Source organism: Haliotis rufescens, unplaced genomic scaffold, assembly GCF_023055435.1.
Source record: "Haliotis rufescens isolate VD_foot unplaced genomic scaffold, xgHalRufe1.0.p SCAF_82, whole genome shotgun sequence".
NCBI lineage: Eukaryota > Metazoa > Mollusca > Gastropoda > Lepetellida > Haliotidae > Haliotis > Haliotis rufescens.
In genome coordinates, this window is record NW_025964375.1 from 1,476,751 (window position 1) to 1,531,918 (window position 55,168).

Sequence of the window (55,168 nt, forward strand, 5' to 3'; positions counted from 1 at the left end):
AATCATACTCACTCACTCACTCAAACAATACACACGAAGCTTTTAACTAACGTTACTGACATGTTTCCTTTGAAAACAAATAATACTTGTAACGATAAATTAATTGATAGATATAAATTTAAGTGTTTGTGAAATATAATGTAACGTATGTAGGCTTGATCCCTGTAGAAATTCCGGGTCAGAATACGCCCCCAGTGGAAATGCTTGTAAGATCAGACTGATAGGTGATCGGGGGTTCGGGCCCTGTAATATCAGTGGTTGTGGGTTATAGTATCCTGATCTGGCGTTTATGGTTGCTCATGCTTTCACTCACTAATTTGGCTGCTCTAGACTCGAGTAGCAATATGACATAGCTGCAATGACTAATCAGTGCGGTGTTAAACATGTTTTTTCATACACCATCTATGAAATGGGGCATTTTGCATCTGCTATGGAGCCAATATGGAGACGGACAAATCACAGGGGGTGTAATAACAAGGCCCGTATTACACCCATGTGCGTAGGGCTGGGTATGGCTTGTCGACCCGTGAAGTTCGGGGTAGAATAGGTCTTCAGCAACCCATGCTTGTCGTAAAAGGCGACTATGCTTGTCGTAAGAGGCGACTTACGCGTACGGGATCGGGTGGTCATGCTCGCTGACTTGGTTGATACAATTGCGTGGATCGATGCTCATGATGTCAATCACTGGATTGTCTGGTCCAGACTCGATTATTTCCAGACCGCCGTCATATAGCTGTAATTAGAGTCACGTCCTTTAGTGCGTCGTCTGCTCGCCTGCTCAGCTAGCTTTCCCGTTGCAATCTCTTCCAAAACCAGGTGAAAATGTATTGCATTTACTTGCAAATAGACACTTTTACAATTTGATGTTATGGTATATTATAAAAAGGTTAGTATATGACAGTTTTCATATTATATCCGACATCAGCCCGACATCCCATATCAGCCTGTGACCCGTGAAGATCGGGGGTAGAATAGGTCTTCAGCAACCCATGCTTGCCGTAAATGGCGACTATGCTTGTCGAAAGAGGCGACTAACGGGATCGTATCCAAATTGCGTGGATTGATGCTCATGATATCAGTCACTGGATTGTCTGGTCCAGACTCGATTATTTACAGACCGCCGTCATATAGCTGTAATATTGCTGAGTGCGGCGTTAAACAACAAACGACAACAAAAACATATCAGCCTGTGTAATGCCATATAATAACCTGTAGTTACTCACTCACTCATTAGGAAGGCATTTTTTTACTATTTCCAAGCAGCCTTTATAAAGCTGGAATATTGCTGAATGTGGCGTTAAACAACAAATTAATAAACAAACAGCTTCAATGTTAAATTTACATATTTTTATTGTAATAATTGGTGTATATGAATATAAAACACTGGATTAATAAAAGAAAATTCGAAAAAATCGAAATAGACTAAAACAACAAAAACCCGAATGTGTTCACTATGATTCACTGCCCAATCAGTTATTCCGTTGATTCTGCATATATGCGTTAAATATCAAGATTTATTTCAGCTGGTCTTTGAAAATATGGTGACCACAGCAGAAAAGACAACCTGTAACTCTTACAAACACACACGCACGCACGCACGCACGCACGCAGGCACGCACGCACGCACACATTCGTTAAAACAAAGAAACAGACACTTCCATTCATGTCTGTATTAGTCACGATATGGCTGAAATATTGCCGATGTGACTATAAATCTTAACTCACTCACTCACTCATGTCTGTACTTTGCTGTATGTCCCTGTGACAGTCTATAGTATATCTATATGAACTGACCTTCACTCTTATCGTAGCAGCGAAGATAAAGACAGGGAGAAAAGTCACGAACACAGCTGGAGACAACTTGAGACTGATTCTCAAGAGAACTGTACATTGGGTCGCCATAGCCTGCCGCACCTCACAGCTCGTGTCAATTTTGTGTGTGCATGTGTGTGTGAATTGTGAGAGTTGGGTTTAAAGCCGCATTAAAAAGTATTCCAGGTCTCGGACGTTTACCACTTTGGTGAAATCCACAAGCACGGGTATGGTGCAGACAAACCTAGAAACAAAGTTTGGGCGAACCGGGATTCGAACCCTCTTCATACGTTTCTGGCATGCCCAAGGGAGGCAACTCTGCACAGCGAACTGCGGCTCCTTAGACGACTGGGCCCCCTGTCCAAAAATGTTTCAGTCTCAAACATACGTACGTTACTATCGCTCGTAAAAACTCCGATGTTCAACATTAAATTTAAGAAACCCAATATGAACATGAAATATATAAAATGTCAGGAAGTACATCTGACGCGCATTCGTGGGTTTCGCTGCATCAGCCATTGAAACAATCCCCAAATCGTTAGTTGTCTGTATTTATATGCTTGTGACCGAAATTCAAAATATAAATGAAACATACTTCACTCAACACGTTTTGTTGCAAAAGTTTGTAAATAACCGATAGAAATTGTGAAACTAGTGTTTCCTAGGAGAAAAATACCAACTTTAAGAAACGTCAATATTTCTTAAAACTATTGTACAATGTTGCAAAGTAAAGATGAAAATGGAAATATTCGTGACTATACCAAACTTAAATAAGGAAGTCCTTATTAAATTAAGCCATTTGTTGTAACCATTAGGAAACTGAGACGTTAATTCTTAATATAGATGAGAGCCATAGCTGAAATGTATTGTATAATGTGTATAAAAAACATACGTTAGACAACCTCCAGAACACAATAAACAACTCTGTCTTCTGATTCCAAATGATCATGCATTTCCGATCACGAGTTACAAGGTCATCTTTGAATTTTACACAATATAGCCACAAATTCTGGGCGTTGGTACAGGTAAATATTAATATTTAATCTTTGAGAGAACAAACTCATTCCCGTTACTGTTCATGACCGTTACATTTTAGATAGAACCTATGTTACATAAGGTAACGTATGGTTCATAATACTTCAATAGAAATATTTAATGTTGGAACAAGAAGAAATGTTTCTTTTAATTGTGTTGAAAATGTTACCCAAAATTTGCATCAAGTTACATCAAAATATAGTATATGCAATCGCAGCTTTGTTGTAATGCGTGTTAGGAACAATGTCCCTCTCATAATAATGGTAACAAGAATGAAGAAATATTCGTCATAGATAACAATGTTCTTTTTTTAAAGTTAGTATTTCAAGAAATCTTACACCGATTGCTGTAGAAAAAGGAAACAGTGTATGTTCTAGGGTCTAAATTATCAGATAATTATCTATTCATAAATTGTTAACTTATTTTATTTATGTTGAAGTTCATATGAAATCATTCTAAAATGGCGTTGTCCGAGTGGTTTGGTGTGACTGCTGGGATTGCATTGTTTTTCACTGATATATTCGAGATATTGCGTAGTTTGATTTAAAATCCAGTGCTGACGTGGGATTAAGTGACGTAACACTCAACTTACAAACACACGCATACATACATACCCACTAGGTGGAGATTGGCTCAAGAACCCACACTCCCTTCAGTTAGGTTGGTTTAGTTTTAAGTTTTTCCTATTCATATCAAACAACAGACAACACAAACCAGATAAGGTCCCAATGTGAATGATAAAGAGTGACGTAACGCTCAACTTACACACACCCGCGCACACACATACATACCCACTAGGTGGAGAGGTTGTGCGTGTGTGTGTGTGTGTTGTCGAGTGAGTGGCTGTGTGTGTGTTTGTGTGTGTGTGGTGGGGGGGGGGGGGGGGGGGGGGTGAATTGTCGAGTGAACGGCTGGGTGGGTGTGAGAGTTGTCGGGTGGGTGAGTGCGATGTGGGTAGGTACATGGGCGAGTGAGTGCGTTATTGAGGTAGATGCACTTCCATGCACATTTGCATACATGTTGCCTTCTGTGGTATTAACAAAGCGATAGGAACTATCAACTTTCAAAATCTTGGTGTCAAGGTCACAAGAAACAGCCCTATCTCTTAAAACAGACGGAGCTAGCAGTCCTAGACCAAGTTCCGCTGACTTCAGACAAAATCTCATTTAAATCAGATATTTTACTCCGATATGAATCCCCCCCTATGAGAGCATTTCCATAGGAGGTCGTGTCACGTGAACTTAAAATTCTAATCAACCAATCAGGGCCGAGGCTTCTAGATTCTCGGTGTGAATGAGCGAGCATTCAGAAATGCATATCCGAAAGCCGACCCCTGATTGGCTCCAGAACCCACGCTCCCTTCAGTTAGGTTGGTTTAGTTTTAAGTTTTTTTCTGTTCATATCAAACAACAGACAACACAAAACAGATAAGGTCACAATGTGAATGACAATGTTATACTCTACAGATGATACCTGATGGTGACCTTTACGCGAGTCGTGTGTCACTCATGTTTGTGTCACACATGCTCTTCTTATCGTATTACATTCCGCGAATACTATTTTGTCCAGGTCGTGCTATTGCCATTGTTTTGTTTCCGTTAAAATGGTTTGGTTAATCACCGTTTAGGACATCTTCCCGAGGCAAGGGTGTTAACTGACTATAAAAGTCCAGTTTCCACCCTTGCCGAACTAGGCTGGTATTATGGAGTTACATTTTGGCTTGACTAACGAGTCTATACATAGTCCAGTCAAAATCGCGCCCCGAAATCGATGATTGGTCCACAGGAGAGGCATACAAGGGACATAACTCTTAATAGCCACTGGTGGCGCTACGATCGAGCCCAGGAATTCCAACCTACTTTTAAAGTCAGTTAACTCTCTTGCCTCGGGAAGATGCCTTTAGGACAGTATTTCAGTTATATATCTTCAGCTGTACCTAGGAAGAAGGCCCATAGTATGTGTGTGTGTGGTGTGTGTGTGTGTGTGTGTGGGGGGGGGGGGGGGGGGGGGGGTATAGAGGTTTACCGCTTTGATGTAGCCAACAAATATTCTGATGGCGAACCTGGGAACATTATTTGGCTAATTTTGGATTCGACTAACTGCTAAGGGGCGCAGCTCTGCATCAAGCCGTACCTCCTTAGACCTGTAGTCGATGATATGAAGCAAGTTTGATATTTGTATCTTCAATTAAAAACATAACAAGAGGTTTAATGTCAGTCATTTAATTCATTTGAAACAAACAATAACTTACAGGATCTTATATCAAAATCCATTTCTATCACGGTTGCCAATAGAGCCATACATACACGAAACAGATACACAGATATGCTATCTTTGTTGATATATATTTTCCAACTTCAACACCTATTGCAACCACTGATATACAATCTTTTGGATATACCACGAACTGCTTTCACAATAAGGCGGTTGTTCGCGACGAGGCGCATACGGTCATTATCACAACTTCTCATTAAGCCACTATTGAACAAGTCCGTAAAACTGTATATCACAAGTTATTTCAGCTTTTAAAAATTCGATTAAAAACAGTATATCGTCAGGAGATCATGCAGTTACTCTCACGGGATGGTTGAATAGCATGCCTTCGCTGTCCGATATAGTATGTTCTTATGAAACAATATAAATGAAATACTATCAACTAGTGCGGCGTGTAACTACAGAATGTACTTGCATGTTTGGATGGCTCAGATGAAATTTCTACCAATTTCAGGCAATTGCTTTTTCTTCTCATGCATATTGAAGTACGGGAAAATTGTATGATGAAAAACATGAATTACGAGTAAGGTGTCAATCTTAGGTTAGAATTCATTTTCTATTCATAGAAAAATCGTTGGTCATTTGTCAAGAAAAATAAGGAATTAACTGACAATAATTTCGGATTGTCAGGAGCTTAACTTGTGGACAATCACTTCAGATGATCAGGACTTGATTTTGTAGGTAATCGCCCAGGACGAATAAGAATCGAACTTGTGGACACTCATTTGGGATGGTCACGGGTGTAATGTGTGAACCGTCGTCCAGGACGAATGATAACTGTCCCTGTTGACAATCACTTCGGATGGCCAGGAATTAAGCTTGTGGACATTCACTTCGGATGGTCGGCACTGAACTTGTGAACAATCACTTCGGATGGCCAGGAATTGAACTTGTGAACAATCACTTCGGATTGCCAGGAATTGAAATTGTTAACAACCACTCTGGATTGCCAGCAATTGAACTTGTGTACAACCACTTTGGATTGTCAGGAATTATATTACAAGCAACTGCCTCCTGAGTCCCCAGTTGTCTCTGTCGATGCATGTCCCGAAGTGTCATAGACACACCAGCTCTGGATGACATCCCTCCAGTGTCAACTATTCGTTACATTGCAAGAGCTATGCACAGGACAGCCGGTCGTCCGATATGTTTGTTGGCTGTCTTGAGTCTCCAAGTAACAAACTGATCTAAACAAATAGAACGTTAAATAAGAAAGTGGAGTATTATCTCCGAAACATTATCATTTGCCGAGGTTTATAAGAGGGGTCTTATTAAAATCTTGATATCACATAAAAAGACACCCCTGTAACTGGAGGACAGACTACCAGGAGACACAAATTCTGTCCCCGTGAATTAATTAAAGTCCTACCATACGTTCGAGAATAAGAGCATTGATTCTCCGCGGATAGATACTCGGCAATTCTTTGCCACGAGCAGATCATTCTATAAGTTACCAACAGTAATCTTTGTTACGGATGTAAACTATATTCCCCGGTACTGAAGCTCTCTTTGTTGTATATGATATATAAATATATCAATATAGTTATTATTGAAATGATTGTAAATTCGTATAAGCACATTATCTTGAAATCTCTACCGTTTTTGAACGACATTGAAAGAGTTTATGAGCAGTGTTTATAGACACGGCGTGTCAGTTTACTGCGAAGGAAAGCCCTAAGCGATGCAAGTCTTAGACGTTCACCACTTTGGTGAAATCCACTAGCACGGGTATTGTGTTAGCAAACCTAGAAACATATTCAGGGCAAATCAGGAATCGAAACAACCGTCATATGTTTCTTGCACGTCTAAGGAACGCATCAAAGCACTAAAGTCCTGGATCTCGTGCCGTGCCCCTCAACCATTTGATTAATCGACTGTAGATTGTATAAAAACATATAAGAAGATCCCTGATAAGTCATACCTCTGGCGAAGAAGGGATTTGGTCTCTGGCTTTCATCTCTGCATTATTGATGTAGTTCAAATAGGAATCCAGCAGGTTTTGCATTATCTTTTGCTGTACATCAGTTATGGCTGTTGGGCCCATGATGTCCGGGATTTGCTTCAAGTATTTCATGAAGAGATAGGGGGAGGCAGACTCAAACACCTGTGTGTTCCATACACCTGCGAGAGAGGATGGTATGGCGGACATAAATATGTCTCTGGAAACAGTGTTACCAGACTGTTGTCCTGGTGGTCCTTGACATAAACATAGTCCTGTGACTTGAATACACTTACAACTACATTCGGTATCACTCTCTGAGTCGGAATCTGTTGACATGTTACAGCTTTTAGCCCTCCGAGGCCACTCCGATGGTGCATTGTTGTCATATGCTTTGTCATACAGAACCTCAAACGCTTTGCTTATTTCCTTTAAGGATTGGTTCTCCTCCCCTTGTTCGTAAACATCCCGAGTCTTTATAATGTTTGGTAAGGGGGCAGAATGTACGTCTCCTTTCCTAGTTACCTTTCTTCGATTTGAGGTATCACTGTCCCTTAACGTGGTTTGATTCCGAGTCTTGCGTTTTTGCCAACATCCACAGCCACATTCTTGGCCGTACAGAGAATGGGAGCAAGTGCTTGTGGAATGTTGCTGGGATCTTAGAATAGAGTTGATGCTTGCATATGTAGTAGTGCCTACCGCTGCATTACCTGTGGAACATTCGTCTGTTGGAGGTTGAGCTGCTGAGTATGTTGCACCAGTTGTAGCCTGCGGCAGAGACTGTCCATATTTCTTTATCTCGAGACCAACAGAAGATTTCATTGCCGATGTCATGCTACCATTATTACTCTCAACATTTAGTTCATAAATACGCTGATTGCTCGTTGAATGATACTGTTTCCCTTGCTGCCAAGATGACGGGGGATTGCTTGTGGTTTTGAGAAACCTTTCACAGATGGTGCTTGTAAAATTTCCACTGTATCCCTCCTCGCTGTGACCAAGATCAGGCTTTCGTCGTTTACCCCCAGTATCTTCCATGCTGCTGCTACTCTTGCGACGACAACTATGCGACGGTGAGGCTGGCCTCTCGAAGTCCTCCAAAAGTTTCAACATTGAATCAATTTCATCACTGGACATGGAGTAAAGTGCTGACGGGTCTGTGACTGGAGCTTCATAACTCGTAGAATCTGTCGATGGACTATCCGGACATGTACACTCAGATTCCACTGGCAAAACGGATGCTTCCTCCAAAATATAGTCTTCCTGCGCATCTTCCTGCTCAGTGGTAAACGGTCTTCCATAGACATCGTCATTATCAAGCCTTTTCTCCTCATCTTCATAAGTTTTATACTCAGATGCACTTGTAACAGTTGAAGATGTTGACGGTGGAATATAGAGGGAGCTTAACGATTTAAGAGACAGCCTGTCCCTTGGCAAGCTTGTGATCATCTGTTGCAGTGCGTACTTCGACCAAGGCGTCCTCAAGACATTTGTACCACTGATCCCAGTGGACGTGGGTTTGGAACTGGTCATTGGTTTATCAACAACAGAGTCTTCAGTTGTGGGCAAAGAGTAGTCCAAGGGAACTGCTGAAGGCGGAGGATTTGGTCGTGCTTTGATCTCCAGCATCTCAATGTCGTTGCTAGAGTCACTTTCATTTGAATGTAAAACAAGGATCTCCTCAGTTTCGTCTATCATTGTCGGGTAACTACTAGGAGTACTTGTTCCTTCTACTCTGCAGCAGTCCAGATCCTTTTTCTTAGGTCTACCCATCTTAATAGCTGCAATATGAATGAAGAGATATGTAAAGGTTTACATGTATAGAAGGTTCCCTACTTGATAAGTTGAGACTTAACGGACAGTTTATCTTTGAGGTCATTGATCAAAATTGTACACTGTCAGTTGAATGTACAGTAAAACGGCGTAGCTTCCATACAAGACATGATGAGTTATAACCGACAGTTATCAAGGTAACACTGCCTACCATCACGTGACATTCCAACGCTAAGGCACTTCCGGTACCGGCATGCCCTGCATGTGTTCCGGCTTCGTGGATTTATGACACATGTGTTGTCCCCCTTGCATTGATAGGTTCTATTCTCCACAAGACCGCGGCGAAAGAATTTCTGAAAACAATCGAAATCATATCAAGATCAATGTCTCGGCCATCTGTTTTATTGATTGGGTTCATTTCAATATACCAACACAGTCCCCATCGTATACTGTAATTTACACACTGTACTATATAGAATGTAATAACAAAGACAAGGTAATTGAAGAATAGAGCAACAAAGCTGCGAAGCCCACCTGAAGTTTAAAGAAATATGGGCGTATAAGTAATATTTAGGGACACGCTGTAGGTGAGATTATTGATGCAAAATGTTCCAGAGGAGCTGACGAAAATGCAATCACACTAGAAAAACAGGGGTTGTAGAAGATCAAAAGTCGTAGCTTTATCAAAAATCAAAATATGCCACGAAAAACGCCGTAGGATATGTTATTACCCAGACCACATACTTGTTGGACATGAAATCTCATAATGAGGCATGCAGGAATGGCGAGTAACTCTCAATATTTTTCAATATACCGGTCGGACGAGGTGACGCTACATACGCTCACTTAAGGTGAGCTAAAAGGTAGCACCAAGGCTCATTAAGTAAGCTACATACTACCCAGTCAAGAGCATGTCCCGACCACAGGGAAGTGAAACTTATTTTGCTCGACTTTCTTATAACAGTCATGTATTGGTAAATAATTAACTTGTGGTTTAGTCACAAACCAAAACAACAAAGGTATAAATACATTTTCTGTTTAAATTAGTGCATTTTATGTAAAAAAAGCTTATCCAAAATCTCAATATTACAGTATATACGACCAAAACGACTAACTTAATATACAAAATGAATTTCCAGAGATGAAGGTTTAGCTTCACAACACGCACCTTACAGCCCTCGCACGTGTAGACACCGAAGTGGATGCCATTGGCAAGGTCCCCGCACACAAGGCACAAGTACTGACCCTCTTCAGGTTCGATCCTCTCGGGTTTTTCTGGGGGGGAAAATAATATAGGAAACACTTTAAAATAAGGAGTACATGTACTCTAATGCCCAGGCCATGTTCCACGAAGTGACCTCAGAGCTAAGACGATCGATCGTACCTCCCATACATAACCATAGATCATCGTAGCGCTGTTATCACTACGTGGAACGGGGCCCTGAAGGGTAAAGAATAGTGAAATTAATTTAAGGGACATATTGATATCACAACTGTTTAAAAATGGGAGTTATGAAGAAACATTTCGCAGCATCTGAAATGATCACTGGTCTGAAGGAATTTGTTTAAATGCATTTTGGAGAGAACTAGTGTAAGGTCTGTCACGGAGCTGCGCTCCAGAGACCAGGGTGTCAGAATACAAGAATAAAGTAATAATGACAACGTGGGAATAGGATCACATGTTACTATCAGCTAGCTGTATCAATAGGCGACAATATATAGGATCCAAAACCAATTTACACTGACAATGATCACCGATTAATTAAATCAGAGCAAATACATAAGCTATTTACCTAAGCAACTGTATAACAGTAATAAAATGAGAGTAGCAAAAACAACACTTTGACAAGATATTGACAAGATGCGTAGACAGCCAATTAGGTCGGCTGCGACCAATTAACACCTGAGTTAATTAACTTAACACTCTAATGAGTGAATAACCTCGGATGGGCTCAATAGCAGGTAGCGGGTCCCTAAAATAAGTATTTTTGACAATAAGATAGGTATATCAAGTAGTAGCCGTGTAGACTAAAGACTCAGTCACTTCAACTTGGCACAGAAATTCTAAACTTCCACAAAATAGAAGGTACTTGACCTCAGGAGTATCTAGACTCAATAGAAAAGGGGTACTAGACCAAAAGAGTAACTTGATTCACAATAGTAAACAGGTACTTGACCTAAACTAGAAAATCGTGGGATAGTTGGTTATCCATAGATTACTGGGAAAACCCTAGCTAATAAGTTTAGCTCAGATAACCAGAAGTCGGTACTAGATTTTTTAACACTGCCCCATAATCACTTACGAACGAAACCTGAGTTTTGAATGACCACCCAGTATCAAGACGACCTGTAAACTGTCTAGCGGAGCCTGATACAAAAGACACGTGGTTTTGACAAGGGCGTGTGCGCGGACGTCGGTGAGAACAACCTTCTTGGTAAGCCGTGGAAATGCAATAACATGGAGAGCTTAGTCAAGTGTGTTTCTTAACATAGGAAACTAACTACTTAACCAATACGGACGATGTAAGCACCAAAATAAAGCGCTGAACATAATCTATACAACGGTACCACTAAAGATTTACAAGCAGATATGTACAATAAATACCATAAATACATGTGAAACATCTACACCTAGAATAAATCATCATCAATTGAGTGTTTAACGTCCACTTCTGGCGTTCCAATTTCGTGGACGGGGGCTTAATATAATGATATATGTGTAATATGGAATAATCATAAAAAACTGTCCCAAAAATGTTACTGAAGGGGGTAATTACTAAAGTAACAAATATATCCAAGAGAGAAAAAATGTTTTGAATAAGTGTAGTTAATTAAAAATATATAAAAAAGTATCTAGATGGGAAGGGATGAGTATCCCAGTTAAGCTGATAGTTATAACAGGGGCCTATAAATAAAGAAAAAGGGTTTTAAAAAGTCAGAAGCCTCATTTATAAAATCCCACTAATGTGTGAAAATCATTGTCACAAAAATAGTTTCAAAACATGAATAAGGTAGCAAACATATATGAAATAATATATATCAAATAAATACATGGTACAAAGTGTACCATTAAATCGCAAGAGAATAAAATATATGGGTCACTATTTCTCTAGCAATAAAATGCAAAGGCACTGGACAACGATGACTGCCGGAGTTTGCCGAATGGTAACGAAAGACGGACAATTAAAGGAGAGGGGTGCGGTCGGGTCACTAGACCGTGACTAGACAGTATATTTTGACCCGGTGACAAGGCCATAACAAAGAGATTACACGTTGTTTCGTATCTATTGCAATTGTAACCTTACGGTCTCTATGTTGAGGTACAGGAGGTGCTATTGCCCGGTGAGATTGCAAAATAAGATAAATCCCATAAAAAAAACCATTTGATGTTAAAAAAACCCGTTATGCTTATTTGTTGTTGAACGTGGCCTGTACATAATGACGTCTGGACCAGACAATCCAGTGATCGATATTGTGAAGAACCATTCACGCCATCATGACACCCAATCGACTGACAGCGCGTCTGACCACTCTGTCCATTTAGTCGCCTCTTACAACCAGCATAGGGACGGTCGGGTAGTCTCGTGGTTAAAGCGTTCGCTCGTCACGCCGAAGACCCAGGTTCGATTCCCGACATGGGTACAATGTGTGAAGCCCATTTCTGGTGTCCCCCGCCGTGATATTGCTTGAATATTGCTAAAAACGGCGTAAAACCTCACACACTCACTCACTACAACCAGCATAGGTTGGTGACCTGTTCTAAAACAGGAATCATCACGGGTGTCATAGACAAATGACTGTGTGTGTCAGAATAGGCCCCAAGTACACCATGGTGTCCATCAGAGACTACTTAAATGTGGATCTGATGGTCAGGCATACTCCTACAGCGTGATACGACGCTCATGGTATCAACCACTGGATTGACCGGTCCAGATACGATTATTTACAGGTCGTCGTTCCATAGTTGGAATAGTGCCGAAAGCAGCGGAAAACCACAAATATCATAGAACCTGCATTGGTTGTACTGTATGTACAGTGCTTAAAAGAAAAAAATGGAATAATATTTTCATGTGTTGCTATTTATTTCGTATTAATCGTTTGTTTCTTAATGCTTAAAACTTAACAGATTCTGACAAACAAGACGTTACTTTGTTCTGGGGATAATGATATACTGGTAAACGAACCTCTTCTTGTCATTCCAGCTTTTAGGCACTTTTGGTATCTACAGGACTGACACCGAATCCGAGCTTGCTTCGTGACGTCACAGCTGCCATGGCATTTACTAGAAAAAACCGGTTCCCCCTCTTTCGTACAGCGTATGTAAAAGCTCTGCAGATAGAAAGATTTATTAAAATATAGATATACACTATGCGGTCACATGAAATCAATATGTAGGAAGGTGTCAGGACAGGAATGTTTCATCTCTCATCCCAATTATCAATCTATCACAAGGATAAAACACATTATACGGATTGGAGGGAGGCAGTTTTTATCGACCTTGCAGTCGACCTAGCAACAAAGTGTTTTACCTCAAGGTCGAAGTACATATATATTCAGGGATAATTGATGGTTAGTGATGAGTATCTCCGTATGGATCTAAGTGAACTAAATGAATGTTAATGTGCTTACATAGACCGAGATATCGACACTGCTCAAAATAACAGCATGCACAAGCGAAATATAAAACTTGACCTTGACGTTGATTGTCTTCGAAATTATTGATATGTGCCTGTTATTACAAAATTGTCAGTGAAACCATGGAGGGTAATATATCGTTTACAAATGTCACAAGAATCGGTTTTGTCTGGTAAAAATAATCTTGTTTGATTAGTAGTTCAGAAATGTCAATATTGTCCAGGTTGTAACGCAAGAGTTATCGTTCCTGGCATAATCCATGCGGTTTGTTTGTTAAAGATTTTGAACTCGGATTCTGTCTACGAAGACGGAGAGAAAAGTGATTTGGTGGTGATCTCGTCATTTGGGCAATGTGCTACCTTGCCCTGTATGTAAGAAATAAACGACGAATGGGAGTTGTTTATCGTACAATAAAACACTGCAGGCACCTCATGGTTTATTCTCCCAGCAGTGTTTTATTGTACGATAAACAACGACCACGAGTCGTTTATTTCTTATAAGAGAATCAACATTTTGTACAGCCTTTTTAAGGATGTCAATAGATTGTACGCGCTTTAAAAACATTTACCCGTATATAAATAATGATGACTCCCCGAATATAATCCGACCTCGGCAATGTAGTACTACGCCATTTTATGTATAGGGGCGTTAAGTTTGGTATCCTCACAATTTTCACTTTGTTTATCTGCATCCTTTCTCTCAATACCACCATATCTCTCCTACCTTTGGGTGCGATCGTGGCGTTCATCTGCATGACGTCATTAAGTTGCAAGCGCATGTTCGAATCTCCAAAATGACGTCATGGTAGAACACTGTTTTTAGATTTATCGCGTAGCTCACTCACTCACTCACTCACTCACTCCCTCACTGTATACGTTATCGACTGGTCAAATGCCGTGTCATACTGTACTCTATCGTTGCACTGTTAAAATAAATATGGTTTCTCTGTATGTTGCTGTACAAATATTATCAGCAGCGGTATTTTATGAACCTTCAGCCATTGATAAAGTTTCTGTGAAATGCCATCAGGTTTATAAAGTGCAATTATTCGGTTTGTTTGTAGCACGGTTGCATTGATTGGCAAACAAGGCTTCCCGAGATAAATTATGGAGAAGGAAAATATTCCAACATCGATATATGGAATTGGATCCCACAGAATAGATCAGAATATTCCCTTGTATTTTATCAGGTCAATGCAAGCATCGATGGTTTCTGAACGAAATAAACACGAGTACTTGTATTTTCTAGACAGATCGATAAATGCCGTCAGTGAATTCATTTGTTTCAACACAACAAACGTGTTATGGATTTCTGCTTCTGTCGTTGTGGAGAATTTGGGTTCATCACTTCTAAGATGCCAGTTTTGTAATGTACTCTTCTTGAGTTGTGTCAGACCTGTCATATGTGATTGTATAGTTGTGTCATTTATACGGGTGCATATATACTTACCGCCCAAAGAAACGCGAATATCATACACGTTGGTTGGTTGGTTTGTTGTTTAACGCCGCACTCAGTAATATTCCAGCTATATGACGGCGGTCTGTAAATAATCGAGTCTGGACCAGACAATCCAGTGAAAAATTATCACGAGCATCGATCCACACAATTGGGATCCATGACATGCGTCAACCAAGTCAGCGAGCTTGACCATCCGATCCCGTTAGTCGCCTCTTACGACAAGCACAGTCGCCTTTTACGGAAAGCATGGGTTGCTGATGACCTATTCTACCCCGGATTTTCACAGGTCTACGAATGCGATAACATTTGTATTTGTTAGTAGTTATTGGCCCCCGTCAGCGCAAGACAAAGCAAACAAAATATATACAAGAGCAATAATTATTTTAAAGAAAAGGACACTATGCACAATGAATAATGTTCCAGAAATATAAATTCACCAACAGATGGAAGACATTAAGTATTCTTTTATGCACAGAACATTGACATTTAAACAGCATGTACCTTCAGGTTGACAATCACACAGTGGTGAGCAAAACGTTTGTTCTTATTCATGTCTGAGAGTTACAAACATGTCTATATTGAGTCATAATGAATAGCTAGAAGTAAAACGTATGCCCATATCTGTCTAAGTAATGTCATCGCTATTAGGTTGCGTGCCGCAAGAAAGCACAGAGGAACGATCGGGTCGGAGAACACATTATTGTCTATTTCATGACACATAAACCGCAGAGATGAGTTGAGGTGAAATGGGGTTTAACGTCGCGTCCAAGATCACGTCGCGTCGCGTGCGTGCGTTCGTGCGTCCGTAGGGGGCACGGGTGGCCCAGTCGTCTAAGGCGCCGCGATTCGCTGTGCAGAGTTGCGTCCCTTAGGCACGCCAGAAACCTATGATTGTGGGTTTGAATCCCGGTTCGCCCCGATTTTGTTTCTAGGTTTGTCAGCACCACACCCGTGCTCGTGGATTTCATCGAAGTGGTAAACGTCTGAGATCTGCATCACTTCGGGCTTTCCTCCCACATTAAGCTGACACGCCGTGATATGACTGGAATACTGTTAAAAGCGGCGTTAAACCCAACTCACTCACTCATCACTCACTCGTGCGTCCGTACATTGTGGATGTGAATGACTGCTTCTACTAGTCCGGGCTTATGTCGATTTTATAGTGCTAGCCCACTGAGACACCATGCCGCAGTTTAACATGAATACCCAACTCTGACACAGTAAACTGACCCCGAGCCGACCGGCCCTTGTTTTAGCCCCTTAATGCCGAGTGCCAGGCAGGGTTACAACAAGTACCATCTTTTAACTTCTTTTGGTATGACGCGGTACCACTAGATCACTGAGGCGGTCTTAAACCACAGAAGGTGGTGGCACGTAGACTATTGACCGTAACAGTGGATGTTTATATGTATCTTATAGCTAGGATTGAATATGCAAATATTTGGTGAAATTCTCTGCTAAAGGTGGTTTGATAGCTAATACTTAGAAGTTGACGGATGACAAAGTAGAAACAATGTATTGATAACAACTTCGTTAATACTGTAAATAATTCGCCTTTACAGTATTAAAGAGGTTGCTACCCATAAATTGTGTCTACTTTGTCGTTATCTAATAGACGGACAGACAGCAACAAACATACATTCTGATCCAGCAGACAAAACAAAATGTATTTAAGGGATTTGCAAACAACCTTATACGGACTTTCTTAACCCTCCTTTATAGTTGGATACTATTTCAAGAAATCTTCAGAGCAAAGAACAACCTCCATCGTTACTTTGAGCATGCTGTATATATCTTGGCGCATTGTATCGCTACCTAAGATATTACCTAACCCGATCTTAGACGCGTGAAGATCCGGGGTAGAATAGGTTTTCAGTAACCCATGCTTGCCATAAAAAGGCGTCTTTGCTTGTCGTAAGAGGCGACTAACGGGATCGGGTGATCAGACCGCCATCATATAGCTGGAATATGCTGAGTGCGGCGTTAAACAACAAACAAAAAAACAACAACAAAAAATAACCCGATCTTACGTCTTTGATGTCTAATATCAAAGATACTTTTGACAAATTCATCGCACTTATCCCCACAGTACTTGAAGGACACCCAAACCCAGACCCGTCAACAACCATATCAGGAAACATTACAGGAAGTTCCTGCAAGACCAATGAACACTACTTTGCTCATTGAAAAGGGACTTAGTAGTTACTTATTAGTTACTTAATAGTAAGTGGTTACTAAGTAGTTCACAAGGCTTAACGCGTGTCCGTCACTAGTCATATATCACCCAGACAAAGTTATTTGATGAGCAACACAGATATATACGATCCTATCAGTTAAAAAACCCGTTGATTCCAGATACGTTTGGAAAATGATTGGAACAGTACGTTTGGCTAAAGATCGTACTGGTCAACTGCCTTTCAAGATCAAAGACAATGATGGTAATATTGTTTGTGGTTATAACTTTGTCCTTGAAAGGTGTAAAATAGATTTTAAAAAGCTGTAGGGTCATGCTCCGTGGTAGGGTATTAATTTGGATAACGAAAAGTCAGAAGATATAGTGCAAAATGTATTCTGATACTGCAGTCAATGGTGGCAAGGCGGACCTGCGATTCATTAGATGTTCCTATCATAATGGTGGAGATTGAGGGTGTGCTAAGATGACAGAGTGAGTGAGTTGGTTTAACGCCGCTTTTAACACTATTCCAGTTATATCACGGCGTGTCGGCTAAATGTTGGAGGAAAGCCCGAAGTGATGCAGGTCTTAGACGTTTACCACTACGGTGAAACCCACGAACACGGGTATGGTGCTTACAAACCTAGAAACATAATCGGGGCGAACCGGGATTCGAACCCACAATCATAGGTTTCTGGCGTGCCCAAGGGACGCAACTCTGCACAGCGAATCGCGGCGCCTTAGACGACTGGGCCACCCGTGCCGCCCCCCTATTATTAACTCCCACGGGGGATAAAACGGTTGTCAATAATTGGTGTAAAAAGTGGACTTGCAGTAAGAATCCCCCTCAAAGCAAAGTTGTTCATTTCAGGCCCAACAATGTAAATCGCTCCAATACCAGCTTTTCAAATGGCGATACTGTACCAGAGCAAACATAAACGTAAGCGCCAGAGAATAATCAGTCACGATTATCAGACGAAACAGATTTTATTGTGGGTAACAGGCAAAACAGCCGTGAATGACACCAGGTGTTCGTGAAGTGGGTAAGCATGTCTTTCTTATAAACAACAACAACAACAATAATAATAACAATAACAACAACAATAATAATAATAATGTGTGTGAGGATGGAGGGGTGTGTTTGCGTGGATTTGGATGGAGATGTGTACGTGCGAGAGAGAGAGAGAGAGAGAGAGAGAGAGAGAGAGAGAGAGAGAGAGAGAGAGAGAGAGAGAGAGATGGCCGGATGTCATATTAAGTGCTCATTCACACGTTTCTAATGTTGATGCTGGTACCTTGTGACACTTAAACAAACATTATTGTTAGTAATATCAGCTCGTTGACAGTCTCGAAATCAGGGTAGTTTGTTTAATTTGTAATATATGCATAACAAATATCCAACTAGTTCCCTGTTCTGGTTCAAGGCCTATGTTTATTCACCTGTGACACATCACGGAGGTTAACAAACATAAATGTGAAATCCCATTAAAGCAAAACGTCCACGTCAGCTGTATCTGTATATTTCAATCACCGCAGTCACGAGCGTTCCCCGTTCTCGAGGGGCTTGACTCTTGTCATGGGTTAAAATCTAATAGCATTCTTGTAATGCCCCTGTTTCAATTTTCTCCCTTTTTCTACGAATGATTAAGTTCGCTCTGAAATATGTTTGATTCAAGGCAGGGGCATTCAAGAGAGGCTATTTTATATTAAACCTGAATAAGTGACCCACGTCCTTGGTTTATCCCCTTATTGCCGAAGGCCAGGTAGGGTAACAACAAGGTTTTTGGTATGACGCGAACCACCGACCTTCCGGTCTCTGGGCTGACACTCTACCCACTGGACCACGGGGGCGGTCCTGAACATGACAGGCAGCGACAGTTGAAAGGTGATTGATAACGTCCGAGATCTGGACCAAGATTCTAGTACACAAACAATCCTAATCTAATCGAGGTTGATACGCTGCGTACGGATGCCCTGAGTATTTGCTGATATAATAAAAATGGTCGAAAGGGGCAAATGACGGTACATGTACAATTAAAACATTAAGAACAGAAAATCAAATTTTCATTCAAAAGCAAGACGGACGACGGACGCAAACCTCATTCCATTACATGTACCTAATGCTGCCAATGTCAAAGAGACCTTAATTAAGACAATCGCTCCCAGCTCCTCATCTGGATAAAGCAACTCATTGCTGTCATGCAAGGAAGTCAAGACCATAAAAAACATAATGTCCACGTTGGTAATTTTTACCGTTTCCAGAATTCATTTAAGTAAGAAAATATCACATTTCGTGAATGTATACAATATCTGACTCAGACGTTTTGGTTAACTATGAATCCACATTTAGGAAAGAGAGAGAATGCTACGGAAATATAACTTAAAACAGTTTACACTGTCCATGAAAGTAAGATGAAAATTCGAATTCTTCAAGTCCAATTCTCAATAATACACTAAACTATGAAAACACGTAAAATGTATCTCTTACTCTCGCTGTATGCGTATCATATGTGCCATGGGGGTGTGCTATGATTTCAACTTCTAACCGTGTGCTTTTCCCTGGAGAGAAAGAGAGGTCGAGGTCGAGGTCGAGAGAGGGAGAAAGAGAGAGAGGGAGAGAGAGAGAGAGAAAGGGAGAGAGAAAGAGAAAGAGAGAGAGAGGATATGTTATTTTATCAACTATACACGGGTGTTTTTGTACATTTACTCTTGGTATAGCCAAGCAATATTCGAGTAATGGTAATCAAAATAAAATAATACACTTCCGGTATTGCGCAGTGAATCGTTTACCACAATGAATACCCATGAACATGTCAGCTTAACTGTGTTGAATGGGGCACTGGGAACCGATGCAACAGCCGGATATTCATAGTGTTAATCCACAGCGAGGCGTTTGCATTACCTTGTCCCGCCCACGGAGTGTAATAGCTATGTATGGATGATGTTGTCATTAATGTTTAACCAGTTATTTATAGTATGCTGGTCATCCTACAACGGTTGTCAATAGCAATGGGTATCAGCTCACAGGATGACCTACTTTTCTGGTATAAATTGACTCCGTTCTTTTGACTGGAATGTCTGCTAATCAATGTGAAGGTCATTCGAAAACCGGTTTAGTTGAAACTGGTTTCTCGTCGTTCAATCGGTGCAAATAAAAATACCCAACCAACAAGAGCCACATACAAATGTGAATAAGGCTGATTTAGCATTTATGTCGAGGGTTATATGTGTAAGGTTTTACATTGATTGACTCACCTATGTATAAGGTCTTCTTTTAAAACATGTCATGTATTTAGGCAGTGTAAGTCGTCGTACTTAGGACTGGATATTTGGGGGTGGTGCACATGACACCCCCTCCCTATAATAAATGACCAGTCCTCAAGTTTATTATATGTTTATTTGGAAAAAATAAAACTCATTCCATGAAGAATCTTCTTTGTTCTATGAGGAATTTAAGCCACCATCGGTTACATACACTGAGCATGTGATGTAAGTAATTATCAATATTGTAGATCTATTGATGTCTATTGATGTCGTTACAAAAAAACAATCAAGGTTATCGGTATCAGTTGCTGTCAGTGGGTGCAACCAAGTGCATAGTTTTTTAACCCAGTTCGGGTGCATATTTGGTGAAGGGGCACATTAGAAATTAAATGTACAGCCTTTCATTCCTATTCAGGTTCAGCTTTGCAATAAAAGTAGGAAATTATTAGCCACAGACGATCCCCGAAGGAGCAAATTATGTTTTAATGACGGAAAAATGTGCAGTACACTTACACCTTACACAATAAACTACAAAGCTACTAACTTAATTAAATATAATGTTGTATGTCCAAATTTCTATTAAGAAGATTAGTAACCCACGTTATACGAAATGTAGCCGTCAAGGATATAGATAACACAAATAACCTTTTTACTGGTGTGATGTCAAATTCTTCATTATAAATGAATTTGTTTCAAACCTTTTTACAACAAATAATGCTATTTCCAAAATCATAAGAAATCTCTACCAAAAGCAAAGTCCAATGTAGGATAACGACTATGTATTATTTATGAATCACCGTCAAATAGTGAAATAATAGCGAAATGTACAAATACTATTGGGATTCATAGTATTAGCTCCACACATAGTAGTGTTGCCTGCAGGAATACTATTGGGATTCATAGTATAAGCTCCACACATAGTAGTGTTGCCTGCAGGAAAACTATTGGGATTCATAGTATAAGCTCCACACATAGTAGTGTTGCCCGCAGGAATACTATTGGGATTCGTAGTGTAAGCTCCACACATTGTAGATGTGTCTACAGGAATACTAATGGGATTCATAGTATAAGCTCCCCACATACCGTAGAAGTGTTGCCTACAGGAATACTATTGGGATTCATAGTATAAGCTCCACTCATAGTAGTGTTGCCTACAGGAATACTATTGGGATTCATAGTATAAGCTCCACACATAGTAGTGTTGCCTGCAGGAAAACTATTGGGATTCATAGTATAAGCTCCACACATAGTAGTGTTGGCTGCAGGAAAACTTTTGGGATTCATAGTATAAGCTCAACACATAGTAGTGTTGCCTGCAGGAATACTATTGGGATTCGTAGTGTAAGTTCCACACATTGTAGATGTGTCTACAGGTAAACTATTGGGATTGATAGTATAAGCTCCCCACATACCGTAGAAGTGTTGCCTACAGGAATACTATTGGGATTCATAGTATAAGCTCCACTCATAGTAGTGTTGCCTACAGGAATACTATTGGGATTCATAGTATAAGCTCCACACATAGTAGTGTTGCCTGCAGGAATACTATTGCGATTCATAGTGTAAGCTCCAGACATTGTAGATGTGTCTACAGGAATACTATTGGGATTCATAGTATGAGCTCCACACATAGTAGTGTTGTCTACAGGAATACTATTGGGATTCATAGTATAAGCTCCACACATAGTAGTGTTGTCTACGGGAATACTATTGGGATTCATAGTATGAGCTCCACACATAGTAGTGTTACCTACAGGAATACTATTGGGATTCATAGTATAAGCTCCACACATAGTAGTGTTACCTACAGGAGTACCATTCGGATTCATGGAATAAGCTCCACACATTGTAGATTTGTCTACAGGAAAATAAAACCACAGTTTATGATCATGTTAGTAAATAAATCTCTGAGTTTGAAATCGAAGTTGCTTTGATGTTGCACATAGGAAGAGTTCAAATCACAAATGAAAATTGACAAATATGAATTTTTCAATTTGTGTGACAAACAACGAAATGTTCATATCATTCGTACAAGATCCTGTATATTTGTAAGATGTAATACATATTATTCAGGTTCAAGAATTTTTCATGACAGGAGTATACCTATTTAGAAACGTTGAGTTACAGAAGCTTTGTCATGCCAATTCTGGAACTGTATATCATTACAACGTTGATGAATAAAAAGCTCTACATTTGCACTATCTTGGGCAATCCAAATATAGGAGAACCAAGAATGAGCAGCATTCTGATTTTGGATACCCGAGTCATTTTACCATTTTCATCAAATACGTTCAGCATTTCACAGCACACACGTGGATATTGTTTTTGATTCATAGATAACAAGCACGGTCGTTTTTTAACTGTTTTAGATACATATAAATAAAGCGTCAAAACCCTTTCCATATCCAGTAGAAAGCTTTGCATAGAGTCGATTGTACGATTCTGTCTATATCATGAACATGTGTTTATGAATAAATATCAAATAGTGATGATACAAGATTTTCGCGAAATGGTGAGCATATCCTGCCCGACTTGTTGCACCAGTCACAAACACATGCAAAGCCAAGTCAATTGTCAAAATAGGGAATTGCATCGGACATAATCTTTGTCACTGATGCGTCAAATTCGTCCTCCATATGTCTACCATTAAACTTTTTGAAAGCTTCACTGAGGCATGTTGTAACCTTGATCATACAACTTCTGAGCTCTTTGAAATCTTGGTAGAAAGAGCATGCTCGATTGTATCTCAAAATTAAGAAATGTAAACACCATAGGCTGGTGTTCCTGGATGATTGCTCGACATGAAGGGAAAGTTGATTATCGGAAAGTTGAAGATATCCCTCTTGTCATTCAGTCTTGTGGAGAGTGTTTTGTCACTCTGAATCTTTATGCATAGATCTAGATATGAAACAGATGAAGCGGTCTCACGGGTCTCCTTTATTTCTAGTTCAGGTGAGTAAACCAGTTGAAGGGAATTTGTTCTTTGATTGTAATTGTACGGAGCATCGATATACCTGAAGCTTAAGTTAAACTTACTGGCCAATTTACCTTGTTTTGACTTTGCCAATCCGAACTGAAATTACGATTCATATGCAGAAAGAAACAGATCGGCAAGAAGGGGAGCACAATTGGTGCCCATGGGGATGCCCTCTTCTTGGCTAAATGTCTTACCCCCAAGTTTTACGTAGATATTATCAATGAGGACGTCCAGCATTTCACATATCGTTTTCTCAGTAAACTTCAGATGGCATTTGCTTTCATTTTTCGCAAATTGTCCTGACCCTCTGAATACAGATACATGTGTACATGTGTACATGTGTATATGTGTTCACCACGTTTTGAAACAAAAGCCCCAAGGATAAAAAATAACGTTTATGAAACGAGCTTTGTTCTTTTTCGATAACTTGCCTATACTTGAGTTCGAAACGCCAGATTTCGGAGCCACACCATAAAACAGGAGCTAGCTTAGTATCAAAGATAGTCACAACAGTGTGGAATGGTAATGATTGATATCTTTTAAGTAGAGAATACACAGCTCACTCTGCCTTTCTTGCCTTTATTTGTGTCACGGAGCTGTGCCTTAAAAAAAGTAATATTGAAAACATGTTCATCGGTTTATTATTACCACCTAATTGTATTAATAGACGATAATATTAAGGAACAAAATCCCACTTTACGCTGATAATGATCACTGATTAATTAAATCTGAGCAAATATACAAGCTGAGTAGCTAAATAAAAACTTTGACAAGATATTGATGCATAGAAAGAAAGCCAATTGAGTCGGCTGAGACCAATTAACACCTGAGAGTTCATAACTCAATACTCTAATTGGTGAATAACCTCAGCTGGGTTAAATAGGGAAAGTAAACACAGATGCCCTATCCCTTAAATAAACCGCTTGGGCAATAAATAGAGCAAAATGCCTGAATAGCAACCTAGTCTTATCGACTAAAGACTCAGGATAGCAAACTTAGTACTAAACCAAGATGTAAGTACCAAACCAAAATAAAGCGCGGAACATAAGCTATCCAACGGTACCACTAAATATTTACAACCAGATATGTACAATTATTGAGGCGGCAAAAATAACGATGAACACACTAGAAATATCTACCGGTACTAAATAATAGCGTTATTGCGTGGAAATCAAAGTTACTAAAACATTTTCCATTCATGAATAATGTAGCTAACGTACATAGGATAACATATATAAAATCAATACATATGTATGCGATTAAACCGCTAGAGAATACGAAATTTACGGCTCGCCAATTCTCTAACAATGAATGTGAAGACACTGGACAACGACGAATGGTGATGGAAGCCGGACAATTAAAGGAGAGGGAAGAAGTGCGGTCACGAGACCGTGACTAGACTGGTTTTACGATCCGGTGACAATAGATAATGTCTCACACGCCTTCGACCGAATTAATCAAGACGAAAAGACAATTCCTATATATGTATGTGTTACAGTTTGCATTTGCGAGCCTCCATAATGCCACTTGTCAGTTTTCCTTGAGTAACCACCATTTCTTTGCCCCTTTTATTACAAAACATATCAAGGGCATACAGCTTTCTTTGCAAGTGAACAACACAATCATCAATTAAAGATATATCATCAGCAAACAACAATGATAAGATTTCATCAATGTCCCGTGAAACAAAAACACCGTAAATTCATTCACGAAGAAGATAAACAAAACTGGACAGAGAATACAACCTTGACGTACTCCACGTGATGTCCTGACTGAGCCTGATTTGCAACTGTCTGCTCTAATACAAGCTTCACCTTTACTATACACACTACTTAGTACAATATAAATGTTACCATTCACACCCCTTGAATGAAATACATAAAGAGGTTCATCATATCCCGAAGGACCATCCGAGGACTGCAGTCTAAACCATACGTGGGCACAACCTGGTTGTGGGCAGATTTACTGTCCCGACCCTGCCAATTCCTCGTTGGTATGTCCAACCGTTTTAACTTAAGTCTGTGATATGTCTCGGTGTCAAAATGATCGCCAGCAGACAATTCGACTCGGTTCATGTCACTAAACAAGACAAAAATCATTTCCACAATCACAAGAAATATTAAGTAAAAGCAGAGTCTTTTGTACGATTCCGACTATATCACGATCAGGTGTTTATCAATCACTACACAATAGTACCTTTCTCGGTTTGCAAAAAACATGGTGTTATTCTAATTAATTCCACTTAATCAAGTTTATCATGACCCCAGAAAGGCACAAAGAGGCCAATGACCTTCTATACTCCGTATTACAGATGTATGAAATGAAGCGAATGACTTTTTCCATCTCCCAGGAGGTATGTATGTCAAGGATATATGGTGTGTTTTCAATGTCCCGAACCAGAACACATCTGGAGGTAGCAGATTGCAATGCTTTTATGTTGTGTATGAGGTTGCGTGTGTAATTTGTTCGAAGGTTACTTCTGTGTAACACATTGTATGTTGGCTGCTGCACATACATACACTGAATCCTCATCAGTCCGGATCCTATATGACAGCGGTCAGTAAATAATCGAGTATGGATCAGACAATCCAGTGATTGACATTATGAGCATCGATCTACAAAATTTGGATATTGGGAGATTCTAAATCTGTTAAAATAAATCTATCAAGAATCAAAACATTTTTTAAGATAGTCATAAGGAATGTGGCATCGCCAAATAATCATGTCATACAAAACACATCATATATCATATATATTTTCAATGAACTGGAGCGGATACAAAACCGAGTTTTGGGGAACGCCCGCTGTTCGACGGGGTCCCATTTACGTAAACAGATCGGTGTCGATTTGTCATGTAATGCAGTAATAATCTAATAATAGACACGTCCCCTCTTATTAGTCACACCAGACCAGACACCCAGTTGTCTGACAGTGGAAACGAAGAATGATTAACAGGACAAGTATTCTAGTCTTCGATTGACATTTAAAAGTTGGAACGACATGAAGACGTGAACTTTTTTGTCAATTTAGAAGCTGTTATCTCCGAAAAGGTTTCATGTCTTAATGACAACTTTTGCTACAATGGATCAGTATTAATTACGATATTCTCTGCAAGAAGCTCCGCTTTTGTGGAGTTATCAAATTTAGTTTAGCACTCAGCAATATTCCATCTATATGACGGCGGTCTGTAATTAATCGAGTCTGGAACAGACAATCCAGTGACTGACGTCATGAGCATCGATACATGCAATTGGGGTACGATGACATGCATCAACCAAGTCAGCGAGTCTGACTACCCGATCCCGTTAGTCGCCTCTTACAAGCATAGTCGCCTTTTATGGAAAGCATGGGTTGCTGAAGGCCTATTCCACCCGGGTCACGGGTTTGCTCGAATACTTAGTCTCAAGAAAACAACTGAACTTCTTTTTAACATGTAACGCATTACAATTCAGAATAAGTTATTATGCGTGTGAAATATAAAATATAAAAATAAAAAATAAAAAAATAAATTAAAGACTTACATATTTAGAAATAATGCACGATGAATGCGTGCAGGTAGGTTATAGACATATGTACACAGATGACCAATAGGTGTAACGAAGCTTTACAGGTTACATAAAAATAACAAATAAACTATTGCTTGATAATTTCCTGTTTTTCAAGCTAAATGAGTTCTGTATTCAATACAAACAAAGGTAAAGTATATAAATATACCATTTAAATAATGCGCCAACACGGGATTATGGAAATTAGAGTATGCAACAGTTAAACACACACAAGTTCTTAATGAAAATCAAATATTGAAAGATATGTACCAAGATCAAAACGAACAACCCCAATGTCAAAACAGATGTGGTGTTGCATCTCTTTAAGTTCAGACAGTTATACCAATACACTTTTAAAAGGTTATACTTGTATAACTGAATGAATTAAATGAATGAATTGCTGAAGAGCCTATCTTTATCTTTTCCTAAAACGGATGGTCTTAATTCTGCATGGTCTTAATTCTTATATTTTAGGAAAATATTCATAATATATTATAAGTTTGAAGAGCAATTTGTATTTTGTAATTTGTTTTTTTTGCAGCAAATCATTTCGCGCGTGTATGTGTGATGTGACTGTTTGAGAGCGTGTGTGTGTGCGTGTGTGTAGGTGGGTGTAGGTGAGTGTTTATGGTGGGCTTGTGTGTGCTGTGTGTGTGGTGTATGTGGGTGGGTGTGGGTGTGGGTGTGGGTGTGGGTGTGGGTGTGGGTGTGGGTGTGAGTGTTTGGGACGGGCATGTGTGTGTGGTGTATGTGGGCCTGTGTGTGTTGGTGGGTTTGGGTGAGTGTTTAGGGTGGGCGTGTGTATGATGTGTGTGTGCTGTATGTGGGTGTGAGTGTGGGTGAGTGTTTGGGGTGGGCGTGTGTGTGATGTGTGTGTGCTGTATGTGGGTGGGTGTGGGTGTGAGTGTTTGGGATGGGCGTGTGTGTGTGTGTGTGTGTGTGTGTGTGTGTGTGTGTGTGTGTGTGTGTGTGTGTGTGTGTGTGTGTGAGAGAGAGAGTGTTTGGGTGTATGAGTGTGGGTGTGTGGTTGGGCGTGTGTGTGATGTGTGTGTGTGTGGTGTATGTGTGTTGATAAGTGTGTGGTGGGCGATTCGGTATGTGGGCGATTCTATTGCACCTGTCATCTGCACCCACGTGTGTATTTGTGTATAGTGTGAGTGTTTGGGGGCGTGTGTGTGTCTGTGTGTATGTGGGTTTGACTGTGAGTGTTTGTGGTGGGCGTGTGGGTGGTGAGTGTGGGTGTGTGGGTGTGAGTGTTCGGGGTGGGCTTGTGTGTGATGTGTGTGTGGTGTATTTGGGTGGGTGTATGTGGGTGGGTGAGTGTGGGTGTGTGGGTGTGAGTGTTCGGGGTGGGCTTGTGTGTGATGTGTGTGTGGTGTATTTGGGTGGGTGTATGTGGGTGGGTGAGTGTGGGTGTGTAGGTGTGAGTGTTCGGGGTGGGCTTGTGTGTGATGTGTGTGTGGTGTATTTGGGTGGGTGTATGTGGGTGGGTGAGTGTGGGTGTGTAGGTGTGAGTGTTCGGGGTGGGCTTGTGTGTGATGTGTGTGTGTGTGGTGTATTTGGGTGGGTGTATGTGGGTGGGTGAGTGTGGGTGTGTGGGTGTGAGTGTTCGGGGTGGGCTTGTGTGTGATGTGTGTGTGGTGTATTTGGGTGGGTGTATGTGGGTGGGTGAGTGTGGGTGTGTAGGTGTGCGTGTTCGGGGTGGGCGTGTGTGTGATGTGCTTGTGTGGTGTATTTGGGTGGGTGTATGTGGGTGGGTGAGTGTGGGTGTGTAGGTGTGCGTGTTCGGGGTGGGCTTGTGTGTGATGTGTGTGTGGTGTATTTGGGTGGGTGTATTTGGGTGGGTGAGTGTGGGTGTGTAGGTGTGAGTGTTCGGGATGGGCGTGTGTGTGATGTGTGTGTGTGTGGTGTATTTGGGTGGGTGAGTGTCGGTGTGTAGGTGTGAGTGTTCGGGGTGGGCTTGTGTGTGATGTGTGTGTGGTGTATTTGGGTGGATGTATGTGGGTGGGTGAGTGTGGTTGTGTGGGTGTGAGTTTTCGGGGTGTGCGTTTGTGTGATGTGTGTGTGTGGTGTAATTGGGTGGGTGTATGTGGGTGTGTGAGTGTGGGTGTGTGGGTGTGAGTGTTCGGGGTGTGCGTGTGAGTGATGTGTGTGTGTGGTGTATTTGAGTGGGTGTATGTGGGTGTGTGAGTGTGTGGGTGTGAGTGTTCGGGGTGTGCGTGTGTGTGATGTGTGTGTGGTGTATTTGGGTGGGTGTATGTGGGTGGGTGAGTGTGGGTGTGTAGGTGTGAGTGTTCGGGATGGGAGTGTGTGTGATGTGTGTGTGGTGTATTTGGGTCGGTGTATGTGGGTGGGTGAGTGTGGGTGTGTAGGTGTGCGTGTTCGGGGTGGGCGTGTGTGTGATGTGCTTGTGTGGTGTATTTGGGTGGGTGTATATGGGTGGGTGAGTGTGGGTGTGTGGGTGTGAGTGTTCGGGATGGGCTTGTGTGTGATGTGTGTGTGGTGTATTTGGGTGGGTGTGGGTGTGAGTGTGGGTGTGGGTGTGAGTGTTCGGGATGGGAGTGTGTGTGATGTGTGTGTTGTGTATTTGGGTGGATGTATGTGGGTGGGTGAGTGTGGTTGTGTGGGTGTGAGTTTTCGGGGTGTGCGTGTGTGTGATGTGTGTGTGTGGTGTAAATGGGTGGGTGTGTGGGTGTGGGTGTGTGGGTGTGAGTGTTCGGGATGGGCGTGTGAGTGATGTGTGTGTGTGGTGTATTTGGGTGGGTGTTTGTGGGTGGGTGAGTGTGGGTGTGTGGGTGTGAGTGTTCGGGGTGTGCGTGTTTGTGATGTGTGTTGGGTGTATTTGGGTGGGTGTATGTGTGTGGGTGAGTGTGGGTGTGAGTGTTCGCGGTGTGCGTGTGTGTGATGTGTGTGTGTTGTGTATTTGGGTGGGTGTATGTGTGTGGGTGAGTGTAGGTGTGAGTGTTCGGGGTGTGCGTGTGTGTGATGTGTGTGTTTGGTGTATATGGGTGGGTGAGTGTGGGTGTGTGGGTGTGAGTGTTCGGGGTGTGTGTGATGTGTGTGTTTGGTGTATTTGGGTGGGTGTATGTGTGTGGGTGAGTGTGGGTGTGAGTGTTCGGGGTGTGCGTTTGTGTGATGTGTGTGTGTGGTGTATTTGGGTGGGTGTATTTGGGTGGGTGTATGTGTGTGGGTGAGTGTGGGTGTGAGTGTTCGCGGTGTGCGTGTGTGTGATGTGTGTGTGTTGTGTATTTGGGTGGGTGTATGTGGGTGGGTGAGTGTGTGTGTGTGTGTGTGTGTGGGTGTGAGTGTTCGGGGTGGGCGTGTGTGTGATGCGTGTGAGGTGTATTTGGGTGGGTGTATGTGACGGCATGACTCTTTGACTTTCAACCTCTGGATTAGCTGTTTAAGCCGAGAAAGAAAGGCGGAGAGACACCTTTCATAGCCCTCGCGATATGGCGGGAGAATTGGACACTTCGACGTAAAACAACATCCTTCCACCCACTTACAGGCTGCATAAAATTAACCTACCTTGCATGGCAAACATACGGTGGCACCAAAGTACTGTCCGCTTGCGTTATCGGCACACACAACACATTGCAGCGACGTCTTCAACGACGTCACGCCCATCTTCTCCCCCCTGCAACTGACGTTCCTACCCCCCTCCTTAGAAGGACCGTTAGTTTCAGCACTATTGTCACGAGAATGAACGGGTACATCTACCTCGATACTTTCAGGGCTACCAGAGTCTAGTAAATCTAAGTGTGAACTGTTCTGTCCTCCGCACCCTGCATGCGGCGTATTCAGCGGGGTTGAGGGAGCCTGTTCTCCTCCTAGGGAATCCTGTCTACTCTGACCGTGTCCTCGTCCTCGTTTAGACGGCATGTCTACATGCAAACATCTGTGTCTCTCTTGACGACAAATCTGAAAAAAGATTTACCATTATAAACGTCGCAATCTATTCGTCACGTCTATGGCCTAACGGAAACGTTAGATTAAAACGTTTTGAAAACCGTTGACATGAATGATTTAACTTCATACATTTATTCATTTTTTCCGTCAATAACATTTGTAGAACCAGAAAAACCTATGCTTGTCGTAACAGGCAACTAAATGGATCGGGTGGGCAGGCACGGTCACATGATGGCGGAGCCTGGTCTCATTCACAAACCGTCGTCATGTAGCAGGAAAAAGTGAGGTGAGGTGAGGTGAGGTGAGGTGAGGTGAGGTGAGGTGAGGCGAGGTGAGGTGAGGTGAGGTGAGGTGAGGTGAGGTGAGGTGAGGTGGGGTTTAACGTCGGCGGCAAGTTGGTTTTGCACTCATATAGCGACGTGCATGCACGTGTGTATGTGTGTGCGTGCGTGCGTGCGTGCGTGCGTGCGTGCGTGTGTCTGCTAGTCCGGAAGAAGATTTTATAGTGCTAGGCTGCTCGCCCACTGAGATACCATGCCGCTGTTTAACATGAATACCCCACTCAGACAGAGTATACTGAATCCGAGCCGACCAGTCCTTGTTTTATCTCTTTAACGCTAAGCACCAGACAGGGTAACAATAAGTGCCATCATTTTAGGTCTTTTGGTATGACGCGGCTGGGGATCGAACCCCCGACCTTACGCTCTCCGGGCAGACGCTCTGCCACTAGACCACGGAGGCGGCGTCAAGTAACAAACAAATAAACAAATAATGTAACTTCATCACTAATCAAATCTTTGAAAGGCGTTTAGAAGTATGTAGAACACGAAGACACGAACTTATGGATAACAATATATGTATTGCTTGTAGCGATGTTTCAAGGCTAACGCTTTCCCGTCATCACCTGATGAAAGGGCAAAAAGTAGCCCTGAATCGCCGTTATATTACATAAAAGTTACCCATAAAAGTGTCATGTCTTTATTATACACTTTTCTTTGATATGCGTCGAGACTCGTATATTACAAGCAGCAGTATTTATATTATATTATATTACATTACATTACATTACATTACATTACATTACATTACATTACATTACATTACATTACATTACATTACATTACATTACATTACATTACATTACATTACATTGCTAAATGCCGACGGTCTATAAATTATTCTGGACCAGACAAAGCAGTGATTGATTGTATTTTCAACGTTCCATTATATTATATTATATTATATTATATTATATTATATTATATTATATTATATTATATTATATTATATTATATTATATTATATTATATTATATTATATTATATTATATTATATTATATTATATTATATTATATTGCTAAATGCCGACGGTCTATAAATTATTCTGGACCAGACAAAGCAGTGATTGATTGTATTTTCAACGTTCCATTATATTATATTATATTATATTATATTATATTATATTATATTATATTATATTATATTATATTATATTATATTATATTATATTATATTATATTATATTATATTATATTATATTATATTATATTATATTATATTATATTATATTATATTATATTGCTAAATGCCGACGGTCTATAAATTATTCTGGACCAGACAAAGCAGTGATTGATTGTATTTTCAACGTCCCGCCCGTCAGGGTACGATGTCACACATTCAACCAAGTCATCGAACCTGGCCACCCGACTTATACGAGGGCTGATCAAAACGTTCTAAGCCGGACTCACTTTCAACTATTGGCCATAACAAAGTGAACAAGTCAATGTAGTACATTGTTTGAGTAGTTCATTACAAGTGTATTTGGTCTGTTGAGGCAGTTTGTATATTAGTGACAGCCAGTTGAACGTCCAAATGGACACAGAAATGGATAAGAACGATTACCGTGCAGTCATCAAGTTTTTTACTTCAGAGAAAAGTACTTTCATGAAAGTAATTCATGACCGCATGTCACAAGTGTATCGGGATCAGTGCCCTAGCTATTCCACTGTTAAAGTTTGGGCAGCTATCTTTAAGGATGTGAGAACAAGCCTTGATGATGACCCAAGGTCTGGACGTCCCTCAACTTCTATCCGTAAAGATTTAATCAATGGGATAGAAAAAACGTATACTATCAGATAGACGTATTACCATTGCTGAACTTGAGAGGACACAGGTCTAAGCCATGGATCTATTGAAACTATTATTCATGAACATTTACATATGAATACGATATCTGGTCGTTTGGTGCCAAAGTTTCTAAATTCTGATCTTAAGAAAAACGAGCTGACATTGCCAGGGAAAAATAGAGCTAACTGAGGAGGATTTCGTCAAATTCTGAAAGAGATTAGTAACAGGTGATGAAACATGGATCTACCACTATGACCCCGAGTCAAAACGTCAATCCATGAAATGGCATCATTCCACTTCTCCGGCATGAAAGACATTCAAGTTATGGCCAATGTATTCTGGGATCCAAAGGGTGCGATCCTTGTTGATTATTTAGAAAGTCAAACGACGATTACCGGTGCCTACTATGCTGATTTGCTTCATCTCCTGAGAGATTCTATCAAAGGAAAGCGGCGAGGAATGCTTATTGCTGGATTTCTACTAATTCATGACAATGCCTCTTCTCACACCTCTCGACTTGCAAAGACTGCTGTGCGACAATGTGGGTTCCAAGAGCTTCCTCATCTTCCATACTAGCCAGATCTGGCACCAAGTGATTTCCACCTGTTTCCTAAACTGAAAGAATACCTTCGTGGAAAGCGCTATGACGACAACGATGACCTCAAAGCTTCCGTGAATGGGGTTTTCGGGGTGGCTTCATAACAAATGTCCTGATTGGATTTGAAAAACACTTCACTATCAATATGAGAAGTTTATTGAAAAGAAGGGAGATAATGTTGAAAAATAACATTAGAAACACTTTCACAATTGTTGGTTTTGTTTGTGAGGCTTAAAACTTTTTGACCAGCCCTCGTATAGCCACTTTGTACGGCAATCATAGGTTGCTGAGGGCTTGTTCCGTCCAGGAATGGTCATTGGAGAAGACGCTTCAGTAGTTTACACACATGACCTTGATCTTTCTACTGACGCCACAAAAGCCTCACAGATGTCTTAAGGCGAAAAACCCGGTATCATCACTATCGTGATTCACAAATTCATAATTCATGCATATGATAAATTTGGGAGAGTACCATGAACTATGCTTTAAGCAGACGTGTCTTTTGATAACAGAAAAGGTTTTGTGGCTTGTATTTATGACTATGGAAAGAGTTGTGTGGCTTTTATTTATAACAGGCTCATGTATACATGCATATCTCATTGTTGAATAAAAGTAATCTGCATTGTCCGAGCTGGAGTCATTTGAAGATTCATTATCTAAGTGTATTAATTAAGGCTCGGCAGTTTAAAAAACTTTTCACGATTGCTGAGAATAGTTTAGTATAGGTTATACTATATGCCACCCATTATAATTGTTTTTAGCAAATGTAGAAAAAACGTTATTTCCCGAATGTAGAAAACTGTTATTCTACGAGGCATATTATGTTTGAAAACAATATAAATCAAACAAAGACAGACATAGAGTACACTGTATGGAACGAGGTTTCTGCACTGCCTAGGTCACAAACAATAACTGTTTTGTGGACGTGACACACAGTTTCTGATTCGTGACACGAAGTATAAAAACATTTACAATTATACAGACATGTGGTGGTTATCGGGAAAATACAACGTTTCAACTCTCCACATCGAACTGCAATCGACTACACCCGTGTCCTTGTATATACATTCTTTTAATTGATATTATACTTGTATTAACATAAAAACGAGATGCAGTGAAAAGGTGTCTGTAAAATTATCCCCAGCACAGAAATGGTGCTTGGGAGACCTGTATCAAACCTGCTGGGGCTACCAAATTTCAAGAGTTCAGTACCGCTTTAATGAACGAAAGACGTGGTATGTTAAACAAACAGCGAGCACTGAGGTTATAAAATTCGCAGACACTGAAGCAATACAAGCGGGAAGACAACATAGAAACAAATGCCGTATGGTCACACTCGCCGTCACGTGTACAAAAGGTGGCCAGTTGTCTGCAATCAATGCAGTTACTACCCACTTCAGGAGATATGATGCACACATCCCTGACATTGCTTCTATTGTTTGCTGTTAAACTTGAATAATTAAAGGCTGTCCACGGTAGTTCATTCACTGCGGATGTTCATACCTTGTGTCTGCCTTAGATATGCCTTAGGTACATTAATACCTCGAATCATACCATACAAGCATAGATATATGTTTGTCTACATTAATACCTCGAATCATGCCAAACAAGTTCTGCATATATACTGAACAACAAAAGTTCCTGTGACATTGAATAAGATTTAATGCAAAGTTATGTTTTTTACCAAATCTGAAACAATTTCGGTTTGCAACAGATAAAAGACTACTGTAAGTGTTCAAATGGTTAAATTTGCCACACTGACTTCAGAAAATGCGTGATTTCATAAAAAAAAACACATGAACATGCCAAAATGTCAATTTACAAATCAATATCGTGTGTGTCCACCTCTGGTTGCGATGCAAGCAACACATCTTCTTCTCATGGAATGGACTAGGCGTCGCACAAAGTCCTGTGGGATATCTGTCCATATCTGCTGGAGCATGTTTCGAAGTTCCTGGTGTGTCTGTGGAACACGTGGTTGACGTCGATCCATCTCATCTCACATGTGCTCAATTGGTGAGAGATCAGGGGAGCGAGCCGGTCAGGGGATGACGTTGCTTTGTTGAAGAGAATCCTGAACAAGTCGAGCAATATGAGTCCGGGCCTTGTCATGTTCAAAGGTAATGCCTGGGCCATGACGATGCAAAAACGGTAGAACAACAGGGCCGATGATCTCGTCGCGGTAGCGCTGTCCATTGAGATTTCCCTCTACCACTTTCAAACGGGTCCTCTGTCTTGCTGTAATCCCACCCCATACCATAACGCTGCCGCCTCCGAACCGATCTTCTTCCATGACACAATGATTGACGTAACGTTCACCTCGACGTCGGTACACTCGAATCCGCCCATCCTGTGGCTGAGGTGAAAACGAGACTCGTCAGTGAATAGAACTTGTCCCCACTGCATGGCCGTCCAGCGTAGACGCTGTCTGCACCATTGTAGACGTGCTTGACGGTGGTTTCCTGTCAAAATGGGACGTCTGGTGTGTCTTCTGGCGACAATCCCTGCACATCTGAGGCTACGACGTACGGTTTGTGAAGATATTCCTCTAAGGCCAGGGATGCTTCTTGCAGTCACTGTTGCTGGCTGGAATCGATTTCGTAGGTGTGTTGTTCGAATCCAATTGACTTGTCGATTATTGGTTACGCGTGGCCTGTCACTCCGAGGATGGTCTCTGACTGCATTCGTCTGTTGCCAACGTTGCCATAAACGCCAAATGGTGTTTTTGTGGACGTTAAATTGTCTTGCAACATCACGTTGACTCGATAATGCTTCAGGCATACCAATCGCTCGTGTGTGACAGGCGTGGAATAATTGCGAAATGTTGTTGTTTTTCTGAGTGGTTGTTGTCAGCACGATGCTAAACAATGCATATGGGATCCCGTTAACGCACATGTTTTTATACCCATTCTTGGGTAGTGAAATGCATGGGGCTTGCATAAAAGTCAACTTTTGCATGGAATGGATGCTTTTCTGTAGCAGTTGCGTTTTTGTGACTTGATTCCATACATGTACTACAATATTGAAAACCAAACTTTACTTGTTTGAAAAACACTAAAATATTGGTGTCACGGGAACTTTTGTTGTTTAGTATATTTGATAGGATATATACAGAGCTACAAATAAGCTGCGTATTTGCGTAAAATACCGCCTCCCAAAAAAACAACAAAAAACATAAATGAATAAATAAATAAATAAATAAATAAATAAATAAATAAATAAATAAATAAAATAAAAAAAGTAAAAATAAAAAATGTTCAAACCAAATTACTTTCACAATTACGAGCTAATGTGTGTATGTGTGTGTGTGTGTGTGTGTGTGTGTGTGTGTGTGTACATTTATACCATGGATCATGCCTACCAATCGATATATATATAAATATATATACAGATATACCCCGAGTAATACCAACTAGTCTGTGCATGAATGTAAATAGATGTACATAAGCATAGATACATGTATATGTACATTTATACCACGAGTCATGCCATACAAGCATAGATACATATGTATGCACAATTATATCACGAGTCAAGCCACACAAGCATAGATACATGAATATGTACATTTATACCACGGGTCATGCCATACAAGCACCGTGTGTGTGTGTGTGTACATTTATACCATGGATCATGCCTACCAATCGATATATATATAAATATATATACAGATATACCCCGAGTAATACCAACTAGTCTGTGCATGAATGTAAATAGATGTACATAAGCATAGATACATGTATATGTACATTTATACCACGAGTCATGCCATACAAGCATAGATACATATGTATGCACAATTATTTCACGAGTCAAGCCACACAAGCATAGATACATGTATATGTACATTTATACTACCAGTCATGTCATACAAGCACAGAGACATGTATATATACATTTATACTACGAGTCATGCCATACAAGCACAGAGACATGTATATATACATTTATACCACGAGTCATGCCATACAAGCACCGAGACATGTATATGTACATTTATACCACGAGTCATGCCATACAAGCACAGAGACATGTATATACACATTTATACCACGAGTCATGCCATACAAGCACAGAGACATGTATATGTACATCATACAAGCACAGAGACATGTATATATACATTTATACTACCAGTCATGCCATACAAGCACAGAGACATGTATATATACATTTATACTACCAGTCATGCCATACAAGCACAGAGACATGTATATGTACATTTATACTACCAGTCATGCCATACAAGCACAGAGACATGTATATATACATTTATACTACGAGTCATGCCATACAAGCACAGAGACATGTATATATACATTTATACTACCAGTCATGCCATACAAGCACAGAGACATGTACATGTACATTTATACTACCAGTCATGCCATACAAGCACAGAGACATGTATATATACATTTATACTACCAGTCATGCCATACAAGCACAGAGACATGTATATATACATTTATACTACCAGTCATGCCATACAAGCACAGATACATGTATATGTACATTTATACTACCAGTCATGCCATACAAGCACAGAGACATGTATATATACATTTATACTACCAGTCATGCCATAGAAGCACCGAGACATGTATATGTACATTTATACTACCAGTCATGCCATACAAGCACAGAGACATGTATATATACATTTATACTACCAGTCATGCCATACAAGCACAGAGACATGTATATGTACATTTATACCACAAGTCATGCCATACAAGCACAGAGACATGTATATATACATTTATACTACCAGTCATGCCATACAAGCACAGAGACATGTATATATACATTTATACTACCAGTCATGCCATACAAGCACAGATACATGTATATGTACATTTATACTACCAGTCATGCCATACAAGCACAGAGACATGTATATGTACATTTATACCACGAGTCATGCCATACAAGCACAGAGACATGTATATGTACATCATACAAGCACAGAGACATGTATATGTACATTTATACTACCAGTCATGCCATACAAGCACAGAGACATGTATATATACATTTATACTACGAGTCATGCCATACAAGCACAGAGACATGTATATGTACATTTATACTACCAGTCATGCCATACAAGCACAGAGACATGTATATGTACATTATACCACGAGTCATGTCATACAAGCACAGAGACATGTATATGTACATTTATACTACCAGTCATGCCATACAAGCACAGAGACATGTATATGTACATTTATACTACCAGTCATGCCATACAAGCACAGAGACATGTATATGTACATTTATACTACCAGTCATGCCATACAAGCACAGAGACATGTATATGTACATTTATACCACGAGTCATGCCATACAAGCACAGAGACATGTATATATACATTTATACTACCAGTCATGCCATACAAGCACAGAGACATGTATATGTACATTTAAACTACGAGTCATGCCATACAAGCACCGAGACATGTATATGTATATTTATACTACGAGTCAAGCCACACAAGCATGCATAGATACATGTATATGTACATTTATACCTCGAGTCAAGCCACACAAGCATGCACAGATACATGTATATGCACATTTATACCGCGAGTCATGCCATACAAGCATAGAGATACATGTATATGTACATTAATACCACGAGCAATGCCTACTGTCTATACAAGCATAGATATACATGTATATGTACATTAATACCACGAGCAATGCCTACTGTCCATACAAACATAGATACATGTATGTGTACATTAATACCTCGAGCAATGCCTACTGTGCATACAAGCAGAGATACATGTATGTGTACATCAATACCACGAGCATGCCTACTGTCCATACAAGCAGAGATACATGTATGTGTACATCAATACCACGAGCAATGCCTACTGTCTATACAAGCAGAGATACATGTGTGTGTACATCAATACCACGAGCAATGCCTACTGTCTATACAAGCAGAGATACATGTATGTGTACATTAATACCACGAGCAATGCCTACTGTCTATACAAGCAGAGATACATGTATGTGAACATCAATACCACGAGCAATGCCTACTGTCTATACAAGCAGAGATACATGTATGTGTACATCAATACCACGAGCAATGCCTACTGTCTATACAAGCAGAGATACATGTATGTGTACATCAATACCACGAGTAATGCCTATCGTCCATACAAGCATAGAGACGCATGTATGTGCACATAAATACCTGCAGTAATGATGTTGTCTATGCAAGCATAGAGATACATGTATGTGTACATTAATACCTCGAGTAATGCCTACTGTCAATACAAGCATAGAGATGCATGTATGTTTACATTAATACCACGAGCAATGCCTACTGTCCATGCAAGCAGAGATACATGTATGTGAACATCAATACCACGAGCAATGCCTACTGTCTATACAAGCAGAGATACATGTATGTTTACATTAATACCCCGAGTCATGCCTACCAATCTATGCAAGTATAATACATTTATGTACATTAATACTTCAAATAATGCCTACTGTCCATACAAGCATAGAGATACATTTATATGTACATTAATACCTCGAGTAATGCCTACTATCCATACACGCATAGATATACATGTATGTGTGCATTAACACCTCATCAAAGTGGTAAACATCTGAGACCGGCGTCCCGTTTGGCTTTCCTCCTATGTGAAGCTGTCACGCCTGGACAAAACTGCATTACTCTTGAAGCGGCGTTAACCCAACTCACACATCCATCCTCCCATGTATGCCCGTGAACAATACGTCCGTCCCTAACCTTCGCATAAGCAATGGTTTAAAAGTTTAAAGAACAATCATACCGTTGCAATTGGATAGAGTAAAAATACGAGCCACACGTCGGCAGTGACATGAGTTTTCATCGTACAGGCGACAGGCCTTCGCAATGGCGTTTAATGTTACGTCAGCATATTTTTTTCAAAAATGATTTCTTCATGGATATGAAACACGGTTAATTAATCTTGAGCTGATCGATACCCAAACACACCTGTGTAGATATGCAGCAGTGTATATGCATACAATTATTTGTGCTTGATTGACTAAATTTTGGCGACAATACTTTTGTCCATCGTTATAAGTCCATTGAACGAGATCATATGTATGTGATAGTGTTGATATAAGGTGTTTCTACATTTAACTATTAATGCAGCATTAGTATCATATCAAAAACACTCTTCCTGGATAGATAAATAACATAATTTTATTACACCCTTGAACTATTTGCAGGTATTTATTCTGAATACAATCAGACGATTGTTTACATGTAATAAACTGTAATTCTCCCCATCTTATACAGAGTATTCTCTGTAAATCAACAACGGAAAAAGCCAATTTGATTAAGGTCTCATGCTTCAAAAGTGGTTCACGTATTGATAAGAATATGAAATTCCTTACATAATATTTTCCTTTGCGCTCATCATTCCGATCAAGATGTAAATCTCTAAGATAATGTGTAGGTTTAAAGTTCGATGATTAAGTAGCGAAAGATATTCGCATGAATAGTGAAGAAATATTAGCGTCAACAATACTATCGCTGATGTAATTTAAGTTATAAAGGTACATGAAGGACTTTTAGAGTAAGTGTAGTATGTTACACTTCGGCGATCAATAAATACAAAAATTAATATTTTACATGAGTATTTTACATTAAGCTAATTGTTCCTAGTTCATCTCTTGTAATCCCCTCTTGTAAACATTGTCGAATTTAGCGTGACTGTGCAGTGTGGTATAGCCAGACTGCAGAAAACTTCCTTACACACCTTTAATTTACAAACTATTTCATATTACATGAAAACGTATATCTTTTCTTTGAAGAGACTGGTGTATCCGTATTTAACACGACTCAAGATGGGCCCCTTAATTTATTTAATTAAAGTTTTAAATTCGACCCAGCAGTGTTCAACTTGTGTTTTCTTTTATTATTATTGTTGCATCCAGATAACCTTGTCTTGATTAACAAGATATTTGTTGTGAACACACGATTGATGAATCTCTGAAGTGATGTCCACATCCAAATACTTAATCGATTTTCTAGTTGTCAGTAAATATAAATAAACAAATACCTTTGCTTATGAGTAAATTAACATATATAATTAGAACATAACGACTTTTCCATCATGGCCTTGACTACCATACTCACCATAGACATACCCTGTAAATGAAAGCGAAATAGTCCATAACCATAAGAAATACCTGCAGTGGACTTTGATATGGAAAGTTTTTCAATCCTGATTTATGAATATAACTCTCAAATGCAGTTCATTTTCAAGGAGCGGCTGTGTAAAGGAGGTGTGGGCGGTTCTTCCATGCTTGTTTGAACATGCATGGAACATGAATACCATGTATTAAAACCCTTTCCCAAGTTCATTCATTCAATTTCTTTCCAGAATACAAAGGTAAGCACAAGATTGAGGGGCGGTCGGGTAGCCTAGTGGTTAAAGCGTTCGTTCGTCACTCCGAAGACCCGGGTTCGATTCCTGACATGGGTACAATGTGTGAAGCCCATTTCTGGTGTCCCCCGCCGTGATATTGCTGGAATAGTGCTAAAAGCGGCGTAAAACTCACTAACTCACAAGATAGATGGTGTCTACATTGTCGATGTTTTCACCTCCAACCCAGTGCATTTTTTAGTGAGTGACTTGGGTTCTACGACGCTTTTGGGATCATATCCGCAATAGCCCGGCGGGGTCACCAGAAATGGGCTTCGCACATTGTACCCATTTAGTACTAAAAGACGTTAAAAGGTGGTACTTGTTGTTACCCTGTCTGGCGCTCGGCATTAAGGGGCTAAAACAAGGACTGGTCGGCTCGGAGTCAGTATACTGTGTCTGAGTGACGTATTCATGTTAAACTGCGGCATGGTACCTCAGTGAGCTAGCACTATAAAATCGGCATCAGTCCCGACTAGTACAAGCAGCCACACACACACATGCACGCCGCTAAATAAGTGCAATAATCTTGGACGCGACTTTAAAACCCATGTCACCTCACCTGATGTATCATAATGACCAAAGTGGCAAAGCAAACTACGGTTGATATTAACATAATATTACCAACCCTAAATCCATCTTAATATGTCAGTAAGATATGCAAGGTCATTATAATTGGTTTGCTTTTAAGAAACTATATCATTTGCTGGCAGTATGTATTTTCATAATTTTGTGAACTTACTGTTTGCTTCTTTGTTGCATAAGGCCACAATCGGAAATATTTCATCTGTGAGACGACAGTCTGTAAATTATCGAATCTACACAGCCCACCTACGCAATTGGGACACGATGACATGCATCAACCAAGTCAGCCAGCCTGTCCCCACAATCCCTTTAATCGCCTCTTATATGAACTAATTGATACAACTGAAGTTGACACAATGAATACAATCGATAAGTTTGGTTAAATTCAATTATTTCACAGCCCGTATTTGTTTTGAATAAATAACTAGACTTTGAGATGAAACAACTAATCTTATCACAACACTCTGTACAAGTGGGTTTGTGAAAGAGTGTCCGTGTTTGAACTTTTCTATTACTGTACTTTATTATCAACACAAAAAACCCATGAATTTTGATCGTTATTTATTGATTCCTGGCTTAAATCTGTAAGTAGAATTAAGTTAATTATCATTCGCTTATTGTACTTGAAAACTGATATTTGCATCCTATATTTGTGGTAAACTGAATATGACATTTTATACTTATGTACGTGCAATGTATATATTTCTTGAAACATATTTAGGAACAATAGTATAATATATACAAAAAAATCTAGTTATGTTTACTATGCTCCATCTAAAATACCCAATGTGTTTACATGTCTGCATATGCACACATTTAGCGTATTATAATGCTTTGTGAGACAAAAGCTAAACTATAAATTTGTAATTCCTCACAAATTTTATTAATATTTTTGCATAATAAATTATGTTCAAGTAATATAAGGGCTGTGCATGCTTTCCGTGAAGAAAAGGTGAAATATTTTGGTTTTATTAGACACAGCATGGACTAAAAATGATAATAGAAAAAAAAAATTAATGCGTCAAAACGGAATACCGATATATTTAAAGTAGATAGCTGTGTGAAAGCAATTATAACACAAATTAAATCACTTTATCTATGATCATATTTGCAGTACTTTTACGTTTTTATAATTGTCATTTAGGGCATTGCGTTACTGTTGCACGTGTAATTATTTCACGTGAAGCTTGTATTGTCCTTGTCTGTGTATTATTGATATGCAAACACACGCCGATTGCGACAGAAACCTACGTAGTGGTTATCATGAATATATTTTTTCATTGCCTGCTTGTGCCTATCGCAATACAATACTAATCAACAATAACACCAATTAGCATAAATAGATTCGTATCAGCCAATGTATGTATGTCATCACAATACCATGCTTCACAAAACTAAAGGGATTTTCACATTGATCTCGTATAAATAAAATTAATTATACCATTAATGGACACAAATGTCCTAGCAAAATAAACGACTGACATCAGTTACTTAAAACATGAAGTTCTGTGCACTGTACATAGACATTTGTAGATGAATATACTCAACGCCATATACGATTCGCTTGGTGACATTGTCTTTAAACTGTGTCGAGAAACCTAAGTGAAAATAAACACATATATATTATATCTAAATGTTATGGAGTGAAATCATTACTGGGACACGAGACCTTACCTTCCACCTGTCATGACTGTCGCCCAGGTAAGCGCGATGGCAAGTGTGAACAGCAAAACGCAAACTACAGTGTGTCAGTCAGGCCTTATCACATTGTCGTCACATCTGTGTCATGTAAAGACCTTGACCTTTGGACTCATTTGCTTCGAAACGAGGGCATGTCAGACCCGCCTCCTACCGACACACACCTTTCGCAAGCACCTTTCGTTGGGGAAAGAGATCGACCAACTTGCACACTGTACATTTAACGGACTGATTTTTTCGATATACACCAGATTTGATATACAAAATATACGATAAATTTACTTGTCAGTGTGGTGACAACGACTCTCACAGATTGTATTAGTGTTTTCTCGGGATTGCTATGAAAAATATCACATCGATGTTACTGGGTATGCTTACATGTTAATTCCATGTACACGATTCTGTATCAATAGCCATTGAATGTTGTGATAAAATCGGATGAACGAGCGGTGTGTAAACTCGTTATAACGCGTGATCGGGAGACGTGATGAAAAATAGGAGGAAGAACGTGGTTGGGTTTCGAGTTTTTTTCATGAGCTCATGTTTTGATTAATTGACTTGCAGGGTCAGCATTGATTTGAATGAATGTGGTATTAGATATAATAGCACTATACGATACATTTGACATTTTGCGTGACTAAATAGTGTCAACTGTGTGGGAATGGGATGAACACTGGAGTTTATAGTACGTGTCTGTATTTGAATGCTGATCGATGTGAATGGGTTTGGGTGATAGGTATTAGTGTGTGGTGTGGGAGGTGAAGTGAGATGGGCCTTAACATTGGGTTCATGATTATTGCACATAAATAGCGGTCCGCATGCATGCGCGTGCAGCTGCCGGACTAATGACGGCCCACAGCCCACTGAGAGACCATGTCACAGTTTAGCATGGATACCAGACTCACACACATATAAATACTGACACCGAACTATAGTTAGTCCCCATAATGCCGACCGTCAGGCTGGGTAACAACATTGTCGGATCCAGAGCGGGGCGGAGTGTGTTGGGTGGGGGTAGGGGTTTGGTATGTTTGTGTGCAGGACAACTTGTACGTGTAAACTGGCTATTATGTGCAACCCCCTTTTCAAAAGCCTGGATCCGCCTCTGAACAGCAATTACCTACAATATTTCAATGTTTTTTTTAGTTTGACGCCACCTGGGGATCGCACACCGACCGGGCAGACTCTATACCTGGTGGTAACTCACCCAGACCAAGCCTCTGCGGTATATTTATCGAGAGGTGGGCCTGTTGTACACGCGCGTATAGTTCAACTATACTGTATTTAAGCTTCCGCGCGACAAAACGAAATGCGCGGCTAATAATAGACAAATCCCAGTCAAAATTATGACAATTCCATACATTATTGTCTAAATAAAAAATAATGAAAAGCGAACGCAGTATTGTTGGGCACATTTTTCATAACAAAAATAGCGGTAAAGGAATACTTTATTCTGTTAGCCTTAATATACGGAGTCTAACAAGTTTTATGAAAGTGCTAATATATAATGAATTCAAGATTATTCAATTTCACACATTTAAAGCAAACGTTTTTAACATCTGTGCTGTTAGAAATGTGAAGATTAAAAACATCTGTAGTTTGATTAAGTCTCTTTAGACGCCGTGGTACTATATGACACAACCCTAAACTAATAATTACATGCGCATTTGTAAAATCCGTTTGATTAGATATAGAACGCCATATACATAGATGACACCTTTTCTAGCCAACAAAACCACCGAGACCCATCTACGAGCCAATGACAGAGGCAGCTACAGCTGCAGTGCAAGTCCCGACCCCAGAGGACGTATATACCAGACCCCCTGCAACTGTAGCCACCAATACATTGGAGAAACGCTCAGACCCATCAACACCAGACTCAAAGAACATCAGCCCTCTGTCAACGAACTAGAACTGAAATCCGCTATTTCCAAACACATCCTCAAGAGCCAAGATCATTACATCATATGGGAATCCACCAAAGTTTCTACCAACAACAACTAGCGACAAAGACTACAAGACGCCAATGACGCCATCAGGAGACACGAGCCAGCCATGAACCGTGACCAGGGAACCTATCTGCCTAGTGCCTGGGACTTAATGTTTTGAAACTGTCTGTGCTAATTATCCAGTTGGTTTCCATCCATTGCACCCACTGTTTCGTCCACTGCCATTTCAATTGCTATTACCAATCAGGGATAATTTAAGTCCTGGCTTCCAGTTGACCTATCAGCGCCAGTTGACTGATGGTTTCCCTTGTTAAGTTTCCACCTTTGTTGTCTTATTACTTGTTCTTATAGGTACATATATAAGTTCTCTGCTTCATTGCAATTCTTCACCTGATAAAGGAGTAAGTATATACTCCTAAACGTTGTGTTCCTCACAATAAAGAAATTTACATCCATAAATTCACTTCTAAATGTCTTTTAAAGACTTATAATCATGTTGTTAACCATATTCTGCTCTCAACAATAAGATTAATTTATTTATCAAATATTAATCAACAAAAAACGTTCTTTGTTGTATTCATTAACAGGTTGAGTGATATTTGTCAAATCCATTGTTATCACAAGACGGGGAAGCAACTGACTTCTACTCTGGCCATAGTCATGAAGCGTTCATAAAATATTTTATCCATGTATGAGGCGAATCACTGTCCACTTCAAACAATGTATACAGGCCTTCCATCAATAGTTTGTTTTTATTATGCCTTCTACCTGGATTGTAAATATACTTGTCCACTCTATATATTTGTTAACATGTACTTGGAAATGGAATAAAATTTATTTAGATGCAAAAGAAGTCTAAGTCCAAAAACATAATGTTTGGGTACCTTTAACCACCTGCAGCCCTCAGTCCTATTCCACACAACCAATGCCTATCAGGAGTTATTCCCCCGAATAGACAACTGAAGGCATCGTCAATGTTGTCAGCAATAATTTGACATACGTTTTGGTCACGGTAATCAAACGGATGAGCAGACAGAGAATGTATAGTGTGATTAAAAAATCCGAGAGGGAAGCATGCCAACTGGGCGCCGACCTGATCGTTGAAATTGCGCAGCGTGTCAAATACCGGGAACCAGTTTCAACTCCAGCGAGGGGGATCCCATAAATAGCCGATTGTTTTCGTATTGGGCTATTTCCGGGGTTTTCTTTCCAATCTAATTTTGGGTAAGTTTTTATGATTAAGTACTGCCCTTTAAACTAGCCCACATAGCCATGGTAAATTACTTACAATTCTGAGTTAATTTTACATGCATATAAGTACTGGCAGTTTACTTGCGTTACAAACAGCATCGTATGCGATCTCGTCATGAGAATCCTCAGTCAGTTTTGACAGCACAATTTACATGAACACGATAAAGGAAGTGTTGGTCCTTGAGGCATTAGCATATCGGATTTATACAATGGTTACGGGTAATCTCATTATCCAAATGTAGCAGCCATGCAATTTCGGTGTCATCTGATAGGATTCGAACCACAGGTTATCCGATCTCAAGGCAGATGCATTGTCAACATGACCAAAGGCTCAACCTCACTAGCCTAGTGTCAGTCCTACTATTAAAATAGTGCCAACTGAAGCCTCTTCTTATATACAGTGACGTAACTACACATAAAGGCAAAACAACAATTGCCTTCATAAATTGTTTCTACCTGCCTTTCGCGGCAATCCACCGGTCTGTCTGCTAGAGTAGTTGCCCTTTATCAAAGGGAAGCTACTCTAACCCTAGTCTATGAGACGTCACGTTTGTTTAGATTCATAACGTGCCGAAGTGCATTCGGATGTACACATAATGACAAAACGAAACAAAGTAACAATTCGGGCATAATTCGGCCATTTCCAACGGTCCTAAGTCGCAGAGGTCTACAAGCACAGATATGGAAACTGATCCCACAAGGCTGGTGTCCTTGCTAAATTGTTTCGGAATTAATTTCTCCAAAGTTGCCAAAACTTGTATAATGCCTTAGCTACGTCACAGTCACACATATATGTTCAGTGTATTAGACTAATTCTTATTCTTTTGATAACAAAAGCAACTATCCCAGTTGTTTCTCCAGATTTCCGATGGTAAATTCTGACTCGATTGCCGAATGACAAAGGCGACGCCATGTTTGTTTGTAAACGCTGAAAGTAGTCCCTATATTGACCTTTGATATTTGCATCTCTAGCCGTATATGACCCTATAACGGATAATTCTATTATTCGTTGGCTTTATCCTACCGAGAAACCATTATATAAAAAATAACAATATATTGTTTGCCATTATTATTATCAAATGGAAAACTATAATATTAAGTAAAGGGGAAATACTGTCCGGGAATACTGACTGAAACCATGCTCAATTTGATATCAGAGTCAAAGTAGAAACAATGTTTTGACGAAAGATTTTATATAACTGTAGGCTTTCTTTCATAGCTGTGGTTAACATATATTTTCTCTATTCACTGTGTTTTATTGATGCAACTGACATGCGACAGTGTTACTATTTTAGGAAAATTGGGTGAAAAAATCAAAACAAGGCAAAATGGGCGCGCGCCTCACTAATACCCCCGATCATCGACTCCAACATCAGCTGAAGAACTATTTTGATATTTGAGATATAAAAAGGATTCATCACGAGTGTTTTTTAATATGGGTAATATCAACCGAGTCTTAATTAATCGGTATTTGCCGAGCCTTTGGCGAGGCAAATACTGATTAACGGGACGAGGTTGATATTTCCCATATTAAAAAACACGAGTGATGAATTCTATTTATCATTTTCACATTTTTGCTTCCCAATTAAGGAATAATTGCATTAAAAATTAACATCAGCAACTTGTCGAAATCTTACGTATAGATTGTTCGTAGTGATACATGTTTTCCATAGCCGTGTAAATCAAAATAAACAACCTCCATCGCCTTTATGGCATATTCCTTCGCTGAGAAAAAAAGTTCCTCGGATTATTTCAAACAATATACTTGAACAGACTTTTGCAGAATAATTGAAATAATGTCTCCAACATCAAAGGTATCCATGTTGCACCGGCGAAAAAAGTCCCACTTCCGGTTATCTAATTTGCATACTTATGTCATTGGGGTATGGCAAACATGTTTTTATGTCATAAGCTTATGTCATGGATAAATGCTTTAGTTAAATGATAAATTGATTTATTACCCACGTGGTAAAGATACAGGTGGTAAGATACTAAATCCGTACGTCACACGTGTGTCGTACAAAGTTTAACCTCGTTTTGATTGAATAACTGTGACCCCTGCCACATCGGAACTACTTTTTTTTATTCATAAACAAAAATCACGAGACAACAGGCCAAATTTCAACAGTAAATGAGTGAACAGCTCCGTCTGTAGCACTGCGCGCGAATAATGAATGGGAAGAGTCGCGTCCCTTGCAAGAGGCATACCGCTAGATAAACGTAGGGCTGAGGCTTAGCTACTTACGTGACCTTTTAAGGTTATCATGAATGTAAAATCACGGACATCCATTACCGTGTTGTATACAATAACTTCACATGGAGGTGCAAATGATATTTGAATGCACACTGCATACGTCCTTGAACGCGCTGAAGGGGTTAGATACAAAAACATAAAAGCAGAAGTTAATACAGTGACCTTTATAAGAACGGACACCGTTAGTCCGGAAACCTCACATTCCGGACTATCACTGCCCGGAACGCTAACATGTATTCAAAGTGACCTTAACCTGACAGTTGTTAGTCCAGACGAATTTCAATGGAATTTCCAAGTTAACAGGTGAGGTGAGGTGAAATGGGGTTTGACGTCGCGTCCAAGATTATTGCACTTACATAGCGACGTGCATGCACGTGTGTGTGGCTGCATGTACTAGTCCGGAATGATGCCGACTTATAGTGCTAGCCCACTGAGATACCATGCCGCAGTTTAACATGAATACCCCATTCAGACACAGTATACTGACTCCGAGTCGACCAGTCCTTGTTTTTAGCCCCTTAATGCTGAGCGCCAGACAGGATAACAACAAGTACCATCTTGGTATGACGCGGCCGGGGATCGCTCTCCGGACGGACGCTCTACCACTAGACCGGTCTCCCATATCTAGATTAACAGAACGTCTTTGTATAAGAAAAAATAACCTGTCTAGATTATCTGCGTAGAGGGGAAAATACCTGGGAAAATTATGTGAAAGGACCTCTGAAAATCAGTAATGACACCAGGTTTCGCGTAAAGGTTAAAGGGTAAAGGGTAAAGGGTAAACATGTCCTTTCACACAATATGCATAACAAAGTATATATAGCCCGACGCCTAGTCTGTCTTACAGACCCTGATACAAATATATATCAAATACAGCCCGTGCAAGTCTATAATGTTTGGCAAGTCTAGATCACTGCAGTATCAGTATTGTCTGAAATTGAAGAGAGTCATTGGGCCCCTTTTTGTTATATTTTTATTAAGATAACTGAACAACTGTTTTTTTCTGTACGATATGTTCATTTCAGAGACTCGATGTTAGTCTACCCGACGCCGCACAGCAGTACTACTGCCATATGACGTCAGCATGTAAACAAACCAGACAATCCAGTGACACGATAGGGCATTTACTGATTTTGTTGAAACTAATAAAAAAACATATGTTAATTTTGAATTATGTCTGATGTGTACAAGTGCAGATATTCTGCTGCATATAAGTGAAGGCAAACGTGTAAGAAATACATTCGGTGAGGTAGCGTCGTGGTTAAAGAGTTTGCTCGTCACGCGGAATACCCGGGTTCAATTCCCCACGTGGGTACAGTGTGTGAAGCCAATTTTTGGTATCCTCCGCCGTGATATTGTTGGAATATTGCTAAAAGCGACGTAAAACCATACTCACTCACATTTACAGGGTGTTTTCACGCCTTGTTTACTGACACTTACTATAATGGATCGGGCTGTCAGACTTGTCTGACATCATGGCGTTGTACGACAACGAAGTGGATCACTGTTCATTATGCTTGATTAGACTCGATTAGTTACCGACTGCTGTCGTAAGACAGGGGTACTGCTGTGTGCGGTGTTGGGAAACAAACGAATACTTGCTTTTCTATGCGCATTGTGTATAGTGGCGGGTGTTACCGGTAGACCAGGCCATGTTTACTCTTTTCCCGAACACCTGGTGTCATGTATTTATGTGTCATTTATGTGTCATGTGTGATAACACCAGGTGTTCGCAAAAGCGTGAGCGTATCCTCCCTCACCGGCGGCACCCATCACAAACACATGCAAATGCAAGTCAATTGATAACCTGAAAGAAAAAACTACGGAAACAGTACATGTAAAAAGAGGAATTGCGTAAAATTTGGAAAGAGCGTGCTCGATTGTACCTCAAAAGTTGTGCAATAAATTACCAAAGGCTGGAGTAGCTCAATATTGCTCAACACAAGGGAAAGTTGACTATTGGAAAGTCATCAGTCTTGGTATAAAGTTTTGTGGAGAGCTTTCTTGTCATGTGTATAGATATAAATTAGATATTTCTAGTTCAGATGGTTGAATCAGTGGAAGTGAACTGTTTTGATTTTACAAGCAATGGGTACATTCAGTGCCATACATGACGTATTTAGTTTGACATGACTGCATTGGACAGGTTCCAAAGAAAAAGGTCCTCCTAATGATGACACTGTCGTCCTTGGAAGCTCAGAAATCAACCCAGCACCAAAAGGTAAAAATCTTGCAGTATTAGTAGATGAATACCTCAGTATGATCGGCTAAGTTTACAATATTGTCAAAAATACGCAATACTGTCTGCGGAAGATCGGAAAGCTCCAGCCATATGGGACACAAGACGCTACAGCCAACTAATGTCATCTCTTGTCATTTCCTAACTCGACTACTGTCACAGTTTGTCAGCGTTTCAAAATGTCAGCTGCAACCTCCGGAACACAGCAGCAATAACAGTCACAAGAAGCAAAAAATTGGATCTTAATACACCAGTCCTCATGAAGCCTGACTGGGTTACTAATATCAGCCAAGATCCAAAATCGAAATTCAAGTGTTTCCATCAGGACGTCTTACTAGACAGATCTCTTGGAGGCATACAGGTTCATTAAGATCTGAAACTCGGCTACTTTTCAACACCCCAAAAGCAAAATCCAAATAGAGCTTTTGCTTACTGCTTCAACTAAATGGAGCGGCCTCCCCAATGAACATGAAGGCATACTAATTCAATGAGCACTATATATATTGGATAATAATTATTTCTGTATTAAATTAGCAATAGGTTTCCAAGTTGATTGGCTGTCTTCCACAAAGATGTGTTCCTTTGTAGCATTTGCCACCTTTGGGACTTGGAGGGGTATGCACACACATGGGTTTCACATTTCATGTAAATATACCTATCGTACCTGAGCAAGCTGAGGAATCAAACTCGAGTCCCCACCGTGACAAAGAAGCACTTTAACTACTGGGCTACCCCAAACTCCCCTTAGGAGACAGGGGACATTTAAATATAAACCTCGAAAAAATTCCACTTCGTTTCTTCATCTTATTAACTTTTTTGGCATTGTGTGCAGATAAAATGTCAATCAAGTGTGCTTCCATCACCAAACCTATGGTTCCATAACTTTCCCGAACAGAAAGATTATCTCTTTACTGAACTGAGTTTGGTTATATCAAGGATTTTCAGATTAAAACGGAAGAAAAGCCCCAAGTGATACACGACGAGGTTTAGAGTAGCAAATGTCTATCAACCACGCGTTCAGACGCTGTTGCGTGAGTTATTCTTTTACTTGGTTTTAAGGTCTGTCTGTCCCCAATATTCTCAAATGCCGCCCGAATCTGTTTGAGAATTTTAATAGTGAAAACTGACCAAGTGACATTACACAGTAGAGTAAGTCAGGGTTAACGTCACGTCACAGTGATTCATTACACGATGTGTCTGCTTGATGTTTGAATAAATCATTGACTGGGACATTGTTGCAACACTTGCAAATCAGTCACTTAGGCAAATTTAGCTCGTAATTTACTTCGTGAGGCAAGACGTTTTTGATGGTGTAGCATATCTTAAGTCCGAAAACCACGGTGACCTGACATGCTTCATCGACGAGTTACCAATACTGAAATTAGCTGAAAAAATAAAATTAACGAGTCATATTTAGATATTTTAAGATTATTTCTTGTGGGTTCCGGTGTAGGTATTGTTATTTGCTGACCCCCACGACACAAAGATTGTCATAAGTCAGTGATTAAGCAGGAGTTTGACGCTTTTTGCAATATCCAAACCATATCATGGTCACCAGAAACTGGTTTCACACCCTGTACCCATGTGGGAAACCGATCGTCTTTTAGACCCCCTACTCTCACCCCCGACTTATAGTAAGGACGGTTGCAATGTGTTTGATAGTGTGTCGCTATGCCCCGAGCGCGTGGAATATACCTAAAAAATGTTAATTGACAGTTGAAATGATCAAGCTATATGGCAAATTATATTGTCAGTGGCATGTGTGATATCAATAATATAGGCTAAAGACCCATAGTGGTATCTATATAAAATAAAGAAAATATTTCTATAACCACAAGAAATCTCTGCTAAAAGTAGAAACACTGTGCGATTCCGATTAAGCATCACTTGACGTGATATAACTGAAATACTGCTTGAATGTGGACACCCTCGGTCTGATGTACTCACGCCCTGTATTTGGCACAATATTTTCAATGTACAGTTTGAATATATGTTTTCTGGCACATTTATTTCAGAATATTGTTTACGATAGCTTTTTTTAAACTTTGGCCACTGAAAAAGAATGTGAAAAAACATTTTAAGAAAACGCCATCATTCATTTGTTTAACAGGTTTTCTTTGCCATTAATCTTATTTACGAGCATGTTTGATTTCAAAAGGGATTTGAAATGCGCATTAACATTGGTTTGTAAAGGAAAGTGACCTTCGCATTTGAAGGGTACTTCCGGTTGAAAAAAATGTTTCAAAACTATTTCTGTAAACACCGTTAACCAACAGTAATTCAGGGCTGCCCTCACATGCTTAGGTTTCTGGTGACAATCGGTGTTATCTACAGCGCACATATCCCAAAGTCAGGTGGAGGCTGGAGGCGAGGAATAGGTGCATGGAGGGTGGAAGGGGGGCGTGGATGGGATGAAGGGGGGGGGGGGGGGGGGGGGGGGGCGTGAAGGGGCGGTGCGCTGCTTTTGGATAACCCGTCTCACATTAAAACATATGCGATAGATCATCTGATATTTCATCTACGTAGATGATACTACTCGCATCCACGTAGAAGTTATTTTCATTCACGTATCTCATATTAATCTACACAGAAGAAAATGACCGCCTCCGTGATCTAGTGGTAGGGCGTGCGCCCTGAGAGCGAAAGGTCGGGATGGGACAGTTACTAAAAGTCTGGCTGTACCTCAAGAGGCTGAGAGGGTGACTTGAGTATTTCTTCCCTAACTACACATACACCAGCAGAGGTCCAAGACAAAACCCAACACAGTAAAGAGGTCCAAGACAGAACCCAACACAGTAAACCTTTAACCAGTAAGCCCTACTCTAACTACACACACACCAGCAGAGGTCCAAGACAGAACCCAACACAGTAAAGAGGTCCAAGACAGAACCCAACACAGTAAACCTTTAACCAGTAAGCCTACCCTAACTACACATACACCAGCAGAGGTCCAAGACAGAGCCCAACACAGTAAAGAGGTCCAAGACAGAACCCAACATAGTAAAGAGGTCCAAGACAGAACCCAACACAGTAAACCTTTAACCAGTAAGCCTGCCCTAACTACACACACACCAGCAGAGGTCCAAGACAGAACCCAACACAGTAAAAGGTCCAAGACAGAACCCAACACAGTAAACCTTTAACCAGTAAGCCTACCCTAACTACACACACACCAGCAGAGGTCCAAGACAGAACCCAACACAGTAAAAGGTCCAAGACAGAA

General features: G+C 40.2%; 1 protein-coding gene across 2 annotated transcripts; it reads right to left on the reverse strand.

Moving 5' to 3' along the window:
• Positions 1-5,053: 5,053 nt before the first annotated feature.
• On the reverse strand, positions 5,054-44,327 carry LOC124144456. 2 transcript variants are annotated; one of them, XM_046513867.2, is made up of 8 exons: positions 44,229-44,321; positions 41,681-41,692; positions 30,414-30,806; positions 13,018-13,162; positions 10,002-10,108; positions 9,045-9,186; positions 7,043-8,841; positions 5,054-6,308 (listed from the first exon to the last, which is right to left on the reverse strand). In XM_046513867.2, exons 2-8 carry the CDS (start codon positions 41,687-41,689, stop codon positions 6,240-6,242), a joined length of 2,664 nt encoding a protein of 887 aa, XP_046369823.2. In that variant the 5' UTR covers positions 41,690-41,692; positions 44,229-44,321; the 3' UTR covers positions 5,054-6,239. The 2 variants fall into 2 exon arrangements, with proteins under 2 accessions (XP_046369823.2, XP_048246063.1); XM_048390106.1 differs by lacking the exon at positions 41,681-41,692 and having other exon boundaries at positions 44,229-44,327.
• Between the last annotated feature and the right edge of the window lie 10,841 nt (positions 44,328-55,168).

Coding starts and splice junctions, on each gene's coding strand:
- LOC124144456 (XM_046513867.2), bottom strand. Junction 13,163..30,413: donor CCGTATGTTTGCCATGCAAG/GTAGGTTAATTT, acceptor TTCTATCTGCAG/AGCTTTTACATACGCTGTAC. Junction 8,842..9,044: donor CGTTGGAATGTCACGTGATG/GTAGGCAGTGTT, acceptor TTCATATTGCAG/CTATTAAGATGGGTAGACCT.